This window comes from Natrix helvetica (genome assembly GCF_964273705.1).
Source record: "Natrix helvetica genome assembly, chromosome: 13".
NCBI classification, from domain to species: Eukaryota; Metazoa; Chordata; class Lepidosauria; order Squamata; family Natricidae; genus Natrix; species Natrix helvetica.
Genome location: NC_138557.1, coordinates 17633502 through 17694449, shown reverse-complemented (window position 1 = coordinate 17694449; position 60948 = coordinate 17633502). Strand labels below are relative to the sequence as shown.

General features: G+C 49.6%; 3 protein-coding genes and 1 long non-coding RNA gene across 5 annotated transcripts; 2 read left to right on the top strand and 2 right to left on the bottom strand.

Moving 5' to 3' along the window:
* Positions 1-1363: 1363 nt before the first annotated feature.
* IL4R (interleukin 4 receptor) lies at positions 1364-22785 on the bottom strand. Its single transcript, XM_081965395.1, has 9 exons — positions 22613-22785; positions 12797-12929; positions 10592-10764; positions 9887-10044; positions 8745-8895; positions 5049-5148; positions 3735-3813; positions 3607-3647; positions 1364-3424 (listed from the first exon to the last, which is right to left on the bottom strand). The coding sequence occupies exons 1-9, from the start codon at positions 22668-22670 to the stop codon at positions 2557-2559; spliced, it is 1761 nt and encodes a 586-aa protein (XP_081821521.1). The 5' UTR covers positions 22671-22785; the 3' UTR covers positions 1364-2556.
* Positions 22786-25492: 2707 nt separating this feature from the next.
* Positions 25493-30588, top strand: NSMCE1 (NSE1 homolog, SMC5-SMC6 complex component). Of its 2 annotated transcripts, none has more exons than XM_081965429.1 (7): positions 25493-25657; positions 25853-25974; positions 26138-26215; positions 27946-28092; positions 28194-28310; positions 29486-29618; positions 29972-30588. In XM_081965429.1, exons 1-7 carry the CDS (start codon positions 25540-25542, stop codon positions 30055-30057), a joined length of 801 nt encoding a protein of 266 aa, XP_081821555.1. In that variant the 5' UTR covers positions 25493-25539; the 3' UTR covers positions 30058-30588. The 2 variants fall into 2 exon arrangements, with proteins under 2 accessions (XP_081821555.1, XP_081821556.1); XM_081965430.1 differs by having other exon boundaries at positions 25498-25657; positions 29498-29618.
* Positions 28221-34555, bottom strand: KDM8 (lysine demethylase 8; the record flags this gene model as incomplete). Its single annotated transcript, XM_081965509.1, has 8 exons — positions 28221-28358; positions 30652-30868; positions 31062-31154; positions 31563-31712; positions 33249-33290; positions 33577-33709; positions 33828-34006; positions 34097-34555. 7 exons carry the CDS (start codon positions 34553-34555, stop codon positions 30704-30706), a joined length of 1221 nt encoding a protein of 406 aa, XP_081821635.1. The 3' UTR covers positions 28221-28358; positions 30652-30703.
* Positions 34556-52687: 18132 nt separating this feature from the next.
* Positions 52688-55436, top strand: LOC309398488. Its single transcript, XR_014176413.1, has 3 exons — positions 52688-52887; positions 53953-54146; positions 54941-55436. It is a non-coding gene; the product is annotated as an uncharacterized lncRNA (long non-coding RNA).
* The last annotated feature ends 5512 nt before the right edge of the window (positions 55437-60948 follow it).

The window sequence follows — 60948 nt, the reverse complement described above, 5'->3', positions numbered from 1 at the left end:
ACATATTCAATTTTATTGTATTTTGATATATTTGGCATGGACTGTACACCGCCCCGAGTCCCTTTTTGGGAGAGGGGGCGGTCTAGAAGCATGAATAATAAAATAAATAAAAATAAAAATAAAATCCCATCTTCTAGTTTATTTATACATATATATTGCCCCGCCCTCCACCCTAACCCTCCCCCACCTCCCACTCAAACCCACCCCCCTGACTTCCGCTGTATACCACTCTAACAATTCCAAGCATCCAATATATTATTTACTCTGATCATCTATCAGTCTAAACATTCTTACCAAAGGCTACATAGTACTTCCTAGTCTGGTATTTATTCTGTATGTAATCAATCCATTTTACCCATTCCTGTGTATAAAGGGCCGTGAGTTTGACGTGAGGAGCCCTGTTCTAGGGTCCCCTGCTTGAGCAGGGGGTTGGACAAGGAGAACCCCCAAAGTCCCTTCCAGCTCTATTCTGATTGAAATCCCTCTACCAAAGCGCCTGCTTCTGACCTGCCTCGCTCTGTCTGGACAAAATGGAACAGAGCAAGGTGTTTTACCGGAGGAAGGGGTGCCTCTGCCCTGGATCAGTGGGGGAAGAGTCCCCTCATGGCAATGGTGGGCTGCTATGCAAACTATTGCCCATGCCGTGCCTTCTCTGCTCCCCTAGAATATCTGCCCAAAGCAACGGCAGAGGCCATCGCCTGGAGAGCTGAATTGGACATCCAGCCATGATACCCTGGTCGGACATCCGTAGACGTTTTATCTATAATTACTTGGATTGTGCGCATGTTTACTTCTCTTCTGTCATGTTTCCAGGGTATGCTGAGTAATAACTGTCGCTGTAAGACTTCCTGCATACATTTATGCTGATTCCCTGGCAGGGCCTCCAGATGGCGCCTGCGGCAGAAGAATGCGCTGCTCATTGGAGGCGAAGGGAAGGCTCCGATTGGGGGAGGGCTTGAATGAGCAAGGGTGGGGGTTGCATCATCCAGGGCTTCTTCACGGCCCTCCCCTTAGAGAGAGGCAGCTGCATCCTTCTGTCTTTACCCCGGCTGGGTGCTTGCAACAGAGGACCCCCGTCCCCCACGTGCAACAGCGAGGCTGGCCAGTGGCCACGCATGCCTCCCTTCTACCACCAGCACCAATTCTGGCTTTCCAAGAGGTCCCCCAAGTCCTCTTCCCAAGCATCTCAGGTGGCAACTCAGCTTAGCCTACAAGAGCTCTCCTGTAGGTGCCACATCAGGCTTCCTGCTGCCCCCCTCCCCCCCCATGTTGGGAACCCAAGTTGTGTGTGGGTGTGCGGGTGTCACGAGCCATGCATTTCAACCATGGGTGAAGTCAGAACAAAGCCCCAACTTGGACAATGTCAGGGCTGCAAAAGGGTTTGTTTATTCAGTTATTTATTAAATTTATGCCACCCGTCTTACTATCCAAAGAGACTTCTGGGCAGCTTGCAATAAAGCATTAACAAGAAATAGGAAAAGACTGAAAACCAAGAGAGGAACGTAACGGTCTTCTCTCTGTCCACCACCCACCTCCAGCGTGCAAAGCCCCCATTGGGGCCTCAAGCTAACCAGGTGAGCCAAGCTTTGAGGCTCTTCTGGAAGGACCGGCAGATGGGGATGGATCTCACTTCTAGAGGCATGATGTTCCAAAGAGGAGGGGGGAACATGGCAGAAAAGACCCTTCTCCTGGACCCCGCCGGCTGAAGTTCCTTGACTCATGGGGTCTGCAGCAAGCCCCGTCTGCCGGAGCGAGTGGGGCAGGCTAGTCCCATTGGGGTGAGGTGTTTCCTTTCATAACCTGGACCCATGAAGGGCTTTAAAGGGAAAAACCAACACCTTGAATTGGACCTGGAAGCAAACTGGGAAGCAGTTTAGCCACCTGTAGGGCAGCAGGAGTAATGGGAGTGTGAAGGCCTCACGGCTCTGCAGTGCATGTGTCTTCTCTGAGCCCTGGACAGCACGTCACGCCTCTCCTTTACGTAGAGAAGGTGAAGCCCTGAGCAGCTGCACTGCACTCCTCACGCCAAGCATAGGAGGCCCCAGAGCTCGCCTTCCCCCTCCAGGCAAGACCCCGAAGGGTGCTTCCAGGAGGACCCTCGCTCCAGCCCACCCTTCCCTCCTAGCTGTGGCCTGTGGATCTCCAGCTGCAGGAAGAGCAAGGAAGGCCAACTGGAGGGATGATGCACAGCCAGAGGGAGGCGAGTGGGGATGGGCTGGTGCCCACAGCAGCCGCTTTCCAGAGCAAGGGGCATCACCCAGGCCCCCTTCTGAAGCTGTGGCTCTAGGAAGACCTGCAATTGGGCACAAGCTGGGGCAGGTACACCCCACGCTGCAGGCTCCCTGACCCACCACCCACGTTCCCCATTGACAGTCCACAGAAAATGGCAAATTGTGAAGCGGAGAAATGGGTCTTCAGCAGTGGGCGTAATCTGTTTTTATCTGAAAAGGTGCAAAAACGTCTGTTTATCTCCGAGTTTAAGCACAACCTCCCTTTGTCCTTACTGAGTTCCCTGCCCCTGCAAAGCCTCTCTTTGATGCCCAGAGGAAAGGCATTCTAGACGGGCTCCACGGACAACTCCGGGGAGGCAAGGCTGCTCTGGAGGGCACAGCTGAAGGCCCGGTAGCCAGAGAAGAAAGCGGCCTTCGGACCAGGCAGGCTCTTGGGCCCCCCAGGAGCTCCCAAGGCCGCCCCTTGCTGTGCAGGGAAAAGCCACATTCCTGGGGCAGCTGCTCCATAGAGGGAGAAGGTGTCTTGCCCTGCTGAGAAGCCTCCAGAAGTGTCTGGCAGAAGGCTGGGCCCATTGCTGCCCCAGGCCTGCTGGCACTGGCCCTCTGGGGCGAGACAAGGCCACTGACTCCAGGCCGGGCAGACGCCGCTTGCCGGCTGAGCCTCCAGGCTGCTGAAGGACTTGTAGCCCGTAGCCGAGGGGGCAGCAAGGCTGCTCTCTGCCTGAGGGAGGGCAGTGCAGGAGGGATCCGCTGGCCAGCTCTCCAGCCCGGGCAGCCAGTCGGCTTTTCCTTCGGGAGCGTATGGGCCTTGTCCTGACAAAGGAAGCTCCAGTCCAGAGCCCTCAGGCTCCACTCGGCAGGCTTGATAAGCCGGCTGGCAGAGACCCTGCAGGCAGAGGGGCTTCTCTGGAGCAGAGCAGCTTTGGGCGGAGGTTGCCGGGGGGCCCGGATCCCCCGTGCTCAGGGCATCAAGCAGGAGATCCCTGAAGAGACCGGCCACGGCGTGTTCGTGTGGGACCTGCTCTGCCTCTTCCTCTGCCTCTTCGGGGCATCCTGGTTTGACCCCTCCGGCGCTGCTGTCTGTGGTTAGAGAGCCTTCGCTCAGGAAGACTTCTTCGGGGATGAGGAAGGGCTCCCGGTTCACACCAAGAGGCTGGGGAGGGAGATCCGCACCGCCTTTGCTGGGAAATGGCCTGCAGATGGCATGTCAGGAAGGAAAACACGAGGGTCAGTGGACTGCTAGGAGATGTTGGCCTCCCCCCCCCCCCTCTTGCTGCCCGGCTGCTCACTGTCCTCCCTTGGCTTCCATGACACAGCCAGGAACAGGGCTAGAGCAGCAGGCCGGCCCTGGCCTTCCTTCCTCCGCTCTACGTACCGTCTGCAGGTAGCCGGCTCCATCTTGCCGAAAACCCAAAGCTGAAAGAAGCAGGAAGACGCTTGAGGGGGATTGCATGGAAGGTGCCCTGCCCCCCCCCCCAAAAGAGCCACCCTGGGGAAACCTACCCATTTTCCCGCTGTTATATCCTCTGCCATTTTGCTCTTGCGGGGACTTGGGATCCCGTCCCACCATTTCTTCTTCACCCTGCAAAGCAAGGAAATAACTCACTTCATTATCTGAAGACAGGCAGGGAAGCTGCGGCAGGCCTGAGCCAGGCAGGACAGACCCTCCTCTGCTGGATGCCCCAAACGCTTTAAGACCCCCAACACGAGGGGTTTGTATTAGGCCCCACGTGAATGGGCACAATATTGCCCGGTTCCCCTCCTCTCCTTCAGACTGATTCCAATCGGGGGGTGGTGGTGGTGATGGATGGGGAGGAAATTGAGGCTGAGCTTTTGGGGAAATTCCTCAGGGCCTGATCTCTCTCCACGTCTGGTCAACATCTACCGGAGGTCGCTGAATGAGTCCAGCCTGGGGTCAGTCGATGCCCAACTGTCTCTCTTGACTCTTGGTTGACCAGGGATGCTTTTGAAGTTGCATCTTGATGGCTTTGGATGGGGAGGAGCAGGTGCAGCTTCATTCCTAACCAGACGCAGTGACTGGATTCCATGGAAGATGTGACTAAGCACCTGCCAACCTTCTTGGTTGCTCTTCCCAGCTGGTCCTCTTGGATGTGTAGCTCTTGCTTGAGGACCAGATGACAGCTATAACTGGAAAGGTTTTTGCACAGATCCACCTTGTGCACCAATTGCGTCCTTTCCTGGATCAGGAAGCCCTACAGCTGTACTACTGCCACGTACCTACATGGGTATGCCCTTGAAGACCACTCAGAAGCTGCATCGTGTGCAGAATGCACCTCGCTTCACCCCGACAGCATCACCACCCCATAAACTGCACAGGTTGCCACACAGCTTTTGGGTGAAATTCAAGGTAGCCAACTAAGTCCTTTATGGCTCAGGGCCTGGATACCTGCCTATCTCCAGGGATGTCTGGCCATCTTGCTAGATCCAGCCAAGCGCCTGGTCCTGTGAGTAAAATGATGTCATCTTGTGGAGAACTCTAGAGACAGAACTCTGTTCTAGCGCTGGCTGTGTCCGTGGGCCAGAATCCCCCACCCCAATATCTGCGCGTTGCCCAGGAACGCTCTTCAGGTAAGGCTCCTGCCAAAGGCCATTTCTGATCCCACCCTGAGTGGGGGGAGGGGGGATTCTACTCCCTGGTTTTCGGAGTTTCCTTCTCCAATATAGTCATATTTGTTTCCTGTTTGCAGTTTCCAACTTTTTTTTTTTTTTAATTTAAATGTTGTCGGTGGCTGAGAGTCACTGGAAGCGGCTGATGAAATGAAGAAACAAGCTAAGCCATTAATGAATGAAACCCACCACAGGAAGCAGAGGTAGCAGGAGAGAATGAGACTGATGATCATCATGCACAACCAAAGAACGGAGGTCCAGGACTCCTTTTCAGAGCTGGGCTCAAAATCTGCACAAAAAGGGAAAGAACAGAAATCAGCACCAACTCAGGACTGCCCAGGTGGCTGAGCTGGAGAGAATTTGGGCTGAGCATAAATGTATGTTTCCTTGAAGAAGGAGCAGGTGTGGGCAAGAAGCACTACCAGCTCTCTCTCTCTCCCTCTCTCTCTCGCCTGACCTTCCTTCCCAGGCATGCCATGCCAGGCCCCCACCATCTGGTTCCTCCTCTTAATCTGGGCATCATCAGCATCAGCTGATTCCACAGTAAAGCCTACCAAGTGGGTCACGTGAGCGTTGAGGAGAGACTTTAAGTACCCTAGCATTGGTTAAACTCTGCCAAGCAAGGTTTTTCAGGAAATGAAGGAGTCCTTTGGCCCAGGAGGGTTACTTATCCTTATGGACAGGGAAGACTTGACCCTAATTGGCACAACCAAGTTCTCGCAGAACAATGGCTTCTTGAGTGAAGAAATTCTCAACTTCATCTTCTCCTTGGACCCGTCACACTAGGAAGGCAACCTCCATTCACATCTTCACAAAAGCAGATTTTGTGAACTCAGAGCAAAGATCAGCAGGAGGAGCTAATGGGTGGAGGTCCCCGAGGAGGCACATTAAAAGCACAGCTGCAAACCATGAAGGAAAAAGGGAGGACAATTTGAAACAAGGGAGCTCCACAGAGAACAAAGAGAAACTGGAGGGGAGGCGGCTGTGGACATTCCCAGAGCTTTGGTCAGGAAGATGAAGCTCTGAACAACCTAAAAGGCTTGTTTGGATATTTTCAGCCTCAAAGGAAAAATATGGAATATGGAAACCGTCATTTTAGTGGCAGGGAGAAAATGGTAAAAGGATTTAAAGGTTGCTTGAGTTCAGTCTTCTCCAACAAGAACTGGGTATGTCTAATCTAGTGAAAAGAAGGACTATGGGTAAAGTGATAGCAGGGTTCCAATATTTGAGGGGCTGCCCCAAAGAAGAGGGGGTCAACCTATTTTCCAAAGCACTCAAGGCAGGAAAAGAAATAATGAATGGAAACTAATCAAGGAGAGAAGTAGGGAAAGGCACAAGGACCAGGTGGATCAGCTGCATTTGACTACAAATGCTTTGAAAATGGATGGATGCAACTTTTGCAAATAACAATGAACTCCGTTTTTGGAAAACAGATTGATACTAGAGATTGGAAAGGAGCAAATTCTGCTTTCATTCATAAAGAAAGGCAAGTTCTTATTTCACCAAAAAAATGACCTGTCAATTTATTCACTGCATTAGAACTATAAAGTATTTAGGATGGTCTTAGCTGAAAGAATGAAAGATGTTATGAAGGATTTTGTACATGAAGATCAATCTGGTTTTTTGCCTCAAAGGCAGCTGAGGGGCAATATAAGAATATCCTTAACATACTAGAGTACAATCAATATATGCAACACAATCAAAAACAAGCCGTCTTGGTATTTGTTGCTGTGGAAAAAGCATTTGCCAGTTTGAAATGGATTTTTTAGTTTAACATTTTTGGGGAAAAAATGGATTTTGAAAATAATTTTATCAAATGAGTAAAACCGATACATAACTCAGAAACAGCACAAATAGTAGTTAAAGATAAATTGGCTTAACCTTGTGAGATACACAAAGGAACAAGAGGAGCTGTCACAGCTGCTGTTCAGTTTGGCTTGGAAGTTCTTACGAGAGACATAACATAAGAGGAAAGAATAACTGGGGTGAAAGTGAAAAAGTAGTTATATAAAATAAAAAGCATTTGCAGACAGTTTGGTTTTAATAGTTGAAAATTTCTTTAAGGGAATTAGATATATTATTGGAAAAATTGAAAGAATTTGACAAACTAGTTGGAATTAAAATTAATGAAGAAAAAACTAAAATCTTAGCAAAAAATATGGGGATGGAAAATCGAAATGAACTGATAGGAAAGATACGCCACTCGATCCGGCCGTTGGCGCTTGCACTGAGAGTCCCTGAGGCCGCTTGGAAGCGTATCTGTGCCCTCCCTTGGGGGTCTTCTGAATATGCAAATGGCGGTGGAGCTTTCCTGGAAATTGTAAGGACCACCTTCTTAGAAAACAGTCCTTTCAGCCCTTCCAAAAAGGTTCCGCCCCCATTTCCACTCTGATACAGGTGACACCGAGGGTTGAGGGTGAGAAACCAAGATGAAATATAACATTCTACAGAGGGTTAAAAGGAACCAATCTTAGATTATCTTTGCAGCCTATGGTTTGGTTTGGGTGAAGGATCTCTAAACGAGTCTCTGGCCTGAGGAGGAAACTGATTTCATCAGGAAGGACTCAGGTACCAAGCCAGGACTCTCTTAGAAGTGCAGGCGGCTCAGCGGGACGAGGGGAAAGGAGGAGGAGGAAAGGGCTGATCTGAACGGCTGCAAGGGAGCATCCTGTCAGTCCAGAGGTACAGAAACACAACCATTTTCCTTCAGAGCTCCCAGGCATTTGAAGGCAACTCATCCGTTGCACAAATCCTGCTTCCCAGGAACCCAGGCGCTTCTTGCACCAAGAGGAAGAAGAGGGCGTGAAGTGCATGGCTGAGGCTCGGGCAAGGACGGAGAGTTAAAGGGGGCAGGGCTAGGATGCCTGGGGGTCAGAGTGCAAGATGGATTGCCCCACATCAGACCGATGGGTTCAGCCAGTGGATTCTTCTTCAGCCCATAATGTTTCTTCATTTCTTGACTGAGACAGGATGAGAGATTGCCGCAATCTAGTTCCTGATTTTGCATGCAAACCCATCCCTGCCTTCTTCTACTCTGCTTCTGGTGAAATGAAAGAGACATTTGTGAGATTTTTAAGCTCACGATTCCGTCCTCAGGCCTGGCCTCGTCAAGCCCTGCGTTCCCACAGGCGGGAGAAAAAGGCTTCCTTTAATGCAGGACTGGGGATCTCTTCTAATGGACTGCACTTCATGTCTTCACCAAGAGTGTTCTCTCCCATTACTTGTGTCTTTTCAGACTTGGTTGGCTACTATTGTAGGTAGTGCAAATTCTTGTGCCAAAGAACTATAAATTGGCTTTTAAAAAGTATCGTATTGCTTACTTTAGCAAAACGTTGCTGTTTCTGTCTTACTACTAGCCTAACATACCTAAAATGTTTAGTAATTAATTAATTCTTCTTAGGCTATAATTCCTCGGTTTCTGGTTATATACTACAAGATTGCATTTTTTACAATAAAATTAAACCAATAGACTAAGTCCAATCCCTTTTCCCTGAAGGTATCTAATAAATTAAGGGGAAATTAATCAACCTGAATGAGAGCAATCTAACCCCGCCCCCCTCAAGAAAAAGTTGTTAATTAACCTTGGAATTTTTTTTTGCTAAATTATACACTGTAGAAAAATCTCCTCTTTAATCTTGCTCCCAGCTAATTGCAGTACTACAACATCTACTTAAAGAATGCTTAGCTGGGAATATTTAGAGTCCTTCCCCTCGGAAGCCACTGCGGAAGTGTTGATGATGGGTGCACCATTCAGAATAGCTGCAACGCAGCAAACACCCAGGAAGTTTCTCCATTTTCAACCAGAATGTCCCAAGGTTGTTCTGCCCTGGGAACCTGAGAGGCAGGTTGCTTCCCCAGGGCAAAAGTGGCCTTCAGCACACTCACCATTGAGCCATTCACAAGGAGCACTCCACTCGCTCCAGTTTTCCCCCCAGAGTTTCAACCCATGGCGCACACTTGCTTCGTAGATGGAGTCTGAACGGAGCTTGTCCGCAAAGATGATATGATGGGACGAGTCTTCTGGAACAATGGTTTTCTGGGAAGAGGAAAACACACGTCAGTGCACACATACAGACACAGAGCAGCAAGAGCAAGTGAGGGGAATAGGCAAGAGCTGTTTGCTTGGCAAAGAGGGCTGAAGCATTCTTTAACTTTTGGGAAGCAAGACAACATTTGGAAGAAGCTGAGACAAACCCTCCCTGATCCACTGAGATCCAAGAAGGAGGGGAGATCGAGCCCAATCAGACCAAAAGATTGTTGATCAAAGCAGCCTTTGTTTTCCTCTGGAACTGATCCCCTGATCTGATCTGTCTTAGGGGGCTGACCCTTAAGGCATAGCCTGAATCCTGAAGTCCTTTCTTTATACTTCTCCCAAATGCTGAGCAGGCCAAGGAAAGGGCCACAAACAGGATAAGCTCTTTTGGAAGACGGCTGCTGAAGCTGCGGGGCCTTGGCCAGGGGTGGAAAAAGGGAAGGTCCTGTTGGCTTCTAGGATCTGGCAGATAATGGAGTTTAATCCATGTGCCTTATTATTTTGTACATCTATAACACTGATGGATTTTTAACATTGTCTTAGCTTTTAAAAATGTTCTGAAAAATTTCCCAGCCCTGCCTACGTTTCTGCAGGCGTCCATAATATGCTACTGAATAGCAGGGCAATCCTTAGCAGCCCATGTAGACATTTGAAGAAGAATCTGGGAAGAGAAAAAGTTGTCTGAGGCATCCTACCCGGGGATGCCTGAGCCTGCTTCCTTTTCAAAGGACAGGCTGTCTCTGGCCAAAGGTGCTGGGCGCTGACCTAATTTAGAAGGAGGGGAATTTTCCCTTTCAGGTGTCACCGGAGAGGAATAGATTATACAATACAATACAATACAGATTACCTGTAAGCTCCTCCTAGCTCAAGGTTAAATTTAGAGAAAGAAATCTTCTTAGGAGGCTGAGGGAGCTCAAAATGATACGACGTTCAACTTCCAATCCATCAAATCTGCCTTCCTCCCCCATAGAAAGGGAGAGCGGGGATCCCTTACCTGTTCTGTATGGTTCTTGAGCCAATAGGCAACCTCGTACTTTGCTGCAGAGCTTTTAAGTGGGTTAGAGGCATTGTAATCCCTCTCCCAGGTAAGGATGAAAGTGCGCTCCTTCTTCTTCTTCTTGACACTCAAGTTGATCAGGGCCCTGGGCTTCACTGTGATGGTGAAGAAGCAGAGGAGGACACTGAGACAGGGAGAGGCACCTGGGGAAGAAGAACCCTGAAGGGAGGGCACGGGGTGGGGCAAGGAGGATCAGTCAAAGCCTCCCTGCATCCTCTCTCTTTCTTCCACCTTTGTCCTCGTGTTGGAGGAAGCCCCGGGGTGGCTCCTGCCCTCTCTGCCACTTAGACTCACTCCCAGGTTCTATTTCCACCCACACCCCTCTACACCCCCCTCCGTTCAGTTGAGAACTATCCAAGCAGAAGAGGAAGGAGGCTTGAGGTATCAACCGTTAGGATATCAGCACATAATTTTTGGGGAAACAAACACAAGGGCCACTCTGGAAGCAGAGCCAGGAGAGGAACTGACGGGCATTCTCTACTAATGCACCCAGTCTTCCAAATGTTTGCTCCCCATCTCCTTTTTCCTACCCAGCATGTCCATCATGCCAACAGATGCCTCTGTGGCCACCTGAAACCAAAGTTGCTGTGACTTAGGATGGTCCCGGAGTGGAGAGAGGTTTGCATGAAAAGGATATCTCACCAATTAATTCCATATCCAACGTCTCGTTCCAGACCTCGGCATCATTCTCTGTCCTGTACAGCGATATGTTATAGTAGACTTTTTTGAATTTGTTTCCTAGAATCTCGCAAACACACCAGGAGGCAGCACCTGGGCCCTCCTGCTTCTTCTTCAGAGGACATTCCTGTGGCTCCCTGGACAAACGGCAAGAGAGAAGAGCACATAAGCCTTCCTTCGTTTCTGCACAGCCAGAGAATGGTCTGCAAAGTGCCAAATACCCTGGCGCTGCCTGGGTTGCAGAGACACCTCAGTCCATGAAGCTCCCAACCTTGGGGGCCAGAGGGCAAGGCATGATAGGCAGGCCCACAAAAGAGACCACGAGAGAAATTCTGCTCCTGAGACACGTTTCTCCCTCTTCACGTTTGGAAGCCAAGGATTTGTGCCTGGCCGGCTTGGTGTTGCAGGTGTTGCTGATGGCAGGAGATGTTGGGGTACAGCAGATCTTGCAGGCCCCCATCCAGTTGACGACAAGGATCAGGAAACCATCGGGGATCTACCCCACTGAAGAAGCGAAGTGAGCCTCATGGGCCTGCTAGAGGCTGTTCACCTCCCATCTCAGGATGATCTCCCCCGCAGGTGGGGTGGGAAGCCAGCCTGAGAGATTCCCCTTTCCCAAAGGGGAGGGGGACAGTGGTCAGCAACCTCTCAAGGTCTGAATTATCCATGATATCCTGGGAAGATTTCTTCTCAAGAAGGAAACAGTAGCGGCATAATAAGAGTTTGAAGGGACCCCCAGTCTCTCCTTACTAGATTCAACAAGCTGAGTTGCTCTAATTTATTCAAGGACTCTGTCCACTCTACTGGTTTTTGGGACCAGAGCCCATCATTCATGACTGCTGAACAAGACAGGTGCTGGGTATCTCAAGCAAACTGCAACAGCTTCCCCTACAAAATGCTACTGTAACGCTCCCTACATGGGGCTTCCCTTGAAATGCACCCGGAGGCTACAGTTGGTCCAGAACGCAGCCGCGCGGGTAATTATGGGGAGTACTAGGTACTCCCATGTGACACCGTTCCTGCGCGAGCTGCACTGGCTTCCTGTGGTCTATCGGGTGCGTTTCAAGGTCTTGATAACGATCTTTAAAGCGCTCCATGGCTCAGGACCTAGTTACTTGCGGAATGGTATTCTGCCCCATACATCCCTGCGACCAATCCGCTCACACAGAGAGGGTCTCCTCCAGGTGCCGTCCACCAGACAGTGCCGAGGGGCGGCGCCTAGGAGTAGAGCCTTCTCTGTGGCGGGCCCAGCCCTGTGGAATGACCTCCCCCCGGATATTAGGATTACCTCTGACCTCCGCTCCTTCCGTGTAAAGCTCAAGACCCACCTATTTCAAGTAGCTGGCCTGGCTCAACTATGATCTAACTATATCGCTCTTGACGGGTTTTTTATTTGGGTAATTTAATTGTATTTATTTATTTACGGGTTTTTAAACATTGTGATTTTAATTGTTTTTATTCATCAGCTCACCTCCTCCTTGTACATGTCTTAGTATACGTCTTTGTTATATGTATGTCTTGTCTAGATATGTATTTTATATGTTTTATTGTACGCCGCCCCGAGTCCTTCGGGAGAGGGTGCGGCTAAGAAATAAATATTTATTATTATTATTATTATTAAAAGATCTTGGAAAGACTTCCCAGGACTCATTCCCCTGTGCCCACCATCCAGGCGCTCTCTGGGAGGGCTCCACGGGGCTACCACAGTACTTTACAGCCCTACCCAAAAGCTAATTTGCCTCTGCCAAATGGGAGAGCCAAGCATCTCATGAAGGAACTAAAATTCTGCCAGAAGAAACAAGCAGCAATTATAACATCAAGAAAGTTGGACGGACACAATTACAGCCATGATGTGTGCACCACTGGGAAACCTGAAGAATTTAGAGATTGGGGGACAGATGATCTAACTACGTTGTCTGAATGACTTGACCCTCTCTTGAGGACATGTAAGCATCAAGACAAGAGAGGATTCTGGACGGTGATCCTGTCAATGGCCCAAATCAACTCTCTGGGGCAGAGTGAGCACAGATGGAGGAAGTTGCATAGCTACTCCAAGGAGTTGATCGACCATCTGGTTCCCCAGTCCCTGCTTTATAGGTGATCCCACACCTCCTACCCTTGAATGGAGGACTGTTGTGCCTCTCAACACAACACACAGCTAATACTTACGTTGCTAAGCTTCCCTGGTAGCGTAATTTAAACTCCGCGGTGCAGTTGGTGACAGCATCCACCTCCCAGGAACAAACCAGCTTAGTTTCAAAATCAGTGTAGCATCTTGGCTGGACATTCTTTGAAGACGCAACTAGGAGTACAAAAAAATAGTTACTTGACGAAGCTGATACAGTCAGACAAACAATCTGGCACAGCTCAAGGTGCTTCCCCAACACTCTGCAGCCGAATGGACCGTTGCAGGAAAGTGGACCTCTTTGGTCTCTTGGAGCAGAAGCGAAAGACTCTTAGGGAACGTTTCTTGGATTGGATGACATCGCTCTACGGTTGGGCTCCCTGGGCCGAAGGAGCAGAACCCTCCCTAGGCCTGCATAACTTTCCTTGGCTGGTTATAAGCAAAGCAGCAGCCTGGCTGTAGTCCAGCTCCTGGTTATAAATAGCACACGTTATAAACATGGGACTGTGATTGATGTTACTGCCCTCGTTCTCCCTCATTGCCCAGGGATGGAGCAGGGCTTTCTCCCACAAGGGCTGGTCCTGATTTTGAATGCAGACTTACTGTAGGTGGGCCTGCTCATGCCATGGAAGGTGGGCAAAAGGTAGCTGCTTATGCCACCCCTTTTTCTGTCATGGAAGAGTGGGGGGCTCCTCCTTCACCTCAGCCCATGGAGGAGAAGTGACCCCCTCCTCCTGCTTTTCAAATAGCCCGAGGCAAAGGGGTGGATGGCACCCACACTCCTACATGGGGCAAAATGTTATCGTTATGAGAAAACAACCGTAGCAGTAATTAACGCAGATAAATGGCACCTCTCTCTCCAAAAACCCCACAGAGGCTTCCTGGACACTTTACTTTACTTTACTTTTATTTAGATTTTTATACCGCCCCCTCTCCCCAAAGGGACTCGGGGCGGTGTACAGTCAAATAAAAACACATCAATAAATAGAAAATACAAACACAAAGAGGAGGCAATAAGAAACTGTACATATCTGAAGTAAAGTAGTTAAAAGCAATATTTAAATACCCTAAAAATACCCAATTAAAATATCTGCCAGGAGGTAGAATAAAACTATAAATGGGCCAGGCCGGCTAAACGGAACAGGTGAGTCTTCAGTTTTTCTCGAAAGGAGCGGAAGTCGGTGGTGGTTCTGATATCGGGGGGGAGGTCATTCCAGAGGGTTGGGCCCATCACAGAGAAGGCTCTACTCCTAGGCGCCACCCACTCGACTTCCCAAAGAAGGTTTTAATGGATTGATGGTGAACTTAGATACGCTACCTAGTAACTATGAAGGAAACTCCCTACAGCCTATAGTCGTAGACGTAATATAGTGTATGGAAATCAACGACCCTCAATTTCTGGGATAGGCTGAGAATCTCCTGGTGGAAAGGCAACTGTGGGTACATATTGGTCCAAGAATATTATTATTAAATCTAGGAGTGTATTAACCACTGAAAACAATCACAATATTTCAGAAGAAGAAGTAGAGGAGGAGGAGGAAGAAGAGGAAGAAGAATAAGAGGAGGAGGAGGAAGAGGAAGAGAAGAAGGTGGAGGAGGAGGAAGAGGAAGAAGAAGTAGAGGAGGAGGAAGATGAAGAAGAAGAGGAGGAGGAGGAGGAGGAAGAAGAAGAAGGAGAAAAGGAGGAGGAGGAGGAGGAGGAGGAGGAGGAGGAGGAGGAGGAGGAGGAAGAAACAGCAGCAGCAGCAGCAGCAGCAGCAGAAGCTTTCCATGCCTTCATTCTACACAAAACCAGTTCAAGGATGGGAGCAACAAACCATCCCTTGATTAACCACCTCAGCATTACGAAGGGCGTACAAAGATTGTTAATGGACTCATCTTGTTCTATGTCTGCTAATCCACATTTGTGACATTGCAGGCTGCACAGAGTCACTTGGTTGAGTTTGTGGCTAAAGAAATTGAATAACTAATAACCATATTGAAAGTAGCAATCTGATCAATTTAGTGGCAATAGCTACTGAAAAGAGTTGCAACATCAACAATAACAATCGACACACCTCTGATATACCTATAACTGAGGATTTCAACAGAAAAACCAGAAGGAAGACGATCTGGCAACAGCCACAGGCAAAGAGGGGCTCAGTTGCAGCCCCCCCCCCCCCCCCCGGTCTAAAGGCTGCATCTCCACTGATGTAGACACCATTCTAAAGTTTTCCTTCTCTCTATGGCCAGTTCCACTAGGCTGTAATGAGCCCTCAGAGGATCACTCTCAACCCTTGGGATGAACCCACCACCACAAGCAACACCCTTATTCTGCCAAACTCTGCCAAATTTTGCAGCTCCTCAGCCTCTGGAGGGTCAGGTCAGAGTCACATCAATACTAAACAAAATATCGCAACGAAAGGCAGTCAACATGTTGATGAGCTGATTATTCTTGGTCAGCTGTCTCAAGGAAGATGCAAGTCACTCATCAATGTGTGCAGCTGAATATTTCCGATTTCCTTGAGGAGACACCTGCTGAGGAATGATCGAAGAGGGTCTATTACAATCCACCCTGGCCAGCTTCCTTTCCCGCTCTCTTACAGGAATAATTAATTGTGTTACCCTCTGTGTATTAACTTGGAATCTAGCAGGATGGAAGGACAAGATCTGCCTGTATTTTCTGTCCAGTTCTGGCCTGATTGTGAGAAAACGGACCTGGCTGAGCCTGTTCCCAGACCTGGTTCAGGGCATGGAGAGGTCAGGAAAGAACCAGGGTGGGAAGGCAGAGACATGATCCTAGGTGGGGGAAGTCCTCCGAAGAGGCTGTCTGAGCGATTGTTCTCTCCTGCTGACAAACAGCTAATTTCACCACCAAAGTTGGCTCTTGGATTTGAACGGAAGCAATTAGGAATGACCCAAAATGACCCTTGGACAACAGTGGATCTACATGGGAAGAGGAACCTGGAAGATGTCAACTTTCAGTAGGAGCCACCAGAAGTCGGGTCTCCATCTTTTCCTGTCAGCTGTTTGTTTGTTTGCTTGAAGAATGCCTCGGTTTTAAATGCACGTTTTGACGTTTCCTTTTGATTTTTCCTTTTAAATGTTAATCAACTGGTTGAATGCTGTTTTATTATAACCCCTTGCTGGATATTAAAATGATTTTTTTGTGTTTTCTTTTGCTGCTTTATTTGCTGTTTCAAGTCACTTTTACTTTTTCCTTATGGAAGTTGATGGTGATTCCCTAGGTAGTGAAAGTAATCTGATTTGATTTACCTTTGTATTTTCATTATAGGGATTTCACATTTTATTAATTTTTAAAAGCTCTGGTCTTATTTTTTCAAATTGTTGGTGGAAATTTCCCTGGTTTTCCTATTTATTTTTATTGTGGGAAAGATTATCTCAATGTTCTCCAAGTTTATTTTGTTATCGTGCTTCCCCTGTTCCTTGAGAGGAATTGTTTATGTCTGGCTCTAAAGGAAGGGAGTATACTAAAAATGCAAAGAATGCATCAACAGAAAGACTTTTAGACAGGGGGAGGGGAGGGGGTAAAATAATTGGTATAATATTTGAATTTCCTTTCTTTAGGGGGGGCTGGGGGGAGGGGAGGGGTATAGTATCTGTATGGGCTTTATACTGTATGGTGGGGGGCTTAAAGGGGAAAATATGTTTGAATAAAACTTTTTCAATAAAAAAAAAGATGCATTTGGAAAGTCCTTGAGAAAATGCTTTTCAACATACACGTAAAATTTTTTAGATTAAACTTTTGATAAAATAACAATGGCTTTAAATCAACCCAAAAATGATATTCAGATGCAAGGAACAGCAGTTAAACCAGACTTACAATCAGATGATTGGAACCTAATTTGTTGCTGGCAGATTTGAAGGAGGTGGTGGAGAAGATTGAAAGGGGGAGGGATTCTAAAGACTCAAAGAGTGTACAGAACTGACAAGCGATGAACTGGATGTTTCTAAGAAGATTGATGGGGATTGGAAAATGATCTTGTTATATCTAACTGGAGAACAAATGTTAAGAGACTTTCAACCTGTAGAAGATTTTTTTGAACAACAAATGCTGTGGCAATACCTACAAGAAAGACATAAGATTTTGGGGACCAAAATCCAAGTGTTAGACAAAAACCAACTAAATTTTTAGGGAAAAGCCTTATTATTAAAAATCAGTGGAGGATATTTGATCCTGGACGGATGAGAGACTATAGTGGTAGATTATGGTAGATTAGAAGACTTTGTTGACTTTCTAGGAGTGAAATACAATAGGTTCTTAACAGAGGACTTTGAAGTTTAGTTGTAGGATTTACCTGTTATCTATGTTTTTTTCAACATATATTGTGGGTAGATGTCAGGTCAAATGGATTAGGTAAACTTGTAGAAGTTCATTAACTACGCACCTGTTTTGTGGAGTTGGGGAAACTGTTATTCTTGAAATATATCAGTATTCGACTGTGGGTACAATTGGTGTGTATGTTTGTTTTTCTTTTTATAGACATTTTTGTCTTCTCTAGTTTCGCTTTGTTTCTTCATCTTTTTTGCTCAGTTGCCAAATTCCAGTTCAAGGTTGTAGGACAGGTGTAGAAAGTCTTAGCCAGAGAAAGTCCATTTTGTTAAAAAAAAACCTTCCTCTTGCTCTCCAGATGTTTTCCTTTTGGGCCTCACATCCAAGCCCTAAAATCCTTGGAAGGTTACGTGACAGCCTTATCAGAGAACATGAACCAGGCTGGCAAGTTGACACAGGTTAACTTCCCCTTTCCTGTTGCAGATAGTTTGAGTTTTGCATCCTTCCTTTCCAGCCCCACCAGTGAGGGACAAAGGCCGAGGGCTCTCCTGCTTTCGTCAGGAGCCCACCTTCTGGGAGGGGCAGCCTCTGCCAGGCTGTGAATCCTCTGTGGCTTGTTGCCTGCTGCTTGCTAATGGTCAGGTGCCTTTGTTTTCCAAAGGCGTAGAAAAGCTAAGCTGCCCCCACCCCCTCCACCTTTGTACTGTAGGGAACAAACAGGTTGCAATTTTCTGCACCGTCCAATAATTGGCTACTTTGCACCAGGAAAAAACAAACCCTGCATTTGGCAGGCAAATCTATGGTTTGCCTCTGATATTGAATGTTTATACACTCCCCAAACGTCTGTTTATTATTCTCCAGGTATCTGGGTGAATTTGGAACAAACCTTGGCAGAGGTCAGCTCACATACTGCAATGCGAGGCTGGGACCTCCTGCACAAGTTTATTACACAAGAAGATTAACTTTCCCAAAGAATTCCACTCCCTGTTATTTCCACGGTCTTTTAGGCAGCCGCAAAGGAATTCTACCCATTATGCAGTTGTTAAACCAGGAATACCAGTGGAACCTGCAAACTGTAGGCAAGAATCAAAACGCTGCTTTCCCCTTTCCACTCTCGCCATCAAGACAGTTCAAGGAGCACGTTGGACTGTATTTGTCTCCTAAATCCGTGTTTCTAAACCTTGGCAGTTTGAAGATGTGTGCACTTCAACTTCCAGAATGAATCCTTGGACGTAAGAGCTGAAGTCCACACGCCTTCAAGTTGCCTCGGTTGAGAAACAGTGTCCTAAACAGGAACGAGTCTTTTCTGCTTTACGTGCCAGAGGGCAGAGACCACCGAGCAGCGGCTGTCAATGTCTCTGCACCCGCAGACCCCCCCCTTCTCAAACGGGGCTTCGCTGGGCTTAGAGCTTGGCAAGAAGCAGCGCATGGTGGCCCAGAGGGGATGCCAGGCACTGATGTTGCCCTGACTGGCAAACAAACTTTCTTCACCTTTCATACGTGTTTTTATTTATTTATTTATTGTATTTCTGAACTGCCCATCTCTCTCAAAGAGGGTCTCTGGGTGGTCTACATTAAAATGTTACCATCTAAAAGGTAAACACTTTAAGAGGAGGGAAGGCGTTAAAAGTAGTCAAAAGGCGAGGGGAGGGTTTAGGGCAGTGATGGTGAACCTTTTCAGCACCGAGGGCCCAAAATGGAGCAGGTGTGCACCAGAGCACCGGAACCAGGACAGCAGCAGCAGCTGGCGATGGTGCGCATGCCCACAGAGAGGGCTGTGGATGCCACCTCCGACATACGTGCCATAGGTTTGCCATCACAGGTTTAGGGGATTAAGCAGCCGTGTGGCTGCAAGCTCCCCCTTGCAATGCCGTAGAGACCAGCCTTCACTCCTTTTCCAAAGGCTAGGAGACTGAGTTGGGGGAGAGAGGAATGTTCCCCAGGTGAGGGCAGCAACAGAGACCAAGGAGGTTTCTGTCCCATATCAGGGCTTGCAAAGAGTCTGGATCATTCATTTCCACCAGGATCCTCTGGAGTGACAAGCTACCACCTTCTCGGTCACCTAAAAAGAGAAGGTGAGAGACTGAACAAACGTCCAGAATGGTGGGGCCAGCAGTGGCCTCTTAAGTAGGGAGCAGCACCCTTTAAAGGAGCTGGGAACACCCTCTCCAACAAGGATGAATTCACAGTCACTTGGACCCAGCCCAGGCGCCTTAAGCAGCCAGGAGCAACATGGATTGAATGCGCGGTGGCGGCGTTTCCATTCCAAAGGACCATTTCCTCAGCTGCAACAGAATCAAACCCTTCCCAGATAAATGGACAAGTGTCCCCAGGCATCTCCACAGGGCTTGCATCATGCTTGGTGTTCAACTGGAAAAGAATCTGAGCGATTTTATTCTCCAGATGCCTGGAAAATTCTTCCGCGTAGCCCTGCAGGCAGAGGTCTGGGTCACCCATTCCAAGAAGAGTCCGTGGAACCCTAAACAAAGCCGCTGGGTGCCAGTCTGCAGATGCAACAAAAGCAACGTGGTATTGACGCTCGGCTGCTCTTAGCACCACAAAGTAAATCTTAATAGTGGCCTTAACCCCCGTTTGGTCGAGTTCCTTCTTCTTTTTTCTCCAGCACCACGCCAGGCGTCTCTTGACCCTTTCCAGCTCCCTCAACCCCTCTGGGAACCATATGGAGCGATGGGCCAGGAGAGGCCGCGTTGTGCCTAAGACTCTGCCTGACTCCCTACGCCAGGGTCTCAGCGAGGCCATGTAGTAGATTGGCAGCTATTTCCCCCAGCTGCCTCTGAAACCCAGTTGGGTTCATCAGTTGCTGGGGGTGGAGGAACCCAGAACCCGAACTCCCCTCTTTAATCAAGAAAAAACAGAAGGATCTCTGGGCACCACCTGAAGACATGGCACATGTCCTGTTTGGCTGCAAATGGCGTTCTGCTGAAAGGACCGTTTGTTTAGTGCTGCTTTAAAACCTAAAAGACATTGAGACACTTATTTCCTCTTACATTTCTTCCAGGGAACAAACACGCACATCGCTAGCAAGACTGCAGTTTTGGTATCATCAGAGCCAAAGAAGATAAAAGACCAAGAAGGTGTCCTAAGAGAGATTGGGTTGAATGCTGCGTTCATTATGAACATGCCCTTTCTCTGTATTGGTTTTATATATGCTCAGGCGACTAATCAATAAAACCTGCTGATTTAATTCTGAGTTCAGGCATTCAATCTTTCTTTGGCCAGGGTGAGGATTTCACTGCAGGTGGGTTGAACTTTCCAATCTACCACTGGGTGGCTATTCTAACTCCAAGTCCCAGTCAGGGTAACCTCTTCCTGGAGGGCCCCACTGGGCTCCCTCCCTCCCCCCCTATCCTGCCTTTATTTTTATTTTTACAAAAAATCAGTCAAGGTGGTGAGCAACATGCCTTCCATTTCCCCCCCTGCAACAGACTACAACCTAGGCATGGAAAGGACTGGGCTGAGGACCTGTGTGCGCACGAAAAGCTGACTGGGGGAAATTTCAACTTTGAAAAATGCACTCAGGCAGAATTTGCAGTTATTTTGGGATAACATAGCGTGGAAAGTTATCACCCAGCCCTCTCCCAGAAAAATGAAATATCCTAGGAAATGTTGAAAGGGCAGAATATTATATTTCCCTGGATGTGAAAAGGAAGAAACATGTTTTATAAAGAGAGAATAGCTCCCTGCAGCTTCCTGCCCCCACCCACTTTGTCAATGGGCCCTTAAGAAGGCCAAGCCAGTCCCTTGACATGATAAAGCGTTCTCCTCTTCAGCTCCAGGGGGATGGGATTGAGGCATGATAATATTGGCCCTTTACCCAACTCCCCACATGGCATCTGAGAACTCAACCAAACCTGGATTCAAAGCGCAGCCTAGAGAGTTGCCCCTGCATGGCCCCATGGGAGCCTAACAACCAATCAGAATACAAGCTCAAGATCAAAGGCCAGAGAGGGCATAAAACCAGAGACTTTCAGCATCTCTCTCTCTCTTTTTCCTCTTCACTCAACATCTGGAAGCATGTGATCACCTTTTCTGTTCAGGACTCTAGCCATGTGGTCCTGTCCACCATTAAAACCATCTTTCCAAGCAGCCTCCATGTCTCCTGTGTCTTTTTCACCACTTGGAGCCGAATCCAGAAGGACATTTCTTTCAACAATAGCTACTTTCACAATTACCAATTACAATATAAATACAGTTCTATTTTTGAAACTTTTTTTTTAAAGTCCAAGTCTGATTCATCTTTGACTTGGTCCAGATTATCTCTACTAGTTTAGGAGGATTTGGAGAAACTAAACGTAACTTGTGATATAGTAACCCTTTTTAATACAAGTGATTCTCACTTAGTAACTGCAGTTGAAACCAGTAACTCTGTCACTGAGGCAGTCATAAAGTGAAAAGTCACACGACTGCAGTTCATCGGATCTAGCTGCAGTGATTAAGCGAATGACTGTGGGTTGTTAAGCACAATGTCACATGACCTTGTGCTTCCTGCCAGCTTCCCCATTGACCTTGCTGGTCAGAAGTCGGCTGTGTCAAGTGGTGATAATGTAAACATGGGACGCTGCATCGCTCGTAATGAGGGCTGATGGCCAAATGCCCAAGTTGTGATCATGTGACTGTGGTGACAACAGCCATAATGTCAAGGACTTGGGTAAGGTCTCATTCAGGGCATGTTTGTGTAGGAAATTAGCACCCACCTAGGAAATGAGATATTTTGGGAAATATTAAATATTTCCCCTAAAAGGGAGGCAGAAACTCACCCACCTTCTCAATGGGCCATTAAGGCCTAGGCCATCTTATCTACAACACAAAAGGCAATGGCCTCCATGCCATAATAGGACCCATCAAATACAACCAATTTCGTTGTATTTAAGTACAATGACAATAAAGATTATACTTATCTAGCAGCAGAACCCACCGCATGGCACCTGGGAGGATTACATCACCCAGCAAGGCTCAACTAAGCCTGGAACTCAAAACCCAACCTACAAAGTTAGGTTGGAGTTCTGCTTCTAAGTAATTTCCCAGGTTTCCTCCTTCCTCCTTTTTTATTACTAGGAGGATAAAATCTGGAGTTAACCCGGTTGGAGGGATGCTGCTCTGTTGTTGACTGAGGGAGTTCAGCACTGAACTGGCGAGGAGGAACGTCAACGCCTGTTTACGGAAGCCAAAAGTCGGGAGGGCCGCCAGAAGCGCATTCAGAGCTTCGGCCCCGTTTCTCCCTTCTCGGTCTCCAACGCGGCGCTCTCGGCACTTAACGAAAGGACCGTCGGAAACCCGGGCGAGCAGAACCCGACGCCCACCCGCCGCTCTTCCCCTCCAGGAAAACCCGGTCGCAAAGCGGGGCAGCCGTCGGGGGAGGGCCGGGCCTTGGGCCACCCCTCCCGCTCCCCGCACCGCCGGGCCGGCTTTCCGCGGCTAGGACAGGCAGCGCCGCCGCCTCCTCCGAGGCTGACCGGGGGAGACGAGGGGCAGTCGGAGCGACCGAACCTCTGTCCCCGGCCAAGCCGAGCTGCGGGCCGTCGCAACCCTCGCCCCAGCCAGCCAACCACCCGCCGCCGGGACTCACGGTGCCCCACGAGGCAGAGCAGCGCCGCCGCCGCCGCCGAGCTCCGCCACGAGCCCATCGGCGCTCGCCGCCCGGGACGCGCCGTCCGTTCTCGCCGCTGGCGCAGGCAGCAGTCCCGAGCCCCGCCGTCTTCCGCGAAAGGGCAGGTCGGGTTGGGCGGGCGCCACGCGGGCGGGCGCGGCTTCTGCTGGGACCAGCCCTTCCGCGGAGGCCGAGGGAAGAGAGGGTGCGGTGCGTCGTTCCGGGCGCTGGGTGGCTGCTGGCCCGAGCAGACGGTCCGCGCTGGGCGGATGGCGTCCCGGACTCTGCCCGCGGTCCCAAGCCCAGCCCGGGTCACGGGGGGGGGGGGGGGGAGGCGCCCTGGGTCGCGTTAACCGGCCCGTCTGCGCCCTTTGGCAAAAAGAAAGCCCCTTGGGCGGCCCGGGTCAAGGGGGCTTTGGGCTGGGATTCCGGCTGGCGGGTCTTCGTGGCAGCCCCACCGTTGCAGGAGGGCACCGGAGCCGCTTCTGGGGCCCCTGGGCTGCTCTGACCCTCCCCTTCCCAAAAGCGCAGCCGGGCATCCCTTTGGCCGGCTCAATTCAAATGCCATAAGAGCGCCAGCAGCCTTTGAAGCCCCGGTTATTTCTCTTCCAGGCACAGCCTAAATTCCAGGCAGGAAACTCACCCTCAGCAGGGGATGACGAGGGGGTGGGGGCTCCTCACAACTGCCTAAACAGGTTATATTAATGTCAGTTTTAATAATTTCACACAAGTTATCTGTGATCATTTTGATATACAGTAAAGATAAAGATTTCACCTGTCCAGTAATGTCCAACTCTAGTTTCTTAGCTGAGGGAGCCGGCATTGTCATGTGGCCAGCATGCTTCTCGCCAAAGTGGTACCTATTTAGCTACTCACATTTGCAGGATTTCAAATTGCTCCATGGGGAGCAGGTGGGGCAAGTCACAGGTGCTCACCCCATCCTGCAACCCTTGGGTCTGGGTTGGCTTTCCAGCTGACAAGCTCGGCACCTGAATTGCTGAGCCATGGGGCCCCTAAAGACCACCAGTATGGTATGCATTGTTGCCGTTTGTCACAATCAGCCATATGTTCTGTGTGCTATACACAACGATACAAAGCCACAGCTACCAGTTTTTTAGCTGGTGTTGCTGTCAGATGCATTGTGTTCTTCCCAACAACCCACAATATTTTCACCTGTTCACCTTTTTCTACTTTTCCTACTTTGTTTTCATACCATTTTTTTTATTACTGGCACATGATAATTTTTAGATATTCCAGTGAATCATGTTGGCAACTCTGTAATGTTGTTAATAATCAATTAGTGTCATGTTACACGAGCTGAGTATATGATTTACTATTTCTTCTGCTTCGTTGCATAACATGCACTTCAAATCCTTTGATGATTTGTCAAGTGTGTGTATGTGTTAGAGAGCCAGCACTTTTTGCCATAACCACAATATCACGCTGGATGGAAGCCGATTTAAGGCACCAGGCTAAAAACCAAGAGGTCCTGAGTTCTAGATCCATCTTAGGCACAAAGCCAGCTGAATCACCTCAGAACAGTCGCTTTCATTCAGCCCTAGGAAAGAGGCAAGGGCTAATCACTCCTTAAAAGGTTTGACAAGAAAACAACATCCAGGCATTTGACACAATAAATAGTGAAACAACCCCAAACCCAGCACATGGCAGCCTGGGTTAAAAAACCACCAGAGCCATCAACAACATACAACATGGGCTTCACTAGCACGCTCGGCTCATATTTTGGAAGGTCTTTGGGGCCTTCCAGGACCCCCAAGCCTGCCTCTGGGGGATGGAGTTCCAGAGGGCAGGGTTGCTTCCTCTGCCCAGAATATGGCAACATGAAGGCCAGTTTGGAGAGGGGGGTGAATTCTTGTCCTGCTTTAGCATGAGGCCTGGCTGGGTAGCATTGGGCCAACCCCTCTCAGCCGAACCGCCTCACAGGATGATTGTTGGGGAGAAAATAGAAAAGAGAATGAGGTGGGTATAGCCAAGTGCATAGGCATAGAATAGGAAGTGCCTGGCTCAATAGCAGCAACTGTTAGGTGTCCCAGTGGGTCACCGCTTAAGTATGAGCCAGCAATGTTCTGCCATGGCCAGAAAAGCCAACAAGGTTCTAGGCTGCATCAACAGAGGGAGAGAATCAGGATCACGTGAAGGGCTAACAGCACTTTAGAAGGCCAGGAATACGGCATCCAGTTTTGGCCACCATGACACAAACAAGATGTTGAGACTCTAAAAAGGTGGAGAAGAGCCACAGAGTTGACCAGGGGCTGGATGCTAAATTGCACGGTGAACGCTTGCAGGAATTGGGTAGCTCTAGTCTCTGGAAGAAAGGGATAAGTGGGATGACTTATGCTGGGGTGGCATAAGGCTCCTGCCTTGAGCAGAGGGTTGGACTAGAAGACCTCTGAGCTCCCCTCCAGCCCTAAGCTTCTATGTCCCATACGTTCACCGCCTTGAGTCTTAAGTAAAAAGGGCCAGGTGAAAGGCAGCTCCTTACAGGCTCCCACCCAGCAGCCCACCACTGGGCACGGCCGGAGGGGCCACCAAGGCCAGGGGGGCTCCCGCGCTTCCCAGGCCGGCGTTTCCAAGGCCTCTCGGAGCGGCCCTTTTCCCCCCTTCAAAGCTCGGGTCGGGGGCTCTGCTTTCCGTGCCAGCCGAGGGACCCCTCCCCCGGGAACTGAAGGCGCCCCTTCCTCCCCCGCCCCGGAGTCTCAGGCGACGTCGCATCATCCGCTCCCACAGAACCCACCGCAGCAGCCGGTAAGGCGCCCGCGGGCGTATCCCTCCGCCCGGCCGCCAGAGGGCGCTGCGGAGACTGGAGGAGGCGCGCTAACGAGTCGCCTTGCCCGGAAAGCGCGCGCGGAAGCCCCGCCCCCGGAACCCCCCCTCGCCCCCCGCTCGCCATGGCCGCCCCGCTGAGCGACGCGCACCGGCGGTTCCTGCAGGCGCTGCTCTCCCGCGGGGTGGTGGAGGCGGGCGAGGCGGAGCGGCTGCGGCGGCTGTGCTGCCAGCGGCACCCGGGTCAGTGGGGCCGCTCGGGGGTCCCGGCCGCCTCCGCAGAAGCCTGGCCCGGCTGGGGCGACGCCCGCGGTCCCTCCCGGAGGCTCTGCCCGCCCTGGGCCCCGCGGGAGGGAGAGGCGGTGGGGGAGGGAGGGAGGGGGCCGGTGGGGGCGACGGCTGCCTGACGCTCCCCTCCCCGCTCGTGTCTCCCGGCAGCGCCCGGCGGCAGCGAGCAGCTGGACGACTTCGTGGGCGCCCTGAACGTGCAGCTGCAGCCTCTCTCCATGGAGATCCGGAAAGGCTCGGCGGAAGACAGCGGCAGGACCTACGTCGCCCTGGTGAGCTGCCGGCTGAGGAGGCAGCCGGAACGTCGGGGATGGTGGCCCCCTGATCCGAAGGGCCCGGAGCTGCGTGGGCTCCTCGCCCAGAGGCCCCGGCAGCGCTGAGCCGTCCAGCCCGGACCTGACCCCCCTCCCTCCCTCCCATTCCTTTCCATCCCAGGTGAATCTGGCGGAAACCGACATCACCAAAATGGCCAGCGACTTCTCTGAAAACGAGCTGGAGCTGTTCAAAAAGACGGTAAGTAGCTGCCTTTAACCAGTGTGCCCGGGAGTGCTGCTGCAGCTGCGGCGGTTACTCAGGAGAAGCACGGAGGTGTTGGGAGCAACACCCGGGAGGAAACCTGCAGTTCAAATCTCACCAGGCTGAAGGTTGACCCAGCCTTCTACCTATGAGGTCAGTAAAACGAGGACCCAGGATGTTGGGGCCAATAGGCTGACTCTGTAAACCACTTAGAGGCTGTGAAGCTCTGTGAGACGGCATAGAAGCTATTGCAGAGCTTGCAGTCTGTCCAGCGCATTGGCACGACTCTGGGCAAACAGCAGAAACACATAATTTGTAGCACTTTTGAGAATGAAACTGATTGCAAAGAGAGCTAGATAAATTCTGGACACCACAGTAACCCCGTGTTTGTTTAACGTTTGCATTTTATTTTATTGAATTTACCTGAATTCACTTGTTCATAGGATGGATTTTATGAAAGTCTGGATAGAAGCTGGAGGCACGTGACCTCTGGGCCATTTATGGGTTCCTTGTATCCTTTCCTCTGTTTCACAAACTATACCAAAGTTAGCCTACACTCAAATGAACAGAGGGATGAAAGTTACAGAATTCTGAGGAATATTGGCAAAGGATTTTTGTGGATAAGTGTAAGGATAATAGACTTCTTTTAAAAATCTTAGCAGAGAAGTAGCTTTTAGAGCTGGAGCAGCTGAAGGCACTGGCACCCATGAGGTGGTCCAGCTTTAGGTCCCCCTCAGCCAGGATGTGCTATTTGCTCCCTCTCCATTAATTCTGCTAAAAGAATTATTTGGGAGAGCAACAGGAGAGGAACTGCTTTGTATATCTTCCGTTAAGTTTTAGCAGCTCCTCAATCTCTAGTATTTTGTGCTGCCAAGTAGCCTGAATATGTTCTAAATAATCTATGAGGGCTCCTGGGTGGCCTCCGAGCTTGGCTATTGTTTGCAACTGTGATGTCTATGGAGATTCTGAGTCATCCAGGTCATAGGTATCTCAAAGGTGCTTTTTTTAGAAATGCAACTGGGTTGTTTTTTTTTTTCTTGAGGAAGATGTTTTGCTTCTCATCCAAGAAGCTTCATCAGTTGTGGTGGTAGGGGGATGGAAGGATAGGTACTGACAGGAGGGTGGTATTTTGCACTGATGATGTTCCCTACTCGGGTAAGGAAACATCTGCAAACAAGCAGTCTAGCTCAGAAAGCACCAAGGACCCAACTCTGAGCTACAGAGATTCTTTCATTGGAATAATCCAAATGGTTTGATATGACCAATCACAAAAACTTTCCCGGAATGGACTGCTGAAGCGGAGGGGATTCTGCAGGAGGTAGACCTGACCCGACTTCCTGTTGTCCATGTTTTTTTCTTGAAGCATTTCACTAATTTTAGGATACAGCTACTTTTTTCTTTTCTGTTTTGGCTCATATGTGATGTATAAAACGGTCTGTAGAGATAAAAACAATAATACAATACAAATTTCTCCAGGACTGTAGCCATAATTACCTATTCCAGGAAAAACACATTTATTAAGTTCCAATTGATGATAGTTTAGTTCCTACATGCATCCTGCCTCTTGGCTCCTGTTGGGCCAGGGGAAGAGGGGAATAACCCATCAGGTCACGCCATCCCCGATTGAAAACTATTGGGGGGGGGGGGGGAGTGCCCAAGATGTTGGAGCCTGTGTCTGTCCAGGGAAAGTTTTGCCCAAAGTAACATTAGGTCCTTTATTTTTGCAGCTGGACCTGATCCTGTTGTCCGGGAACGGCTTTGCGTCGTCCACCGAGGTCTTGAACTTGGCTGACCAGTTGAAGCCGAAGAAAATGAAGAAAATGGAGGTGGAACAAGTGCTCCAACAGCTGGTGCAGAAGAAGTGGCTGTGTGAGGTGGGCAAAGGTCTCAGTGATGACAGGCACATCACACCCCCTACACAGGAGGGGCTGTTGGGCTCCAAGGAGGATTGACAACTTGTTGATTTGTTTTACAGAAAGAAGGGGAGTACACCCTGCACATCCGCAGCATCCTTGAACTGGAACAGTACATCTTCCGCCATTACCCAGAGTCTGCCCGGAAATGCCATATCTGCCACAGCCTTTCTGTTCAGGTAACTCTACCAGCCCATCTTGTGGCAGGTGCTAGAGACATGGATCACCTGTAAAAAATCAGTAGTGGATTGGTAATGGTGAACTAACCTTTCATCAGGGACACGGTGGCTCAGGGGCTAAGACGCTGAGCTTGTCAATCAGAAAGGTCGGCAGTTCGGCGGTTCAAATCCCTAGCGCCGTGTAATGGAGTGAGCTCCCATTACTTCTCCCAGCTTCTGCCAACCTAACAGTTCGAAAGCACCTAAAATGCAAGTAGAAAAATAGGGACCACCTTTGGTGGGAAGGTAACAGTGTTCCGTGCGCCTTGGCATTGAGTCATGCCAGCCACATGACCACGGAGACGTCTTCGGACAGCACTGGCTCTTCGGCATTGAAACGGAGATGAGCACCGCCCCCTAGAGTCAGGAACGACTAGCACATATGTGCGAGAGGAACCTTTACCTTTTCATCAGCTGCAGTTGTCATTCCTTGTAAACAAAACCTGTTAGTAGACAAGAGGGCTACAGACTCCTGATGTTTGGCTACCAGACTAATGGAGCTGCTGCCCTGCAGTCCCCAACTGTAAGTAAGTGATGGGCCAAACCTTCATTAAGATGGCCAACCCCCTGGGTGAATTCCTGCCCATTTAGCAACTTTTCTTTGGACTTCTTGCAAAAAAGGGAGCCTCCTTGCTCAAGTGGTTTGGCCTCTCTGGAGTCAGGGCTCCCAGCACAGCAAAGGTGGAAGGTCCCTGACAGGGGTGGACAGTTTTTTGGGAGGAGGGTCCTCCTGCTTGTAAGATTCTGTCCTGGAGGCCTGAGCGACACTTGAACACACAAGGCTAAAAACAATTAGAAGCCACCAAATGCATTTCTAGACTCTCCTACAGAGCAGCTGGTGGTGATAGCAACAGCACTTTCTTATATATCGCTTCCCAATGCTTTAGTCCTCTCTGAACAGTTTACAGAGTCAGCTTCTTGCCAGCAGGAAGGCCGAGTGAGCCTTAGAATAGAGGAGAAGCTTAGAGCCAAGTCTGTTTATGGAACGCTGCCACCCCCTTGTTCCCTTGGAGGGAGACGAGGGCCTGAAGATTCTGGCAGCATCATTTTGTCCCAACCCATCGAAACCCCTGAAGAGGCAAAATAATCTGCTGAGAGGCATCTCCTTGGTCTGTACATGTGACTCAACGGCACAGCTTCCATTTCAGAGTCAAGTGTGTGAGGACTGTGGAATTGTGCTCCATTGCTCTTGCCTTTCCAAGTACTTCCAAACACAACCAGAGCCACGTTGCCCTCACTGCAAGCAGTTTTGGCCTCACAGGATTCCAGGTAAAAACCGCAGGGAGGCGTGTCTGTCTGTGGCCTTGTCTGTCTTCCCTAGGGAGGCCAGGACAACCTGGCCGCAGTGTCTGATCAATACAGGCAATTTGACCTTTCTTTCATTTTATGAGACTGCGAGACTTTGCTTTGGGCTGGAAGAGGCAGCCTCATTCAGATAGAGGCTCTTTAGAGGGGGGAACCAAACGAAAACGGTAACAAAAGCGGAGAACTAGCCAAAGCCTTTCTTCCCAGGAGATGTCCTGCCATCACCATAAAAGTGCTGGCTCTGGGATGTGAACAGGCACCATTCTGGCTTATTTTTCTTCTTCAGCTCATCCTGCATTTTCTCCTTTGCTATGCAGACCTGCATCCTCCCAGCCAGTTGCCCTCAAGTTCCAGGAGAGAGAGCAGGAAGACCTCCAGGACGGGCTTAAGGCACCAGCAATAGCAGCAGCAGCAGCCTCTGACCTCTCGGATGACACGGAGGAGCGGGTTCTTTCTCTGGGCGCACCTGGACAAAGTGGGGCTGAAAAGCTGAAACTGCGCAAGGGCTTGTGCCATTTTTATTGGCCGCCATGTTGCCTTCTTTTTGCTTTGAGTGGTGGTTGGGCAGTTGGCCTGCCACTTATTTACTATCTGTGGAGCATTGTCCTCAACATTTTTCCTTTATTTTATAAAGGGAATCACTGTAGATCTTATCCCAATTAGCACAACTGGACATATCTGAGCACCTATTCCACTCACCCGGCGGGCCATCCCTGCCTTCCCAAAGACATTTTGCTCTTGGCATCACTTTTACCCTCTCTGAATGGGAAGGACTCGAGTGGGTTGTAGATCCATTAGGGAATTTTAATTTCTTTGCATACCTCACCCAAGAGCGGATCCCCCTTCGGGACTCTGCAGGATGACTTGCTTAAGCTGTAATGTTAGTAGCTGCGAGTGACCTATTTTCTACTGACAAAATAAACTTGGGACTGATTATTCTGCTTGCTGCATCTTTGGGCGGGGGTGCTTTTCTTGGAACAGCCGTGACATTCTTTACCTGCACCTATTCTTGGTTCCTCTTGATCCGGTTGTTCTGTTCTCAGCAGAAACTAGGACCACCAGAAGCTAACAGAGAAGCTCGTGTCCAGGGCTCGAACATAATGCCAGTAACTAGCTGGGATAAACAGGACTTCTCCAGGGCTCAAGATACAGTCTTGAAATGCAGCTGCCTTGAAGTTAGGAAACTTCACTAAGTCAGGGTCTTCCACATCGACCTGCAAAAGAAACGTCTTTTTAAGACTTGACACTTCGAGAAGATCAAGAATGCCCTCCTTACATCCTCAGGAGATGGGGAAGAAATGTCTTTGTCCCTAGGTGCCTGTAGCAAAGCCTTTTTGGGCAGCCAGCTTAAAAAATCGCAGTGGACAACTAGTGGCCATCGTTTCATAAGTTGCAGGTGTCACCCACCTGGCTGGTGTTGTGAAGAAGGTGCCCTTCGTGTGGATACAGTTTTTCAGACTGATCAGGAGAAAATAGGCGGACGTATTTGCGTCCCATCACCTGAAAATGGGAACATGAAAAGTTAATTGCCTGTCATGATGGGGAGATGTACTTTCGTTATCTACCCGCACTTCTCTTTCAGACGTTCCAGGTGAGGCCCCTGCAGGGATGGCACAATTTCTTCATGCCGAGTTAGAAGGAAAGCCACGGACAGTGTCCCTTTTTCTACTAATTCACAGGGCGAAGTTAGCAGCCTGCTCTGAAAGCGCTTGGAACACCCAGCAAATATCTCTAGTGCCCCATCTATAATTTGGTCCAATTGAAGCAGTGGGTAAATGAATTTTTGGCTATGCCAGAAGTTGGGTAAAGATGGTGGTTCAGAGGAACTTATTGCCCGAAATGTGAAGAATGACAAGGGGTCGGCATTGTGTCTGCCCTGGCAAAAACTTCTGAAGGATGTAAACAAACCTGGACCAAGAAATTTTGTTGTGGATCCTGGTGGAGAGGTGAGATGGTCCCTGATGGGCCAAACCAGGCATTGATGGTGATCTCTTCTTCCTCATTTTTGCCCAGGCAACAATAGTCTGGGATGCCAATGTCTTCCTTCAGCTCTGGGATCTGGTGATGCCCCATCAGAAGTAAAAGTCAAGAGTGTGTCTGAGGTATTGCCTCATGCAGAGAACAAGATCTGTAGGTACCTTGCCATTAAAATCCTTAGGCATCTTATGGGAGTGTAAAATTTACACTGCAAAATATATAATGTGAAAGAGAAAGGAAATGACACTTGTATGTCTTTCACCAGCATATGACCTCAGCTGTATATTGCATATGTAGAAGGGTAACTTTTTCTCCAGGGATGTTGGGAGGCTAGCATGCCTCTTTGCTGGATCAACCCCATTGGCTCCCACAAGAGCCAACAGCAGTTGCTCTTCTCCTCCACCTAGACAGGGCCCTGGCTTTTTACTCACTGTGCACCCTGCTCCTTTGCCTTGAATATCAGAGAGACCGATAGGCAAATCTGGACTCCAGTCTGACCTCCCCCCGGGAGCTTGTGGGATGTTGCCCAAAAGACCTTCCGCCTGATGTATGCCACTCTGCGGCAATTCACAGGTAGTTATTTCTGCCTTGGGATCCACCATGCTCAGTCCCAACACTGATGCCTTCCCCTCCTTGCTCAGGGTGCCTCTTTGGTAAAGAGTAAGAAAAAGGGAGTCAGGGCGAGCTTGCTAAAAAATAGAAATAATACTGGATGTAGCCACACACTCAATGCCATTTAGACTAAGCACGGCTATCTCATACAAATATATTTCCACAGCAAGAAGCACCAATACAGTGCTCCCTATGCAACAATACCAATGGAGCTTTACCACTGGGGTGGGCAATGGACTTTTGCTATGGAATCCCAGGGTTCTACTTTCAACTCCTTCCTGTGACAAGTGGCAGCTGCAGCGTTCCCCAGTGGGGTGCTTTGGGGCATAGCTGCCATCAATCCAGGCTAGCATGGCGGATGATCTGCATCCAGAGCCATGATGCAAAACATCCAAAAGAGCTCCAGGATGCAGGGAGCTACTGCAGCAGAACAAGACAACATGGCTGGTCTACAAGGGACAGGATCTTCCCCAGTAAGGTTTGCTTCTGGATCCAATTCAAAGTGCTGGTTGTCGGGTTCAAAGCCCTTCACGTCTTGGGAGCAGGTTATCTGTCTCTCCCAGTCACATTTTCCCAACTCACCACAGCAGGGAGGCAGGACCAAGAACGGCCTTCTCTGTGGTGACTCCCCAACCTGTGGAAGATCATCCCCATGGACGCCCCCCCCCATTCTTGCAAGGCCCTGAAGCCCTGGGTTTTGCCAACGGGCCAGGGGACCCAAGTGAGATGGAGCCCATCAAGTGGTTTATCTGATTGTTATGCCAGGAGTGACAGGTTTATGGTTTTTGTATTGGGCTTTTATCTTTTTATGCCCAGAGACACTGAGACTCAGGTGGGCAGCATATTTTTCATAAATAAATGAATTGGGGGTGGGGCAGGGTTAGGCTTCTGACAACTCCTTTTTCATCAAGAGATGTGTGTGTGTGAAAAGTAGCTGGAGGGGGCCTGAGTCCTTTGGCCCCTGAGAACACACTGGGGTGATTTGGGCCAAAGAGAAGCATTTACCTGGTCAAAAAGCTGGTGCTGAGCAAGGTATCCATTGGGATTCTGGCATGAAAAGGAAGCGGCAGAAAAAATAGACAAGAGTCATGAGGGGCAAAACCAGCCTTTGCAGCAGGCTCCCCCCTCCCTCTTTGCCCCTGTCAAGGCTGACCCAGATCACAGGCCCTCCCCTCCCCCTTTCCATGAAGAGGGGCTCTCCGGGACTCCAACTCCTGCAAGGGAGCCCCGCTAAGATGACTAAAGCCGCTGCTGCCACGACTTTTGGCCACGGAATGCTGCCTGCTGGGGGAAAAAATCCCCACGAGGTCAGAAGCTAAGGAAGAGCCCAGACCTCCTGCTCGACGAACTGCCTGATGAACTCCGCCACCGTCATGAGGTTTTGGGACCAATCCTGGTCGGTGTAGCGAGCGCCCAGCTCCACAGGGACGGTGCGGTTGCCGGCCAACTGCAGCAGGTAATCCACGCTGCGGCAAGAAAAGGCGAAGGTTGGAAGGAGAGATTTCACCCCCGCTTCCTTTGCCCCCCTGCGGAGCTTCCCCCGCTACGGATCCAGGGGGAGCGGAGCAGCCGCGGGACCTTCACCTCCACTTGCGCAGGCAGGGCCAGTGCTCCACCACGCCCTCCAGCACCAGCGGCGCCCCGGGCAGCAGGAAGCGCTCGCGGAAGCGCTGCAGGGACGGGCGCCGCGCTCGAGTCACCGCCGCCCCCGCCTCCTGCTGTTGCTGCTGCTGCTGGGCCGGCGGGCGCTCCGTGCGCGGCTTCTGCGGGGGGCGGAGGGGAGGAGGAGTGAGAGGGCGCCCCCTTCCCCGCGGCTCCCCCTCCGCCGCCTCCTCTCCCTCCCGCCGTCCTACCTTGCGGGGCGGGGCCTCCGGGGCGGGCAGCAGGCGCTGCAGCAGCGCGGCCAGGCGGGGCAGCTCGGGGCCGGGCGCGCCCAGCAGCAGCCCCAGGTCGCAGGCGCGCAGGGCCTCGGCGCAGGGTCCCCGCGCCCGGCACAGGCAGAGCGCGCGCAGCAGGCAGGCGTGGGCGAAGAGGCGGCGCCAGGCGCGTCCCACGCGGTGCCACGGGCCCTCCTGCAGCCGCTCCCACGCCCAGTCGCCCAGCCGCTCCGCCGCCCGCAGGCAGCCCTCACGCGCCGCCGCCGGCCACCCGCCCGCCGCCTCGGCCTGGCCCAGCAGCGCCGCCGCCTCGGCCAGCAACGCCGCCGGGCCCGCGCCCACCTCCGCCGCCCCCACGCCCGGCCCGGCCCGCGCGGCCCGCAGCACCTCCGCCGGCTCCAGCGCCGCCCAGGCCGCCCCCTCCCCTCCGCTCATGGCGCCCCCGCTCGCCCGGAGTCAGTCTGGCCCGAGCGGCGCCCGCCATACGTCACTCAAAGGCGCCGCGGGAGCTCCGCGCCTGCGCAGACGCTCGTTTCCCACCGCCGCTGCTCTTGCGCGACGTTAACCCAGCAGGACGCCAGGGGGCGGGCTGGTCGCGCTGCCGCTTCCGAGTCGCTGCGTGGGCGGGGCTGCGGCGGCAGGGGAGGGACTTTCGCCATCTGCAGGCCCAAGCCCCGCCCCCCGTGGGCGAGTTCAGCCGATGCCCCGCCCCCCCAAGACCCTGGTTGAACCTGGCGCTCGTCTGGCGGCTCTCGGGGCTCCCTCGGGCGGCCCGTTCAGCTTTTTCTCAGCCTTGCCAACTTTCAGGATGCCTAGACTTCAACTCCCAGAACTCTGCTATGCTGGCTGGGGGATTCTGGGAGTTGAAGTCCACGCCCCTTAAAGTTACCAAGGTCCTTAAAGTTACCAAGGTCTACTTTTAGACAGGGGGAGGGGAGGGGGTAAAATAATTGGTATAATATTTGAATTTCCTTTCTTTAGGGGGGGCTGGGGGGAGGGGAGGGGTATAGTATCTGTATGGGATTTATACTGTATGGTGGGGGGCTTAAAGGGGGAAAATATGTTTGAATAAAACTTTTTCAATAAAAAAAATAAAAATAAAATTAAAAAAAAAAGTTACCAAGGTTGGGAGAAACTATTTCCATCGATGATTAATTCTGACTGCAGCAGATCGGAAAAGCTGCGGCTCCTGGCATCTCTTGGCCTGGGGCTTCGGGAAGAGAAAGGGGACCCCTTGGAGCCGCCTGCGCTCTGCCTCCTCCTGCTCGGTCCCACGAGGAAGGCGATGCCAATCCCCCAGGCACTGGGCTGAGCTTTTAGTTGGTTAGGAACCAAAATTCTTATCTACCTGGTCACTTTTGGCCGATGATGTTGGTCCTGAAGGATGGCTTTTAACAGCTGTGCCTTTGCCTGACTGGCTCATGTCTTGTACCTCTATAAGCCACAGTGGCGCAGTGGTTAGAGTGCAGTATTGCAGGCTACTTCTGCTGCCTGCCGGCTGCCTACAATTTGGCAGTTCAAATCTCACCAGCCTCAAGGTTGACTCACACTCCCATCCTTCCAAGGTGGGTAAAAGGAGGACCCAGCAAGAGACTGACTCTCAACCACTTAGAGAGGGCTGTGAAACACTGTGAAGGATTATATAAGTCTAAATGCTATTGCTATAAGGGGGTCCACTCCAAGGGAGATGGGGTACCCCCTTGGAAATTGCTTCCCAGTAACCCCTTTATTGGCCACTAAAACTTTCTTTTTCTTTCCGTCTATCTGGTGTGGGACTGCACACCAGGTAAAAGCTTTCTGGGGAAACACTTTCCTTGGGGAGTCCAAGCGACTGCTTGCCCCCTCACTCAATATTGTAGTATTATGATTGGCCTTGATTTGCCTGACGATGTTAACTATCCAGGGTGATCTTAAAGCTGCCTCTGCCCTGGTTGCTTCAAGGCACAGCCAATTAAGGAGGTCCAGAATTGAAGTTGGGATGTCCCTGAGCTGCCCAAAAGGTTCAGAACATCTGGAGGTCCCTCTGTTTTATCTGCTCTGCCCAGGTAAAGGTGGTGCTGAGAGAAGGATGCAACTGCCCTAAATAGGATCCTCTGAGGGGAAGCATGTGCATTTTAGGTAACTTGCCCTCCCCCCTCTTTCACAAAGGGCTGAAGAATCCCCCACTGAGAATCAAACAATGGGATAAATGCCGAATCTGCCAAGGTAATTGCAACCTCCTGGATTTCTTTAAACTTCTCATAATTTGGATCAGATAAACAACAGTATAACCCTGCATCTAATTCATGTTTGTGGTACTGGAGTGGTTTTATGGAAGAATCTGGACTTCTAGTGTTTCCACAATGTTAGATTTTATCCAGGACAGTATTTCTTCCATTGCAACCTCCCATTTAGTTCCTGTAAAGTTTAGGGCTGCAGCAACACTCACAGGCCTCTAAAAGCTGAGGGAGGCTAGTTATCCCAGGTCTTCCCCCTTTTAAGTTTGGCACCGTGGACTTTCAAAAAACGGCAGCCGGCCGTGCGTTGACTGGTCTTTCTGGCTACTTTGAAGCCAGTGCCCGGGGCTGCTTCTCCCACTCATGGGAGAGGGCGTTGCTCTTCTTTTGACCGGAGCAGCAATGCTGGAGTAAAACAGCTGCACGACCCCTACAGGCCTGGAAAGGCCCACCGCCCAGTTCCAGAATCCACTCTGCTCAGAAGCCCCTGAGCCGCCTCGCTTCCCGGCTCATTATGCACTCTTACTACTCTCATGGCTTATATATTGCTGACCCAATCGTTAGCTTACATTCCTAACAGTGGGAAACACTCTTCACGGTGCCTGAAAGAGGCAAGTCCAGTGGGAGCTGTTTTAAAGAACAGACCTGCATTCCCCAGAATGCGATTCGATCCCTTGAGGGTCTCTGCCTTTGGGAGTCTTTCTTGGCTGGTTCTGTGCGCCATGAGCTGGAGGCGAAGATTTTGGTATTCTCTGCCTAAGGAGAACAGAGACCTGTGTGGTTGGAAAGAGCTGCTCTGGGAAGTGGCATCTGGCTGTGTGGTGTCCTTCTCTTCCCCAAGGATGAATAGGTTACTAGGCCAGGCCCTGGCCAGCTCTTGGCAACAGAACAGTCATGAAGGCTCAGTAGATATAATTGCGAGAGTGATTACTTAGCACCCATCGTAGAAAGCCTTAAATTGTTCCCCTCAAATTAATATTCTTTTTTTCACAGAGAACAGCTGGTCCACAGCTTGAACGCAACAGCTAAGATAAATTAAATAAAAGAAGCAATAAAATTCAAACATAATTTAATTTGTGGTACATGCAGATGCTGGCAACACTTTTAAAATACAACAAAATATGTGAATGTCAGCAAACTCCAATAACTGCTTGGTACTCATTACTGCAGAGGTCACAAAAACAAAATAAAGCAAGATTAATGTGTCAAAGCCCGAGAAAGAGTGACTCCCCTTGAAGGACCAAGACTTGTGAATTCAGGAAGACTTTCAGGCCTCGAGTGGCGTCTCTCCTTGCCAAGCCCAGCTGCAGTTTGTTGTGTTGTTCCTGGAGAGGGGTAAAGGTGGTAAAGGGGGGGACAAGAGTGTACTCTTATTTATATCATGCGTTTCTATTTATGAAGCTGGGGTTTAAGTTAAGCATCATTTCAGATGGAGAAACATTTGCCAGCCTGGGTGCTTGAGTCAGGATTAACAGAGTTCCCAGTATAGAATGATAGCATATGTTGACTTTATGGACTTGGGTTTGAACAGCATGTGCCGTTTTGTTTTGTTTCATTATTTTTTTGTATGCTACGCTGAGTCATGTTGTCTGCGTTGAACAACCATAATGATCCTTCAAATAAATAAATAAATAAACAAATAAACAAACAAATAAATAAATACACCTACACAAAAGAAAAATAATTAAAATGGTTCTTTAGAAACAGGCTCAAAGAAACTGGAAAATATGAAAGTAGGAAGAACATTTGCAGGAACTGGGCCTGGCTAGTCTAGTGAAGAGAAGGACCAGGGGAGACCGGATAGCAGTCTTTCAATATTTGAAGGACAGTCGCAGAGAGGAGGGGGTCAAGCTATTTCCCAAGGCACCTGAAGGCCAAAGAATAATGGATGGAAACTGATCAAGGAGAGATTCAACCTAGAAAGATGGAGGACTTTTCTGACAGTGAGAATAATCAACCTATGGAACAGAAGTTGCCTTCAGAAGTTGTGGGAGCTTCATCACTGGAAGCTTTCAAGAAGAGACTGGACTGGCGTCTGTCGGAAATGGTATAGAGGGGGGGTTTGTACTAGATGACCTACAAGGTCCTTCCAACTCTTATTCTGTTATTCTATTATCTGTAGTACCAGATCATGGGACTCTTCTGAAGTTTATCTGGGCTACCATTGGGATGACTTGTAGCATCAGCTTTCTTGCTAATGAACTTCCTTCTTTTAAGCAACAACAAAAGACATGGAATCTTAGGACTGGGAAAAGCTGTTTTGTCTAATGCTCTGCTTTATTTACGGATCCAAATGAAAGTGGTTTGCCATAGGCTGTCTTCTGCTCTGCATGAGACTGGGAATTTTCTCACGGAGGGGGCAAGAATTCAAAGGGGAAGAGGAGGAGGCAGCCCTGAGGGCCTTTGTGGGCAAAGGTGACTCTACTGGAATGGCAATATGAGATGTTATAGTCAGAAAGGTTTTGGTTTCTGCAAGGCCAGATTTCCCATTTCTCAGCACCAGGAAGGAGGCGATTTTGCCAGGAAAGCTGCAGGGACTCGACCAGGCAGCCACCAGGAGTCCAAACTGACTTGAAGGCTTTATTTTAAATTTATTTTATTTATTTCATCAAGCATTATTAGACATGCTTTACACACACACAGACACACACACACACACACACACGATTGCCGTTCTCAGCCCAGCTGGCCTATAAGCATTTTGAGTCCCACTTCTGGGATTTTAAGAAAGTGGAATGGGAAAAGATAGGTCTAATGGGAACTTAGCCCTGGTTCCTATTTCCTCAGAACTCAGCAGGATATTAACTGGTTTATTTTACTCAGGTTTCTAAGCTGCTCGTTGCAGGAATGGATTTGTTTTTAGATCCTGACTTTCCAGCCAGCCATTCTACCTGCCGGCTACTGGCTAGTAGAGATTGTCATTCCGTAGTGAATTGCCTAGTCAGGGGTGGATCTTTCTGCTTAGAAAGACACTGATCCAGTGAATTTAATTTAAAGTAATTAAATATAATTAAAAATGGAAGTACAGGAATGTAGAGTGTTAGATACTTGCTTTAACTACAGTGGTTTCCACTCAGGTCCTCCGTTCTGGCGGGAACGGAGGTTTAATCCTATTGGTCGAAGGGTCTGACAGCTCCCTATAAAAGGGCTGCTGTCAGACTCAACCTTCGCTGGATTGTTCTCACTTGTTGTACTTAATAAAGAGTGTTACCATTAAGCCTGTGTGTGCCTGTCCATTACCCAATGTAACACTGGCGATGAAGGTGGGATTGGAAGGCAACTAGGCATTTTACTCCAGGATCTTGTCCGCCGCAGAGCGGAACTACAGCCAGCTGGACCGTGAGGCTTTGGCTGCAGTGGCCGGAGTAAAGAGGTTCCATGAGTATCTATATAGCTGGGGCTTCAAACTGGTTATGGACCAAAAGCCGTTGTTGGGCTTACTGGCTGGGGACCGACCTACCCCAGTGTCATTATCATCTCGCGTGACCAGGTAGACCATCTTCTTAGCTGCCTACTCCTACCGCCTCATCCACCAACCAGGTTCCACTTTGGGCTGCCTACTACCAGAACTTTTCGCTGACCCTACCCTCCTTGTCGTTGACTGCCTTGAGACTGGGCCTGTCTCATCCAGTGACGTTGCCCGTCACTCTACAAAGGACTCCACCATCAAGCAAATTATGAACTGGGTGTCGAGGGGGTGGCCCAAGGGGCCTGTTGGGGTTGATTTCAAAATGTATTTTACCAAACGTGATGAGTTATCGGTTGTTAATGGTTGTTTACTGTGGGGGGACCGGGTCGTTGTTCCACCCAAACTGCACATTGCAGTATTAGAGGCTTTACACATAGGGCATCCTGGAATTGTCAGGATGAAGCCTTTGGCTAGGAGTTACGTGTGGTGACCTAACATGGACAGGGAGATTGAAGAATGGGTGGCCACCTGCACACCATGCCAGGAGTCCAGACCAGCTCCACCAGAGGCGCCCGCTAAGGAGTGGGAGCGACCTCAAGCACCATGGTCTAGGGTGCATATTGCCTTTGCTGGCCCAGTTCATGGCCAGACATTTCTCGTAGTTGTGGACGCCTACTCAAAATGATTAGAGGTAGTCCTGATGACCTCCACTACGGCAGAAGCGGTCATCAAGTGTTACGGAGACTCTTCTCCACGCATGGCCTGCCCGACGTCTTGGTCTCTGACAACGGGCCCCAATTCACGGCCATGCAATTTGAGACCTTCCTAGCAGCTCAGGGAATCATGCATGCCCTGGTCGCACCATTCCATCCAGCCTCCAATGGTCAGTGGAGAGAATGGCGAGCTCTGCAAAAGAGGCCCTGTCTAGGATTGGCCTGGGAGATTGGCAAACATGGGTTGACCACTATTTGCTAATTCAGCACATCACACCCAGTGCCATTACAGGGAGAAGCCCCTCCAAGCTTCTCATGGGTCGCCGGCTAAGGTCCCATTTAGACTGGTTACACCCCAATTATTTTGCCTCATCAGCCCCAGACTCCACAAGCAAGATTCAGACATTTAGCCTAGGGGATTCGGTATACGCCCACAACTACGCCGGGGGAACTCTGTGGATTCCTGCCACAGCGATAGGCATCACTGCGCCTCGCTCTTATCTCGTAGAGCTTGAGGACGGTAGGAATTGGATAAGGCATATTGACCAACTCCGTGGCCGCCTCTCCAACTCCACTCTTAGACAACCAGAGGTAACTCCTGCATGAGTTAGCCAAAGCACTACCCAAATGGAGCAAACACTCACTCCTTCCACAGCCAGCTCAAGCCCGAGGGTACCGGGAAATTTATCTGGTTATGTTGCAGCCCGCAGCGAGCTCCGAGTGAACTGGCTCTAGAAGCTCCAGCCGCGGCCTGTGAAAGGTTCCAGGAGCTTCCACCAAGCGGAGCTGTGGAGCAAACAGGTCCGTCCGACCTGTCCAAGGAAACCCCTCCTACTGAACTGTGCAGGTCAGGCAGAGCTACCAGAAAGCCCGCCTACCTGCGTGACTACGTAACAAGTAGGATTGTTCCATCCAAGAGGGGAGGGGTGTTAGATATTTGTTCTAACTACAGTGGTTTCCACCAAGGTCCTCTGTTCCGGCAGGAACAGAGGTTTAATCCTATTGTTCGAAGCGTCTGACAGCTCCCTATAAAAGGGCTGCTGTCAGACTCAACCTTCGCTGGAGTGTTCTCATTTGTTGTACTTAATAAAGAGCTGTTGTTACCGTTAAGCCTGTGTGTGCCTATCCATTTCCTAATTTAACATAGAATCTAAACCTGTGTTCACACAAGACATTTAAAGTTGAGTGAAAACTTTACAGATGCATTGACAGAATATGCTCAACTGTGTTAATTTTAAGCTTGGATTTTTTGTTATTTGAGCTTAGTTTATGGTTACTGTTCTGTCCAAACAGAACCTATTTCTTTAATTCATGATTCAGTGTAATGTGAGAACCCGGATCATAGCTTCATTCAGCAACCTGCCCAAGCCTTACGAATGCAGCTAAAGCTTGGCAGGCGTGGTGGGAGCTCTCGTGGAACTCAGCAAAACTGGCCTTTGAGGCAACCTGTGTGGGATTGTGCTATAAAGTATTTTTAATTGCCTCCCTGCTATTTGGAAAATGTTGAAGCCTTGCAGTCTGCTTTGTAACAAATAATTAGACTGCCACTGAGAGCAATCCGGCAGATTCCTGTATGGTCCTCTTGTGCAGGCAAATGCTATTGACTCATAAAAAGGGAAATGGGAAAAGCAGCAGGCTCGATAAATCACACACACCCCCCCGAATGGAGTGATCGGCTCCTTGGCTCATTTCTTCCGAAAGCTGCTCCGAGAAGCAGGCTGGTAAATCAGCAGGGGCACAACTGACAAGTCAGCAGGAAGGGTGCCCCCCCTCCCAGGGAGCAAATCCTGCCCCTGGAGACGGGGATGCTCAGAAGAGGCACCCCTCGAGTACAAGAACACCTGGTCTCCAGCGCACATTGAAGACACCAGGAATAATGTCACCTTTCCTTGGTTAACGTTATATCATCCCACGATAAGCAAAAAAATTATGACAATATGTTATTTTACGCAAAAGTACACAACAGAACTATTTGTGCGACCCAGCAGCTGCCACTCTCCATGGAGCAGATGGCCCTGATAAAAACGCAATGCAGGGAACAGGTTGATGGAGGCATCCCAGTCGCTACACCTGCCTCATCCTATTAGATGCTCAACTGCGAGAGAACACGGCTGAAAGACTGCAAGAACCAGCTCTCCTATTCACGGTATTGAGCTTTAGCCCCCTCCCGCCCCCCAAGGGAGCAAGATCATGGCAAGAAGAGCAACCTGGCATTTGGGGGAGGCAATGACTTGTCCTGCCTTCTACGGAAAAATGGGAAGAAATGTCTTACCCAGTCATGGAAATCAATCCCCCTTGTCCCCCACAATCAGAGCGAAGCTGGCCACGTTAGTTCAGGATCTTCCACGTTAACAGCATGTTGTACCTGGTGACACTTTTAAGAGCAGGAAATGTCAAACCATGGCAGAGAAGCCAAACCCTGGAGCTGTTTTGGGCACCAAAGTAACTTCCTTGCTTGTTTTGCGTTTTTGTGGGAGTTCCTTCCTCAATCCTTAATAAACTCTTGGCAGTTGCAGAGGATGACAAAAACTAAAAAGGTTCAAATAATGCAGAAACAAATCCTCACTATATAAAAACAACATAGATTTAGAAAGGGAGATTAAGTCCAATATTCTGCCCCAAGCAGAAATGCAAGCATCCTGGCAGTCTTGCATCCTTCCACAACCTCCTCTCTCGTCTTTTTAAATTAGCCGACCCAGAGAGGGCCAAGCCTTGGAAGCGACTGGTTTGTCCGTGGCGTCATGGCTGCAAACTGAAAGTGTCATTAAAAGACTCTGAGCCTTCTGGAGCACCTCTGTTCGTAGGATCTCAGTTGACAAGTCCCATGTTGGTCCCCACATCTGGACCTCTTCCTCACACCCCAGTTCTGCAGTGTTGATTCACTGGCTGCAACATCTGCGTGACCTGTAGATGGAAGCCAATAACTTTTTTGAAAATAACAACCCCCCCCCCCCTTTACTGCATCGATTCCTGGTGGAAACTCTGATCGTTTTTCTGTTGGAGAAGATTGAAGCAGTTGAGCAGCTTGGCATTTCCTTAGTTACCTGTCAGCATATGGTCCTTGTCAGACTTGATGCTTTGCAAGGAAGGGAAGATTTCTACCCGGCCCCCCTTGACTATGAACTAGTTATATGGATGATTGTTGACTGTTCTGTTGTAGCTGGCTTTTTAATCTTTGTTTGCCACTTGGACTCACGGTTGAGATGGGTGGCACGTAAGGGTTGTTGTGGGAACAAAACTAAGGTAAACCCTTGAGTGTCTGCTCAATTAGACTTAAGCCTCCTTAAACATCAGGAATGACAAATGTAATTAATACTTGCAGATTTGTATTGTTGCTTAGAAAATAGCTGTGGAAACATTCTGAATCAGGATTGTAGGAGGCATGATACTTTATCAATTTTCTAAATATAAAACAGTCTCACAATTGCCAGTGATTATCATAATCCTGTGGAGAGGATTTGGGCAAAAATACATGAAGAAGGAGCTAAAAATATAGAAATTACGCCCACCCCAAAAGGGAAAGGAAGAAAAGACGCTGTGATGGATAAAGGATGGGTGGGTGTGAGGGATAAATTATAAAATGTGCAATCAAAATAGGCTGTACTTCCTTAAAAAATAAAACTCAAAGACCAATCTGGAACCACAAAAATTGGAGGGGAAAACATGTAACCGACAGGAAGGACTCCTCAGTCTTGCTAAAGTTACTGAGTAATCTTGAAATGGTAGGAATTGGGCAAAGTGAATGCCTTTGATTTGAGTGGCATTACACCATCAGCCATAAATTGGGTACTTTTGCTACTTCATATATTTTTAGCAATTTTCAAGTCCTTCAATGGGACAGTTCCTCAGCTGTCGTTTTATTCCCTCCAGACGTGGCTACTACCTCTGTATACAGATCAAATAACCTCTGCCTTTCCTAGCTAATTCACACAGCTGGTGATTACTTGCCAAGCTCCTGTTATAATCATCCGGGGAAGAATTATAAATAAAATGTGTACAAGCAACATATGTTATCACTTTAAAAATGGATCCATCATGCATCACAAAAAAATGACCCATGTAGGATTTGAGTGGTGAACTGCTAAGCAGGTGGTCTGTGGTCTTTTATAACCTCCCCCCAAATAGCACAGCCATTGTGATTAATTCAAATTAACAGTAAGGGGAGGAAAAGGGGTCTCAGAGGAGCCTCCTTCCTGGGATTCCCGGGGAAAGACGTCCTTTCTTCAAACAAAGTTCTTTGTAGGTTTGTCAAAGGAAAAAAGTGCCGACTTGCAGTTCATGGCTTAATTAACAAAATAACAGACTTGGAAGGGATCTGGAGGTTCTTCCAGTCCAACCCCAGTTGTGAATTATTAACAAAATAATGGAGGAACTCTCCAAGAATATCTCATTCAAGCCCCTGCTTGATGCAGGATCCGCTAAAATATTTAGGTCAGGTGGATCTCCCGCCTGCTGTGAAGGGAAACATCCTAATCCGGAAGACATCCATGTGGCCACGTTCTCCTTTATCTCTAAAATGTATCGATTTTCCTTAGAGTTTTGATTCATTGGTTCTGGTCCTTCCCTCCGGGGAACAGAGAACAAGACCAGTCCCTCGTCAATGTAACACTTATTTCACTTTATTATTTTATTTGAATCAATTTATATGTCTGCCCATTTGGAAATGGCATAGTGGCTGACTAGCCTAGGTTTAAAAATGAGCTGTACAAAATAACCTTTACATTTAAAGAAGTCACTGAAGTAATTGTCCTCTAGGACAACCCAAATCTTTAGTAAATCACAAGTGACACCAACTACTTCCAGTCCCCCATACTTTAGAAAACACCCATGTTTTTAAGTCCTTCGGGGCCAACAGAATTTCAGGGGCCCTGTCATCCCAAAGGACAGGCTCTGCCACAGAAAAGGCACACACTTCCTGGGTGCTGCTGGGGGATATTCTTGAATGGATGGAATTCGTTGACCTAATGGGATAGTTAAAAATAATTGCAAAAAACCCGGGTCCCAGCACTACAAGTGGCAACTTTTGAATATACCTGGAAGCCATTTGGGGGATAGGGCAGCTCTTGCAGCAGGTGTGCATGGATGGCTGCCTGCTCTGCTGCCTTCTGGATCAGTCATGCTTCCAGGTATTCTTCAGGGGCAACCCTGGTGGAGTCTGGCAATCCATGCCGAGATTATCAAGGCAAGAGTGACTGTGGGTAGCATTTTCTGACCCATTAAAAGGTGAAATTGGCCTGCAAGATGAAGTTGTAAGAAACCCTCCTGATAAACCAAGAGCACAAGTCTCCCAAACGGCATACCAGTTGTGTTTGGGAAAGTGCCATCTCATGGAGAACTATGGGTGGCAAAGAATGGTGAACTCTCCCAAGCTGTGATCGTGTTGCCACTGTTCCAATGGAGAAACAGATCCAATGGAATGGAAATGAAATGAAATGGAAGTATTTATTGACCAAATTTGATCGGACACATATGTCTCCAGTTCATAAGCTCATAGTGTACCAATCATGGTTACAATAATTAATCATAAGTTACAAACAACAATTGATAAATCAACAATTGATAAATTGGCATAATTTTAACGTCTACCTCCTGGCATACACATTCTTACTGGTTTTTAGAGGGATATTGTTTTAAATTTAACTTGATATTTTAAACTTTTGTATTGATTTATTTATTAGCTGTACAGTTTGGCATATTTTACCCTCCTCTTATACATGTATTTATATAGTTATTTCTACGTTTTAATCTGTTGTATTTTAATACGGACTGTACACCGCCCCGAGTCCCTTTCGGGAGAGGGGGCGGTATATAAACGCTAATAATAAATAAAATAAATAAATAAAATCATAAGAAAGCAATAGGAGAAGATAGTAGGAAAGATGAGAAAGGAGACAGTGTTGTGGGAATTAGTTGTTAAGCAGATGGATGGCATTTGGGGAAAAAAACCTGTCCTTGTGTCTTGTTGTTCTGACATGCAGTGGTAGAAGTTGAAACAATTTATGCCCAGGATGTTTGTAGGTATTTTCTCAGCCCTCTTTCTGGTTCGTGTAGTATACAAGTCCTCAATGGAAGGCAGGCTGGTTGCGATAGTTTTTTCTGCAGTCCTAACTATCTGATGAAGTCTGTACCTGTCCGGTTTGGATGATGTGCCAAACAGCATTGGCTGTGTATTAAGGTACACACGACAGACTCAATAATTGTAGAATTGTATCAGCAGCTCCTTGGGCAGTTTGAGCTTTCTGAGTTGACACAAGAGCAACATTCTTTGTTGTGCTTTTTTAATGATGGTTCTAGTGTTAGGTGTCCATTTCAAGACCTTGGAGATAAGAGGATCTAGAAACTTGAAGGTTTCTACTGTTGATTCTGGGTTGCCTAATATTGGAAGAGGAGCAGAGGTGGGATTCAGCCAGTTCTCTCCGATTCGGGTGAACCGATAGTGGTGGTAGCAGGAGGCTCCTCCCACCCACCCCGATGTAATGGGCGAGCACTGTGCATGAGCAGATGTGGCATGTGAAGCAGACGCGCATGCGCACTCACATTTGCGAACCGGTAGGGAAGGGAAGGGAATCCCACCGCTGAAGAGGAGATGGGAGAAGTTCTTAAATCTACTATTTTCTCTACAGTTTTAAGAGTGTTCAGGTCCAGATTGTTCTGGCTGCACCACGAGGCTACTTGTTCAGCCTCCTGTCTGTATGCAGACTCCTCAGTGTCTCAAAAGAGACCAATGACTGTTGTATCATCTGCAAACTTCAGTACTTTGTCAGAGGGATCCTTCAAGATGCATAGAGAGAGGAGATGATGGAGAGAGCACCCAGCCCTGGTTTTTCCCCCCCTGTGCTAACTGAATGGGGGGTCGATGTGATTTTCCTGGCTTCGCCTGCTGCTTCCTATTCATTAGAAAGCTTGTGAGCCATCTACAAGTGTGGTCAGGCACAGCTAGCCGAGTCAGTTTAGAGAGGAGGATTTCAGGAATGGTGATGTTGAATGCTGAGACGAGATCTACAAAATGGACCCTTACATAGTTCTTTGGGGATTCAGGATGTTGTAAGGTGAAGTGCAGTGCCATATTGACAACATCATCTGCTGATCTATTTGCACCGTAGGCAAATTGCAAAGGGTCCAACAGCAGATCTGTGATGGCCTTCAGGTGGCCCAACACTAACCTTTGGAAGGTTTTCATAACTATGGATGTAAGATAGGGATGTCAATAGTCATTCAGCACCTTGATGCAGGGTTTCTTGGGCACTGGAATGATAGTAGAGCGTTTGAAGCAAGAAGGGACATAACCCGTCTCCAGTGATTGATTGAAGATGCAGGTGAAGAGGGGGGCCAGTTGATCAGCACAGACTTTCAAGCAAGAGGGAGTTACCCTGTCTGGCCCTGGTGCAGTAGCTATTATTCTAACATTTTCAGTAAAACCCTTGTCTTTGTAGCGCACCTTTGTAGAAAGTTAGCACCCTCCCACCCACCCCTCTTGGAAGAATGAAATATTTTAGGAAATATTAAAAAGGCAGAATATTAAATTTTCCCTAAAGGAGAAACATGTTTCTAAGGACAGAAACACAGAGCTTTAGCTCCCTGCCCCTAGCAGGTATTTGGTGCCCATTGAGAAGGACTGGGCCAGCCTATCTACAAGACAAAAGACCTTTAGCTCCAGGATGATGGGATTAAGCTATGATCCCTCGAGACATAATAGGATCAGGCCTCTACCATCTAGCAGCAGAGCTCACCACATGGCACAACAAGCCTCTTCACTGCATCACCCAGCAAGCTTCAACCAAAGTTAGCAGTGACCCATACAACAACCAATAGGATACATTTCTTCCACAGGAACAGGAAGTTCAAGGGCAAGGCTCAAGAGAGGGTATAAATAACCCTCACTCTCCACTCCATGTGATCAGCTGCCCAGGACCTCAAACCCATGTGGTCCTGTTCATCATTCAACCCTCTTTCCAATCAGCCTCCATGTTTCCAGTGTCTTTCTCCCCGCTTGGAACTGAACCATATGGATATTTCTCCCAACACCTTCATTCCCTTAGTACTTCTGATTTCCTATTTTACATTATACTTAGTTTTGCATGAGCCCTAGATAGCTTTTTCTAATTTTGTGTTTTTCAGATTGCAGGCCAGATAACTAAGGGGTGGGGTGGGGGTAGAATTGGAAGGGTTAATTTAATTATTTAAATTTAATTAGTTATTCTTATATAATGTAAGCCCTGGGTGCTCATAAGTCACACACACGCACACACACACACACACACACAGTGTTGCCCCCTCAATGCCTGCGCGTCCACACACACAGAATCTAGAAACAGATTCCATGGAAGGGAACCCTGAAGGGAAAAATGCCCAAGAGTTGGAAAGCAGAAACCAAGAGAAGGAATGCCGCGATCCTCCATTTTTCAGAGGGTTTCTCTGAAAAGAATCACCCATAGAATTTTCCTGGCTGGGGTCCAAGAGGGTCATTATTACACCATCTCAGGCATTTGTCTGCCTCTGTAAAGCATTTTATCTTCATTCTTCAATGTCCCATTTATGTGTAAAGTCTATTTTTCGGCAGCCTTCTTTATATCAAACCTATGATTTTCTATGGGAAAGATTAAGATCCTTCCCTCTGGATGGGGCAAGACTGTGACTTTTGATAGTGGTCTCCTTTATGTGAGAGTCTCCGGGTCCTTCACAAAAGTAGAACCCAGGAACACACTGTCCAGTGTCAACATTGTAAGTGTGCCCCAAGCCACGGTTTGATACAGAATGTGGGGAACCCAAACAACTGAATTCCCAATTATAAGGTGTGAAGTACCTATAATGTTAGCGCAAAATCATCTTTATTTTTTTTAAAAAAAAGCTTCTTTATAAGCAACTTCTCCAATCTAAGAAATTATTGGAACGCCTGACATTGTAGTCCTGTAACAACCAAGCAGTTTTTGTGCAGTTAGAATTGAGAGCAGCCTTTATTTTGCACATTTTAAAAATGGACCAATGAAACCCTTCTGCTTCTTATTAACAGCTGAGACTCGAGAAGAGTTTTAGGGAACAGCTTAATGAGGCAGGAGATCAGAAAAGGCCTCAGCCCTCAGCAGACCCGGCTTGGCCTCCAGCAATGCTTGCAGAGGTTAATGACTAATCTGCTAATTAAGATGGGGAAGGCTCAAAAGGCCTCAGCCATAGATTTAAGATGTTCTCAATTAAAAATGACCCAGCCTCCCGAGTTTCACTGTTTGTAGATAGCACCCCTGATCGAGGCCTTACAATCATCGCACTCTCTGAGGAAAAGCAGGGAGATGTCTCAACACATATAAAGCTATGAATTGGCTTTCAACAAAAGAATACAGGCCACAGGAGAAACTGAGGAAGTGGGTAGAAAAACCAGATGGGAGAAAAGAGAGGCCCAACCTACTGAGCTATTTGGTCTTCCAGCAGTTAATAGAGAAATATTCTACCTCTTCTGCAATCTTCCTTGATGCAGCCTTCATTGATTTTAAGTCACCTTTTTTTCTATTCATCAAGATAGTGGGAAAAGCTGGAGGCTCCTTGCCTGAGTTTCTTCTAATTTCCAAAACTTCATAAACACACGAAGCTGAAGGTCAGATGTCATTTCCCAAAACTATGGAATTAGGCATGGATTATCCTAGCCAGGTTTTTCTGTATACATCCCTTGGTAGGCAACTTAACAAATTAGGACATTCATCTTAAGAAAGAAATCTATTTCAATAGTGTTGATTTGTGCAGTAAACCTAAAGCATTTGCCTGTACAGATGCCGAGGATGTGATTGTATTTCTAGGATCTCAGAAGAACATGGAGGTCCCCAATACAATTTGCAAGCAGGATAGAGTAGAATTATGTAACTACTGAAACCAAAGACCAAAATGTTTGATCCTACCTGGCTTACCAAGCAAGTAACATCCTTTAATTTGGAGCTTCCTTTTCATATTTCTGCTAAAATAAGTACCAACTGAAGAAAAAAAGATATTGGTCCTTCTTTAAATATTTGCATACACGAAGACTGATTACGGTACATCCCAACAGTCTCACATTACTTATGCTGGGCGTCCTGGGCATGGGCTCCGCTCCTGACTTTGGCCCTCTGGCCAAGGACAGTTGCCTGGCCAAGATTGGCATTGCAGCTCCTTCACGCATCCCAGATACGGCCTGGCAGCCAGAAGCTGGTGAATGACAGCGGAGGCTAAGCCTTTACAGCTGACCTACATTCATGGCTAAAGCCATCCTTTGTTCCTTGTAGGCAGAGCTGTTGGCTTTGCAGGGGGGATTCCAGGCAGCAGCACAGAACAACCGAGTTGGAAGGGACCCTGGAGGTCTTCTAGTCCAACCCCCTGCTTAGGCAGGAAGCCCTACACCAGACAAATGGCCAACCAACATCTTCTTAAAAACCTCCAGTATTGGAGCATTCACAGCTTGGAAGTGATCTCTACTAGGGAAAGTAGATTATCTCGGGTTGTCTCTTTTCCATCTATTTATGCTCCCTGCAGCTTGATCAGCCTCATTCAGTGCAAAAGCAGCTGATATGGAGTGTAGACTGCCAGGGTCTCCCGCGACACACCTCCCTAATTGTCAGCAGAACCAACAGATAACTCAACCAGGCCAATCTGGAATGTCTGATTTCACCCAACATCCCTGACACGTCAACACACCCTCCGTTGCCCACAACCAGCAAGAGGAAGCAATTTAGAGGAGAGGTCTGAAGCAATCCAGAGCAGATCAAGCAATACATCCCAGGGCCTCGGCTGCAGACCTGGCAGGGAGGGGGGATTCAAACCGGGCAGTCCTAGAGGAGATTCAACACTGACTGCTCTTTAGAAGGCCAGATCCTGAAGAGGAAACTCAGATACTTTGGCCACCTAATGAGAAGGAGGGACTCCCTGGAGAAGAGCCTCATGCTGGGAACGATGGAGGGTAAAAGAAGAAGGGGACGGCAGAGAAGCAGGTGGCTGGATGGAGTCACTGAAGCAATTGGTGTCAGCTTAAATAGACTCCAGCAGGGGATGATAGAGGACAGGAAGGCCTGGGGGAACATTGTCCATGGGGGTCGTGATGGGTCAGACACGACTTCACAACTAACAATTGCTGAAAAAATGGTAATAGGAGCTGATGATTTCGTTTTTAGTGCATTTTCTCCCTTAGCAGGGGGCCGTGGTGGAAGAGGAGCAGAAACCGGGTGGCCAAAGTCTGAAGGGCCACCAAAAGCAGCAACCCTCCCTCCCCAACCCCAGGAGCCTTGGCAAAGTGGCTGGCTGAATCTCTGGCCTCCTTGTGGGAGGAAGCAGGGACTGGCTGTTCTCCTGTGCGACTCGATTCCTTTATGGCAATTCAGCTGCCTTGAGGAGAATCCCACACTCCACTGAGAAACCTGCCCGGGTCATCAGGGTGCCCACATTTTGCACGCGAGGGGGGCCTCCCTGTCTCCCCTCCTGACAGCCTCTCCTTTCATGCGCACAAGCCACAGAGGTGCAAAGCTTTGCAGAGTTCTGGCGAAGGGGATGAGAGTCCAGGAGCCGGCCCTGGCCCTGGCCCTCCTTCTCATCTGTTCTGTTCTCCCCCAAAGCCAAACATTTTCAACAGAACCTTTTCCGAAGGGCTGCAGTCAGGCCTTGTGATGTCCCCCAGCTCTGCTTGCAAAAATCCCAACCCCCCTGCCTGGACCGCTCGTCGCCCCATTGGGGCTGCCTTTCTTGGGGTTCCTTCGACCCGCAGCCACGGCCCTCCCTCGGGTGGGTGCCCGAGAGGGAGGTCCTAGGAGGAAGGCCCTGAGAGCGGCGGCGTCCCCTCACTCCAGGCTGCAGAGGAGCCCGCTCTGCCAGGGCGGCCTGGCCAGGAAGGGGCAGAGGCAGAGGGGGGCGACAGCAGAGGTACCTGCGGCCGTTCCCTTCGCTGGGACGCGAAAGGAAAGCGACGGGGCGGAGGAACCAAACGGCGCTTCTCTCCACGCAGCGCAGGGCTCCGTCTCTTTAGGGACTCGCACCACTCGCTCCTCCGGGGCATCCCTGCACTCGAACGGTTGCTGCGCGCATGGCGCCAACCACCGCTAGAGGGCAGCATTGCTTAACTTCATGCCCACCTGAATAGCTGCGATGCCAGAAGGCCGCGTGGATGGTCCTTGGCACCTGGCGGTCGTGCCCCCCCTCCCCGCCCACCTTCCTCCTGAGGGGCCTCCTCCCGTCCCAGCCCCGAGTGAGAGCGGCCCCCTTAGCGGGAAAGGGATACCCCCCCTTTTCCAGAATCCCTCCGCAGGGGCTGCTTGATCTCCCGTTGTCTTGGGGGGGGGGGGTCGTTTAGGAGCCAGGCGGAGCGGAGACCGGGCGGGAGGGGCCTTTCCTGCCGGGCGAGCGGAGCATGAAGACGTCCCAGGAGGGCGAGGGTCTGCCCCAAGTGCGGCTGAGCCCTTTCCGCTCCGGGCCCCGGCTAAACAGGTCCGTGGGGCGGCGGGGCCGCAGTTCCCGAGCAGGGGCTGGGGCGGCATTGCCCGCCCAGGGCACCGGGGGGCTTCCGCGTGGCGTGCCTGCAGCCGGCCCGAGCGGATACCCGAGCAGCAGCCGGTGGGCAAGGGGGAGCCGCCGGCCACATTCCGGGCCCTCCGTGCCCTTTGCGGCCCATCCTGACTGAGCGGCTTCGGAAACGGCCCCTTCCGCCCCGGGGCTCCCGATCCGCTTTCCTCTGGCCGAGCCCCCCTGAACCCGCCCAGCCGCCTCCCCCGGGGATGCCCGTCTCAACCATCGCCGCCTGCGCCGAGCCGGCAGAGCCGCCCGAGGGGCCTCGGGATGCGGGCAGGGCGGAGGGGCAGCGGAAGGCCGGGACTTGGGCGGCTGGGCTGGAAGAGCAACTGGGGAGCGGCCCGGGGGACTCCTTGGCTCCCTCGGTTGTTGGGAATGCCTTTTCCTCTCCGGTTGGCCTGATCGGAGCCGCCTTAACTCCCCTCGTTGCTCTGCCCCCCCCGACCCCCCCTCTGGGGCCGCTGAGCAGCTGCAGCCCGGAGTCCGCTCCCTCCCGAGTGAGCGTGGAAGGAAGGAAAGAAGGGGGGGGGGATTGAGGGCGGGGGGCTTGCGGTGAGGGGGCTTCGCGCGTCTGGAGTGGATTTGTTTTTGTAACTGTGTCAGCACAAACCTTAAATTAAAAGCAAATAGAGGCGTGACGCGATCCTCGCGTTTCAGGGCTTCGCTAGAGCTTCGGTGGGGATTCGGTTCCCCCGAGAGCGGCTGGCTCTTCTCCACTGAGCTCGCTGCACTGTTTCTTCCAGGCCAAGGGGAGAGGCCCGCCAGAAGGGGGCTTTGCACTGGGGGCAGTTATTCCTGGACCCCCCCCCTTGAAAACCAGGGCTCTGGGTGAGAAGGGAGGGGCTTTTAAGGCCCTGCGGGTGGGGGGTGGTACGGCTGTCTGGAATCCGAGGCCGTCGGGTGATGCAGCTGCAGAAAAGCAGGGGCAATCCCGGGGGCCATTTCATTTACCAGCGTTGCCTGCTGTTCTTCTGCGCTTCCAAGGGCTCAAAACCAGCTAACAAAGATCCTCAACCCCCCTGAGCGCTGTAAGGACTAAGAAAACGGGCCACAGAGCAGGCAAGGAGGAAGAGTCCCATGGAGGAACTGGATTTACCCCTCAAAGGCAGGCGAGGAGAGGTGATCACATTCTTCAACCCTTTGGAAAGAGAGATGTCACTTCTTCTTTCTTATGGAAGGTATTGAATAACAGACCAGCAGCTTTTCCGATTTTAGCATTTTATCCGCCTTTCCTTTCTCCAGCCTGATTGGGGGGCATCCCTGGTTGCTTGCAGGCCACATTCACCGGTTCAAAATCTGCACATTTTGATTCAGAAGGGAGCATTAAGCACCCAGTGCAAGATGAAAGGGAAGCTGTCCACCCTGAGTGCATTCAGGGGAAGGACAGGAGCAAGCTGGGCCATCACCAAGGCTTCCCCTTCCCAGGGGCTTTAGGGAATGAAGATATGAGCTGCCTTCTTTGAGCCTGTCCGTTCTGCTGATCCAGCCTTGATCGGTTTGCTTACACTTCTCTGAAGTGCTAACTCAAGGAGCTTTAGCTGCACTGGGCAAAAACAGTGGCATGGCTCAGTAACCGCTTTTCATGGGAATTTCAGACAAACGCAATGCCCCAAACGCCAGCATTTGCCGGTTGTTGCTGCCCCAGCCTTGCCAAGTCCTCCCAAGGGAGTAAGCTGTAATTCAGCCACAGCCTTATGGGACTTGAGCCATTTTATGAAGGCCACTGAATGCCCAAGAGCTGCGAAGCCGTTAGAGCAAGCATGTTGTCCCCTGAGTGGCCCTAATCAGTGCAGAGGGTGGAGAGGCTGGGGTGGGTGTGGACAGGGGGCTATGGAGCCCTAGCTAAGCCTGAGCAGGGCAGAAGTGATTGTGCAAGCACCTGAGAGAGGGACTTGCAACCGTTGCCTGATCCCAGGTGGCTCCACCTCCGAATGGGACCTTTGGAAAACTGAGCCTCTTTCCCCCACAATAGGAACCAGGGCTGAGCAAGAGGGACCAGCTGCCCCAAGATCTGGACTGCACATGGAGGAGATCGTATCATGAGAAGGAGGACTTCAAGACCAGCTCATGCCCAGTGCAAGAATCCCAATGAAAAGCTCCCCGGCAGATAATTGTCTCCTGTGGAATAAGGCCAGTTAAAGAGAAGACAGCCAGTTTTCCAGTTTTCGCTTCCCCTGCTGAGTTGCCTTTATTGGGAAAAGCTCTTCCAACCCTCCATCAAAATCTGCCTCCCTCTGGCCAAACTCTGAGCAGCTCCTGGACTGGCCTATTTGCATGTCTCCCTGTTGGGTTTATTTGTTTGTTTTATCAAATTTATACGGCTGTCCATCTCACAGAAAGTGACTCTGGGCGGTGTAAAGCAATTCCACCATGTCTCATCCCACATCCGTCGTATTTTCTTCAGGCTAAATATATGCAGCTCCTTCAATCACTCATTCACTCACTCGAATAAAATCTTTATTTCAGTCATAAACCAGCATAAGGCATCAGTAAGAATTACTGTAGAGTCATTTTAGTAATAATACTGAAACCTGTGAGACCTTAAACATACCTACAAGCTAGCATTGTTGGCACAATCATATTAAAACACGAAGACCTCGGTATAACATTCCTTAATGCTAATACAAAGACCTCGCGCTACAAAGTGAAAATATAGCATAGGATATAAAACATGACAGAATAATTAAATTAAATTTGAAGAGTATGCAGAAATAATGGAACAGTTTTCATCTAATTTTATTTACTTATGCTCGTAGCTCAAATCCAATGAAAACATAAAACATAAAATAATAACTGTAATACATCCTCCGTTCTGCCAGTGGGTTTCACAGCAGCTGTGCAGAATCTGGCAGAGTCCATGTTGCTTGAGAGAGGAAAACCAGGTTTGGCCTGAGTCTCCTTCGGCTGGAGGGGGCCAACTCACCACGGCCAAGTCGCTGTAGGACAATTCAATTTAATTATTTAAAATAATTAAGAAATTGTTTAATAAATACTTTGTCATCCACATTCACATAACTCTTGTCCCAGGGTGAGTTGGCCACGGCCAGTTGGTGGCCATGGTGGGTTGTCCCAAACCCCGCTCAACAGCCCTGGACGTCCCTGGACGTCCCTCTTGCCCGTCGCTGAAGCTCTAGGCGGCTCTGAACCCTGAAGGACTGCCCAGAATGTGGAAGCAATGAATAGAAACCGGCCTGGCATTTGGAGCTCTTCCCGCTGGGAATTCATGTCCCTTCCTTCATGCAGTTGATTAAAAGGCTGGCTGGTTGCCTGATAGGGGAAAAACCATCCTATTATTTCCTCATTTTTCTTATTTTTTTCATTATCATGCGAGATAAAAATGAGGAACGTGGGGAACCTGGGAGAAGCTTTCTTTACTCCGTTGCTCCCGTAAAGGTGGGAAGTTCCTGGGGGCTCTTGAGCTGGGGGAGCTCTGCCAGATCCAGCATGTGAGACTGGAGGCCGGGCAGGGAAGGAGCCTCTCTCGCTCTCCAGGTGTTGCTCATTTGTAAAGCAGGTTTTATTGCTTCTTGATATTTTAACCTTATAGCTGTGGTGCCCTGAGGGCAACTGAGAGACATTAATAACAGAGCTGGTGATTATCCTCCAACACAAATAAAATTATTGTTGGAGTCCTGCATAAATCATGGAGCAAAGATGACAGATCTCCTCACCGCCAGTCCTGGTGGAAACACAGCAAGTGGCTCAGATAGAAGCAGCATTCGGCCATCTTAGAACAGGGAGAGACCTTTTGACCGTCTTAGATCTGATTTCGCGTGTGCCGGTGGTGGTGAATGTCAGATCAGGAACAAGGCTTTCCTGCTGAAACATCTGAAGAACGGCGTCATCTTTCACCTCTTCTCCACAGCAGCCAGCACCACAGAATCAGTGGGCTAGCTGAACAAGTGGGCCACAAGCCGTGGCTGGGAGTTTGTAATTGCGTGTGACGCTTCAGGTTTCCTGATTCTTGCCGAAGGGTCCCTGCGAGCAGCATCCAAAGGCTGCTTCGGTAGAGGAGAATATTTGCAGCTCAGGGCCAAACCGCAGGATCAAAGTTGGCGCCCCCTCAGCACTGATGTGGGCCTGATTAGTTTGTCTGCAGGAAAACAACTGAGCCCCAAGGACCCCAGGGACCGTATTTCAGAGTAGGGGCCAAAGGTTTCAAAGCCTCTCTTAGGAAAGTGGGATCGCTTGAGGGAGGTTTTTTCCCCTCCTCTTCCTTCCTGATTCCTTACACATCATACATTTCAGTCAAGCTTGCAAAATGGAGCATTAGTGCAACATTAAGAGAACTATTGAAGTCATCAACCACAGAAAGTTCCCGATGGGTCTCAACAATGCAGCTTTGAGACTCTCGCTGCTCTGCGCTGGATTTGGCGGTCCCTTTCTGAGGCGATCTACACATGTCTTGGGGGCCCCATGGGCTCAGGTTTGTGCAAAAGTGAAGCGAGTCCCTCGGGATGATCAGGGCTCCCATTCGGTGCCTTCCATGAGGTCCGTCTCAGCTTCCTCCTGCTTCAGGGGGGTAAGAGGGTCCCAGTTTACATTCTTGTGCAGAGCCTGTGACCATGCCCAGGGACATTCTCCCCCACAGAACAGCTGGGAGGGGGGAACAGGCAGCCTGGATCCAGGCCTGCAGAGTAGGAGGGGCATGTCTTCCCCACGGACCAGCACGAAGAGCCAAGAGTGAGGGCTGCAGGCGCTGCGTGCAAACCAGGGCCAAAGCCATCCTGGGTGGGCTGAACGAATCTTCCCATCCTCCAGTTGCAAGTTCCCTCTGATGTGTACCTGACAAACAAGAGCATGTCCGTTATCGTCACCCAATTGCTTGCAACCAAGTGTGGTTGTAAGTCAGAGGGCTACAAGGTCTGTCCCAGGACAAGTCTTGTCTCTTCCTTCCGTTCTAGGATGGAGGCTGCACCCAAGGAATCCCACGCTGGGAATTCTGCCCCAGGGATGCCTACCTGGGCTTCATCCTTCTGTGTCTCCCCCACACACCTTTGTCTTTCAGGAAGCTCATATATAAAACTGCTATAGCGAAGCACTTGCTCTAAGAAGTCGCAGGTGACCATTAATTATGCTGGGCTTCTCCAGCACTGAAGGGAGCTGCTTCCTGAAAGGTTTATTAATCTCCCTGCAGGCCCCTTGACACGGCCCATTCCTTTTCTCCGCAGGGTGGAGGGTGATCGGACTCTGACCGGTATCTTTGCAGCTCGGGAAGCGACTGTCGGGAAAGTGAGGCCGGCTGGGCTCCCAAAGTCAATGCAGGTGCTTTCCCTGGTGATCACAATCACAGCTGTTCTCCAAAGATCCTTCAGAAAGATCTTAGAGATGAAAAGACCAGTCAGTAACAATGCTGGATCTCAAGCACTTAGCACTCACCACCAAAATGCTGAGGAAACATCCAGCCAGGAGGAGGCACCTGACCTCCTGCCCCACGGCCACATCCAGTGTTGGGCAAAACGCAAAGCTCCTCCTTTCTTGGTGGGCGAGGTAAGGCCAGTCACTTGGCTTCAGGAGAAAGGCCGGGGGTGGGTGGGTGGGGGGGAAGAGGCAGAAAGTGTCCCCCTCCCCTGGCAAACCACCAGCCCTGCCGGCTGCAGCAGTGGAACAAGAAGCTCCTCTCCTCCCCCTCCCATTTTGTGGAAAGTTGAGCCAAGAAAGTCCTCCATTAATCAGTTCTGCTGTCACTGAGCGGAAGGACCCGGAGACCCAAGAGTCACCAGTGGCTTAAATTAAAAGTTATGCTTTGAAGCCTTTGCTGAACAAAACCCTCTGTTTAAAGGTCTACGAGCGGTTCCATGATCCAGTCGTTTTAATATAAAGTTTGCAGATCAGTAAGTACTATATCATTATTCTACCTTATAGTTAGATGGTTATATGACTCTTTGGTGCAGTCCTAAAATTAAGCCAGAAGCCGGTGACAAAGTGGCACCACAAAGCTGCGGTGCCACTTCTGAGTCACAGTGTGTCTGCCCCCCCCCCCCTCCCGAGGGCTCTGTATTAAAAATATTAGGAAAACACATCTTGAGCAATCTGGAGTGGCCTGTTGTAACTGAAGGGAATTGAAATTCTGCCAATTGGCTCCCCTCCTGCCCCCCATCTGGTGCCAAGTCAGGTCACCTTAGGTTTTGCCATTGCCCCCCATCGGTGCCCCCTCACTGGACCCCTGAAATGGGCCTGAGAGATGCTGCTGCTCACACAGATCCCCAGGCCTCGTTCGAAGGGACATGACCGGTGGCTCCGTGGGCCAAAGTCCACCCTGGGGCAGGAGCAGCACCTGAAAAGGTTCATCCAATTTACCAGGCACCTTATTCTGGGATTCCAGGCACTGAGGTTTTGTTTCTTTGTTGCTCCACTGTAACATGGGGGGGGGAAGGGGGGGGCTTCAGACAGTCGTTCATGCCCTGGTCACCTCCTGGCCTGAAGGGGGCTGCCCTTGGGGACCATTGGGAACCACCCCTGGCCAAGAATGCAAAAGTGCAGAGAGAGATGGGCAGGCCTCACTCGGTTGGCGGCTCCATGAGCTGAACTGGTTGCCTGCGGTTTTGGTTCAAGGCGCTCTCACTACCTGTATAGCCCTACCTGGCACAGGGCCTGGTTACTTGAGGGACCACCTGCCTCCATTAGTACCTCCCCAGCCAGTCCTATCCAGATTCCTTTGATTAAGCCGTGTCATCTTTTGGGGCCCCAGAAATGCTCCTTCTCTCTCACAGCATCTTTCATTTATAATGAAGCCCCCGCCCTGAGATTTGAATGATCCCCACTCTGCTGTTGCTTTGAAGGACCCTAAAGGCCTCTGGCAAAGACCCCCCCCCTTTTCTTCTTTTTCTCATCTTTTAGTAATACCTTCCTGCCACTGGCTGAAGCTGAGGGATCTGGGGGGAGCCTGCAGCCAGCATGGAGAATTCAGGGGCGAAGGGAGCAGCTAGAGCCCTTCTGGGTCCGTTGCAGGAACGAGAGAGGGGCTAACTTGGAGTTCCATTACGGGGCTGGTGGAGGAATGGCCCGGGCTTCAATACCGTAATGATGCCTGCTCTAAGAGTTGACCTTACGGCTTGCATGGTGTGTGGGAATGAACTTCGGAAACAATGGGGAGAGATGCTGCCTGGGAATCACCAGATGGGGGAGGGGAGCCCCAGCTGCATAACAGACGAAGAAATAGGAGCCTCCCTAACTAATCAGACGACGAAAGAGAGAGTGGGAGGTTTGTACTTTCAGACTTGCAAGATTCTGTTAATGTAGCCCCACAATAAAGTTGAATTAGCTCATCCTGCCATGTTTCCTGTCTCTCCTACTTGGGAGGCTGACAGTAACTGCTGTAATCTGTACCCGCAGAACTTTTTGTAGTTATGCAAATGTTTTGTCAGTGAGCCCAAATGCCAGTAGAAGAAGTATGTCTACTGGCAAAACATAACATATATACATATTGTGGGGCTAAATTAACAGAATTCATTCCCCCCCTCTCCATTTATGTATACATATATGTATATGTACACACATGCACACCTATGCACACGAAAAATCATACCAGAAGAGATTGGAGGAACTGAATATGAACCGTCTGGAGGGCAGAAAGGAAAGAGAGGGACATGATTGAAACCATGAAATATATTAAATGTGTGAATAAGGTTCTAGAAAGTTCTAGTATTTTCAATATTAAGCAAAAATCAAGAACCCCGGGGGCCTCATCTCAAACTGAAGGGAGGACGTTTGAAAGTAATGTTAGTAAGTATTGCTTTACAGAAAGAGTAGAGGACGCTTGGGACCGACTTCCACTGGAGGTAGAGCATCCGTCATCAAGAACCGAGTTTAAATATGCTTGGGATAAACACATGTCCAAAAATTAAAAATTAATAATGAAAATAAAATATAAAAATTAAGATAATCAATAAATTAAAAAGAAAACAAAGGACAAATAAACTTAAAGGGCAAACTCAGCAGATCTTTTTCTGCTATCACTTTTATGTGGTTCTGTGGTGA

What these genes read in the sequence shown, in the direction of transcription:
- IL4R (XM_081965395.1), bottom strand. Translation starts at nt 22,670, where the DNA reads ATGGGCTCGTGGCGGAGCTCGGCGGCGGCGGCGGCGCTGCTCTGCCTC. An exon ending in GCTCTGCCTCGTGGGGCACC is followed by an intron (nt 12,930 to 22,612) that starts GTGAGTCCCGGC and finishes TTGTACTCCTAG; the next exon opens with TTGCGTCTTCAAAGAATGTC. An exon ending in TGCTACCTCTGCTTCCTGTG is followed by an intron (nt 3,814 to 5,048) that starts GTGGGTTTCATT and finishes CTTGCTTTGCAG; the next exon opens with GGTGAAGAAGAAATGGTGGG.
- NSMCE1 (XM_081965429.1), top strand. Translation starts at nt 25,540, where the DNA reads ATGGCCGCCCCGCTGAGCGACGCGCACCGGCGGTTCCTGCAGGCGCTG. An exon ending in GCAGGACCTACGTCGCCCTG is followed by an intron (nt 25,975 to 26,137) that starts GTGAGCTGCCGG and finishes TTTCCATCCCAG; the next exon opens with GTGAATCTGGCGGAAACCGA. An exon ending in AGAAGAAGTGGCTGTGTGAG is followed by an intron (nt 28,093 to 28,193) that starts GTGGGCAAAGGT and finishes TTTGTTTTACAG; the next exon opens with AAAGAAGGGGAGTACACCCT.